Raw genomic sequence first — 72,089 nt, 5'->3', positions numbered from 1 at the left:
ACAGCTCACTTTAATTGCTGAAAAACACCATTTGTCAGATTCATGTTCTATTGGCACTGGTATTGATTTATCTGAATTTGGCTTTGTCTTGTCTCTTGTACATAAAACTCACATATGCAGTTCAAATGGGAAATGACTGTATTGATTTCCTTAACTTGAGCCCAAATGCTAAAGATTTTTGGATAAGCTTTCTCATTACTTAAGCCAAAATCAATAAGAAAGAGCATCTTTTAATGAAAGAGCAGTTTGAGCAACGTACTTCAGAAATAGGGTCCTGTTCATTCTTTGCTTTACAAATCGATCTCTTAGGTTCCTTAAGTGAGGTCCAATTGGTTGACATTGTGGTTTGTCTTTGTGTGTAAACTTGCAGCTTCAGAAAAGAAAAGATGAGCGACAGAGACAGTGGCAAGAAACCCTCTCTGAGAAAGAAGACGATCCAGTCGCAGGTACATAATGTGGAAATGCAAAACACCTTGAAAATATATAAAAGAATTCTTACATCTTTAAAATTCATGCTTTTATATTTTATGATTGATTGTATGATATAAAAAACATTCTTCACTGGTGCATCTTTACATTTACATATATTTGTGCATCTCTGTGCCTTGACACACATCTTTTCTATCTTTTCTTAATATTTGAATTTATTTTAGAAAACTGTTGATGACTGTAATGTATATTTAAAAGCTTCAAAAATTCTCTGAAAAATCAAGGTCGTGTTTAAAATAGGTGTTTCCTAAGTGATCATTTATCTACATTTTAACGTTTATTTTCCTTCTTCTGCAGAACAAGCATAAGTAAGCATTCTGTAAGCTACAGATTACAATGAAGTATAACTGAATGAAATGGATGTACGCGACAAGTTATATGGGCAGGCCAAACGTCAGGTACTGTACTATGATATCATTAACTTCCGTGAACTACATAAATTAAGCTGATTATGCCTTCACTTAATTAACTGAGAATGACCTATTGATGTATAGGCCAAGTTAGCTAGAGACTGCTTACTGCACTGTACTTAATTTATTGGTTTTCAATTAGTTCTTTTTGCCTGTGATTGTTGAGGAGGAAAAGTTCATGTATATCTATAGTCTGTAGTACATAAATATGCATCAAGTTTATGTTTAAAATTTTATCCTAAATGGTATTCTTTACTTACCAAAATGCTTAGTCTTATAAGTGTGGTTTTCCCTTTGTTGTATATAATTTTGCTTATTGAATCAGATAAATATGTACATTAATTGCATTTGTGTGATATTAAATTATATTTATAAGTGAATTTTCACATTATTTAATGAGTAATCATGCTTTAATTTTAGAAATTAAAGCAATTTTATAGAAAATTTGTTTTTATAGAAAATTTAATATAGACAAAAGATGTTTATATAGCCACAAATTGTCTTTTATAGATGATTTACTATTTCTTGTTGAGTAATCTCAATACTGTGATAAACATTTAGATATTTTAATGTTTTTCCTTTAGAATTTTACTTTGAGGGGCCAAAGCAATGGTATAATGTGTAGTGTACTTGCCTTGCTCATACCCAACCTGGATTCAATCACTACCATGACCAAAGGTAATTCATGAAAGCAGAGCCAGAAGTAACCCCTGAGCATTGCTAAGTGTGGCCCAAAACACACAAAAATTTTACTTTGAGATATTTCTTGAGTAGAAATATTATGATTCATTTGCTTCGTATAATTTTCCTGTAATTAGTGAGACTATCTACAGTAAAAATAAAAACTTCAAATTTCGATTTTATAGTGGTTAGAGCAAGACTACAGCAGGCAGGATACTCTTCTTACATTCAGCTAGCCTGGGTTCAATTTGTAGCATCTCAAAGGGTTACTTGAGCCCTAACAGAGTGATTCCTGTGCAAAGACATGAGTAACTACTGAGGAGAGCTGGGTATGTCCCCCCAAAAAACAATTGTACTTTATAATTAATGATTTTGTGATGACAATAATTTCTGCATGTTGCCCTCTACGACTTGGCTTTTATAAGTTACTCATAAAACAATATATTTATTTTATCATTCTATGTTCACATAATTTAAAATTTAGTATTTAATTTATGGGTATTTAATTTATTATTGATTATGATAGAGGTTGTCAAATTATGAAGCAAAAGAGAAAATATCCAACCATATTTTGAGAATGTGTCTTAACTTTCTTAATCCAGGTTTTCATCTGAAAATGAGTTTAAAAACAGAACTGAGTTTCAAGAATTTTGAGATTTGCCAATGATTGTATATTCAAAGTGAAATAGTAATTATTGTTGAAGTTCATGATGGTAGATATTTCAGTGGGTTGGAATAGTAAGAAAAGGATTAAAGATTTAATTGCTCCTTCAAGACATACATGGATAACATTATAGCTGATAATCCACATTAAAATTCTATACAGAATTTAAATTAGCACTCAAGGAGCTCATGGGAACATGAGGATTTAACATACTTCTTATTTGTGAATAATCCTGGAAGCTTATAAATAATTGTTATAATGTGAGGATCACAAATTTTAATCACATACTCACACCATGTGTAGGATCTGGTTTTGGGAGAGCAACTTAGCAATCATTTCCAAAAAGGGATTGCTATTTTTTAATATTTTCTGAGGGTAGGGAACACTCCCAAACTGTGTTGAGGGTGCTTAGGTATAAATTTATATAAAACTTAATATTACTTCACAGACCTGATGATTCAGTTCAGCAGCCTGTATTGTAGTGCTACGTGGCACTCATGTTTTGGGGCCAAAAGTGTCACTGTAGTCATTTTTATGAGTTACTACAGGCTACCTAGCAGCACTTGGGGGTCCATACAATGTTGATCTTATAATTTGGATCCTTACTCATTGGCCAGATTTATATTCTCATTCTCTGAGTTATTTCCTCAATCTCTTCAACATATTGTTTTGTATAAATTTTCTTTGGGGATTTTCTTGGCCCAATCATACTTTTAGTAATATTTTCCTAAAGCTCAGGAAAAAATTATTTGCTTTGACACAATTTGTGATATAGAGGATCCACAAGTGAATTAAAATATCTTAGAAATATCAAATGACTCCTCTTTCTTCAAAATTCTAACTGAATTTGTATGAAAATTTAGTAGGAGATTAATTTTATATTATCTTGGTAAGACTATATCAGAAGTTCATAACGAAGTTTTTGAGGAGTTTGGGATAGACTCAGGAATACTGAAGGTTTATTTTTGGTTCTGCACTTAGGAATTACTCCTGGTGGTGTTTGGGAGACCATATGGGATATCAGGGACCAGACAAGGTCTAGTCACATACAAGGCAAATGCCTGACCCACTGTAATATGGTTACAGCCTCTCTAAGGTTTTATGTACAACATTTTTTTTTTTTTTGGTTTTTGGGTCACACCCGGCAGTGCTCAGGGGTTACTTTGGCTGTCTGCTCAAAAATAGCTCCTGGCAGGCACGGGGGACCATATGGGACACCGGGATTCGAACCAACCACCTTTGGTCCTGGATCGGCTGCTTGCAAGGCAAACGCTGCTGTGCTATCTCTCCGGGCCCTATGTACAACATTTTATTAGACATTATATTTGATTCATTTTGTGTATATGTGTGAAGTTAAGTTTAGATTATGAATTCAGAACTTATGAATTTGAAGTGTAAATTGGAAACTATTTAAATATAATTTACATAATAAGCCAAAGGAAAATATACAATGACCAACAAGTAAATGCTAAGATAAAAAAGGAGAATAATAGAGAAGAAACTTTATTGGTGTTTTGTTATTAAGACTTTAAAGCTATGAGCAAGCAGGAAAGAATCCAACCAGTAATTAGGTAAGAATACTAAGGGTAAAATGAGATTTGTAAATTAAAATAAGAATGTTTTTCAAAGAGAGATGAATGCTAACCTGTACTAAATGCTTCCAGATAATACAAAAAAGTTGAATTGTTAACGTATCTTTATCAAGGTCTTTGATAATACTGTCAAAATGTTTTAGTGTCTTGCTGGATTCCTTATGCATTATTATTGCAATAATCAGCATAGCAGGAAAACTGGTAATCTTGAAGACAGAGAGAAATTGCTGGAAGGAGTGAAAGCATTAGTAAGATTTCTGAGAAAAATAAAGTTTGACCATTCCAGGGAATGGCCAAAACTTCTAGAGAGAGGTAGACCACACAAAGATAGACTCAAAGAGATGGATGGTTATAATCTTTTTGAGATATATAATTTCTTAGTAAAGAAATAGTTCAAAATAAGAGCACAAAAATGAAGTGTTGGAGTATTGGAGGATAAGATCTAAGAAGAATACGTGAGCTATTTTTTCTTGGCCAATAAAGGAAGACAAAAGAAAACCCTAAAACTCACAAAAGTCACACTTAACGTGAGTGTTAAGGAATTTAGAATTAAACCAGGGTCAATGATTGTGTTTCTTCTTATCTTCAGTTATGTCACTGTTAGTCTCAGATTAAATAAATACAGAAATTTGTTTTTTTCTAATATAATATTATAAAGATGTCCAAAAAATGATGGCTTATGTGAGAAATCTATGATGGTAGCATGAACAATTAAAAGATTAAAAAGAAGAAAGATATGGATCTGGTGATATTTGTGATAGGATCAATGCATCATGAGTTATTGAATGACTATTAGATATTACAAGAGCTCCTACATTAGAAAAATGGGAAATCATGAGTAAAGCTGAGATTCTTCAAAACTTTAAAATACTGATAATTTGAGGTGCTGTATCATTGAATTAAAATGAGAAAAGAATTAATACAAATAGTATTAGAATGCTTAGATATAAATACAAACAGACAAATTAGATATCTAACCTATTGATATTATAATGTCATTTTGATGATGGATTAGAACCAAAACTATCACAAAATTAAGGTGCTATTTTTATCTGTAATATTGTCAAAAGTCTGGTTGTTTCAGACACATTGGCAAAAAAATCCATTTCCTATGGAGGTGAAGGTATATAAAAAATTGTAGGAATTCCAAGTGCTAATGTTGATACTACAGCTTTTGTGGGACATTGTTTTGACTTCTAGGTCTTTTAAACGTAGAGGAGATAGGGTGGGATGGTTGTGCCCGTGCTCACTCCAAAATGTCCTGGTAATGTCATTTCATATGCCTGAAATTTTGTTCAACTTGTTTTCTGCAGAAAGCTGTAAAGGAGTGGCAAAGCGATAGTTGTAGTTGATAGATACAGCAGGCTTGACTACAGCAGGACACAGACTTGGTTCACTGTATCCTCTTGAGTTTGCCACTTTTTAGTTGCATATACAATGTACCCATAATTTTTAATAGCTTTTGAAAATATAGTGAATCTTTGGAGCTAACCAAATGAAAACTTAATTAAATTTTTTTTTTTTGGGTTTTCTGGCCACACCTGTTTGATGCTCAGAATTTACTTCTGGCTAAGCGCTCAGAAATTGCCCCTGGCTTGGGGGGACCATATGAGACACTGGGGAATCGAACTGTGGTCCTTCCTTGGCTAGCGCTTGCAAAGCAGACACCTTACCTCTAGCGCCACCTCACCGGACCCAATTTTTTAAAATAGATTTAAAACACACTTACTGTCAGTCTTGATCAATTATATAGACTTCTCAAATTATTATGAGAAAAAATGTAATTGAATACATAAATTTATAGTAAATCAATAATGGTAAACTACAATGGTTGCTGTTTTTCAATAGATATTTAATTCTAAGGTTCATATTAGAAAATTAAGATAAAAAAGAAGTGATATCAAGTCAGAGCTATAATACAATAGATAGAATTCTTGTCTTTCATGTATCTGACCTGTATTGGATCCCTAGCAGCACATATGTTGCCCTTTGCCACTTCCAAAGTGATCCCTGAATTCAGAGCCAAGGGTAAGTCAGAAGTATCATAGGTGTGGGCCTATATCAAAATAAATATTACAAATAGTGAAAATGTTTTAAAACATGGATTGAGAACCTTTTTATTTGCAAAGGTCCATTTGGATATTTATAAAATCATCTTGGGATTATACAATACATGGGAGACAGGCAGCAGGCAGCTGAGAACCCAAACCACATGATGCCATGACCTCATATGATCCATTGGCCAGATATTTTTCCATCTTAAAATGGCTCATTCTTGGGTCTGGATAGATAGTACAGCAGGTGGGGCACTCATTTGGTTGGGTTTGGTCCCCATGGGGCTCAATAAAGCAAAAATAGTGGGAACCTACAGAAAGCAGTGTTTCCACTTTTCTGCTCCACCTATCTGAGACCTCTGGGGAAATACCTGAGACAGGTCAGAATTGATAAAGTCAACACAGCATGAATATTCACATCCTGCTAGCCCCATGAGGCAATTTATTGAACTTTTAAAAATATAACTTTTCATGATTTTCCATTAGTTTATAATATTTTAACATAATTTCTGAAATGGAAGAGTAAGCATCTCATTATTTTAAAAGCAAAATAAAAGGTAATACTTATAAATATACCCATGTTAACTGATTTCTTTGTTTTCTGATTTTTTATTAAATTCTCATAAAATCCCGTTATCATTATTGTGATATCTAATTATGCCCATTTGATGATGAAAATACTTAGCGTTATCATTAACAAACTCCCTGAAACATCCCTTGTACAATGACAAGATACAGACTTGGGTTATCAATTTTCACATCCCATGCTGATTCTCTTCCGGTATGATACCCCTCATTTATCAACAATCAATGTTACTTAGGAAATATTCACACTTCATTATAATAGTGACAGGATTAAGATTACAAAATTGAAACTGAGACACTTTCTCTATTAGGCACGCATTTCAAAGTGCATCACTCCTTCATAAAAGCAAAAACAATACTGTCAATCTCAACCAGTTTATTATATACATTATACGTGAACGATGTCAGTGGTATTAAGAGACTAAAACTGCCTCTGTCATATTTTAGATTGAGGAAATTTCCTCTAGTTTATAGGTAGAATGCATTCAAAAATTTTTAAATAAAAACAGGTTTTATTTGGCAAGATTGAGCAAAGGAAAAGAGATGATAAGAAAGTAAAGAGTAAAGTGCTTAAGAGACAGTGCAGGCTTTTCCAAAGTCAAAGAGTGCCCTGATATACAACCCAGCATGAAAGTAATAAAGTATGATAAAATGAAAGACATTCTTGCAATAACAACATTCAGACACGAAAGAAAAAGAGCTGGAAGTAACAGCTCACCTCATGAAGCTCACCACAAACAGGGATGAGTTTAGTTAGAGAAATAACTACGTTTTGAACTATCCTAATAATGAGAATGTACGAGGGAAAATAGAAAGCCTGTCTAGAGTACAGGCGGGAGTTGGGTGGGGAGGAGGGAGATTTGGGACATTGGTGATGGGAATGTTGCACTGGTGATGGTTGGTGTTCTTTACATGACTGAAACCCAAACACAATCATGTATGTAATAAAGTTGTTTAAATAAAAAAAAGTTTTTTAAAAAAAAAGAAAAGTTAAAAAAAAGAAAGAAAGTATGAAAGTGCACATCTCAGGGGCCAGAGAGATGGTGCAGTGGTAGAGCAAATATTTGCCTTGCACGTGGCTGATCCAGGACGAACCGTGATTCAATCCCCAGTGAGCGAGCGCTTTCTGAGCTCATAGTCAGGAGTAATCCCTGAGCATCACCAGTTTGGCCCCAAATTAAATAAATAAAAAATAAATAAATAAATAGAGTACCTCTCAGAAGGGGAGATGAGGGTGACAAGTAGTCAGGCACCATGTACTCAGGCAACACAGGTGCCACATTTTTTTTCTAAGCTCATTTTTTATGTATTCAAAATTAACAATTTTAAAGTAATAATGATCATATCACATCTATATATTCACAAGCTAAATATTTCCCCCAGACTTGGATTCTTTGCATTTTGTCTGTGTTCCTAGTAGTAAAACACTTCCATCAAGGAACACACAATTTCTTCCAAATGGAAGTTGCGACTGCCATTTGGCTTTGTGGGCTCTGAATGCCAATAAATTATCAAGCAAAGTAGTGGGTTTGTATTGCTGGGTGATATATATTGAATTTCTTGAGGAAATGAATTACTACTCTGCAACTAGTAATCCAAGGAATAAAATGAAAAGAGGATTATGCCTGGAACTCAAGAGATTCACTGAGATGCCGCTTTGTATTCCACTACCCGACATATCAAGTCAATGATGAATTAAAACAGCACAATTTAGGCAGCAGTGGATTTCACAATTCAATCTAGACAATTTGAGTCATCTCCAGGTAAGCAAGAAACTTTGAACAAAGGAGAGCAAAGCAGGCATGACATAATAGAGTCAGACATTAATATTTCAATTTGCAGAAATGAGAACTTAACTAATATATATTTCTTTCTATTTTATGAATCTATATGTATTTAAGCAATTGACTTTTTTCCTAGTTCTCATTGCCCTGCTATTTTTTGTTTGTTTGTTTGTTTTTTGTTTGGTTTTTGGGATCCACACCCGGCAGCTATATTAAATGTATTAATACTAGCTAATTTGATAACTCAATAGTTCAGTTGTTGGAGATTAAAGACACACTGTGATTCAGTCTAAAAAAATAATGATAAATGATTCTAAGGGACTCTATAAAATGTGTTTGATTTGTATATATGATAGCTTAGAAGGAGGCAGAAACTTAACATTGATAATTTCTCTCTTTTATAATTGAACTTAGTAATGAGAGAGTTTATTTGGGTGAATCATTGTCAAAAGCTAAACTAGTGGCTTTGGAATGTATTGACTTGGCGAACTGGAACAGTTCTTTCAAAACATTTTTGTGTGCATATTTGATTAGACTTAAATATAGTGAGCTTTTGTGGAGGGGGGAGATGGAGGGGTGGTGGGGAGTATAATAATACTTTTAATAGTTACCCATGGCAGAGAGGTAGAAGCTTGGAGATAATAAGAGACTAACAGCCATACAAGTTTCAATTCTTGTTCTCCTTTACCTCTTTATTTTATTTTTTGCTCTCCTTTATCTCTTAACTGTATTTCTAACTTTACTGCTTACTTATTTTGTGTCCTCATGAGCCAGAGCAATACTCAGTGGTAGGACAGTTTACCTTACATGCAGCCAATCCGGGATGATCTGGTTCAATTTCAGCATTCCATATGGTCCCTTGAGACTGCCAGGAGCAATTTCTGAGCACAGAGCCAGGAGTAATCTTCAAGCACCACTTGGTGTGTCCCCAAACCACCAAAAATAAATAAATAAATAAATAAATAAATAAATAAATAAATAAATAAATAAATGAAATTCTAAAATTAAAAAAAAAGAAGTCACAGAGGGAAATAAGAGGAAACCTGTCACAACTATAGTATAAAGTCAAAGCTCTACACCAAATCCTAGTTTGTTCATATTTTTCTATTCTTCTCATTATGTTCTTGTAATTTAAATTTTAAATTAACTCGCTAGAGTTAAGTAGCTTATTTATAAAGATGTCCACTTTTATGATATTGGAGTACAGTTACTTCATCTCACCCACCCATTTCCTAAAATCCCTCATCCATCGCCCCTCTATCAATTTCAGTTCACCTACCATTCATACATTTTTTAAATTAGTGTATCCTTGTATCCATTTCAGAGAATTAAGCTACAGGGGAGCCCCATTACTGAGTCTCATTCCTGGTACATTAACTTTGTATTTAAAATCTTCATTGTTGATTCTGTTATTTAAATTTAATTCTAATACTATTTCTTCCCTCATATTACTTTACATTTCTCAAAATTAGATGTACATATGACATAAATGTTCAAATTTCTAAAGCATATTGCTGTAAGAAAAACTAAAATATTCACCATCATATATAAATATGCAAATAATCTTTATAAAATGTATTTCAAATTTCACTATTGTCAAGCAAAATTACTCTTACTTATTGTGAGTTAAAGTATCAAGTTTATCAAAAGAACTTTTCATTCTTTCATAGTTTTATTTTCATATCACTCTGATATTATGTTATGTAAATATAATGTATCAATATATATACATATGTTAATGTATGCATAATTATATAAATGCATTTCATAATTATATTATATACATATATTTACTCATTATAGAGCTAAGTATTATGAAGACTAAAATAAATTCCAAAAATGATTTCATCTAATGGGTTATAGTAGAATAACATATAAAAATGCTCCTAATTTAATTAACTATGTGCTTTGAAATAAATGATGTGAATGAGTAAATGAATAAATATATGGTATCACTAATTCTTCCAAATTGTTCTAAAATTTAAAATTTATTCATATGTCCTTTCAAATGATGTTTGTTGATTATGAATAAACACTGACAGTACTTAGTATATACATCCACATAACAATTAATTAAATATTTTATGGAACATGGCTTACAGAGTAAATATTTATTACAATATACTTACTATTAATGTGCTAATTTTCCTCCAGCACAATTGATTGGACACTATATTTAGTTTCAGCCCACTTTCACCTACTAGTCTGGTAAACTGAGTTCTATGCATTTCAGAACTTGTACAATGGATTATTTTAAAGTAACTTTGCTTCTTATTGAAGAGGTAAAAATAAAAACTTTATTTCCTCCTTCAAGTTTTACTCCAACTTCCAAGTATACTCTTATTAATCATGAATATTATATTAGACAAAACTCAGTCACTGTGATTGAGACTATTTAAAATTAAAATCTTTTGGATCACTCAAAAGTTAATACACAATTGTTTAGAATTATTCAATTCAAAGAAAAATTTATACTAAGTAAATAGGTTATATACTTTAGCATAGAGATTAGATAGTATATTGTAACATAATCTATATAGTATATATATTCTATAGTTTATAGATTAAATATATTAAAATATTGAAAAACTTACTTGGAAACTTATATGTAAGAAACTTATTTGAGAAAATTAAGTTTGTTATATATACTGTAACAGTTTGATTCTAAAGAATTGTAACATATTACATTATTTTGTCATGGGTACTTAACTTTCTACATAAAGACATAAAATTATGTCTTTATTTTTTAAAAAAGTACATCTACATCTACATTCATATATATGATAAATTAATGTGATTATTGCTTGCAGCATAACCTTTACAAAGTTAGTTTTGTATTTAATTTTAATTTTTGAACTCAGGTTAAAAAACTTTTTGGTTTTGGGGCCACACCCAGGGACACTCAGAAATCACTCCTGGCAGGCTCAGGGATGCAGAGATTGAATCCAGGTTATCCACATGCAAGGTAAATGCCCTATCAGACATGCTATTGCTCAGGCCCTTCATAGATATTTTGTAATTATGAAGATATATTAATCTTTATTAGTAGCTAATATTTATTTTAAACATGTCATGAAACTGATAAGAGTTTCCCATTTTCTCCTATCAACTACCAAATCAAATTTTGTTTTGTTTGTGGCCACACTCAGGGGTGTTCAGGAGTTACTCCTTGATCTGAAGTCAGGAATCACTCCTGATGGGCTAGGGGACCATATGGGATGCCCCCGATTGAACCCAGGTTGGCAGCGTGCAAGGCAAATGCATTACCTCACTGTACTATTGCTCCAGACCCAAATTAAAATAAGTTATTTTAATATGTAAGAATAATAACTTTAATTTCTATGGCTTTCTATACCCTTATTTTACAGCATATTTTCTCTAAACTCTATTAGTTACACTGAAAACAAATCACCAGACTCCCATTTTCCATCAAATATTGAAATCTGAAGCAAGACTGCAAATAAACATGATGAATCAAATAATTAGCTTTTAATTTCATAGAAACCAAAATAATTCTGTCATTGTTACCCGTCTGCTTATATAGAAGACATTTAAATACCCATTACAATTGTAATGTTATTAATCTCATTGAAGGAAATTTATAGGAAGTAAATAAAAATATTCTTTCAGTGCAGAGGAGAGAGGACAGCAAGTAAATCTTTTTCCTTGCACATTCTGACATGATTTGATTCCTGGCACTATAATTGGTCCCCCAAACACCACCAGTGATCCCTGAGCTCAGTGTCAAGAGTAAGCTTTGAGAACAAGGTTTGACCTCCTCAAAACAAGAACAATAGCCTTCTAAACCAAAAATCAAACCCAAAGTGTGAACCTTCAAATTCAATGTGGTATTATATTTTATATTTGATGCTCATTACAGAATGGCATGTGTCTAAGAACCAATGAAAGTAAAATATAACAAAGAACTGTTTACTTAAAATGCTAATTTATAGAATCTCTTATTTCTGTATTATGAATTCCATTTCCAAAATTAAATTGCTAATTAAAGATTAGTAATACTTCATATTTGACCTCAACTTGAAAGCTTGTCTGGATTTGTTGAAAGCATCCTGTATTTTCTTCTTTAAGTTCCCATAACATTTTAATATGTCTTAGATAATGATAATGACTAACAATTATTTTTTGTTTATGCTGTAACTCACTCTCTACTCCACTCTTTAAGTGCTTATTTATCACTTATAGTATAAAATGAAATAGATATTATCATTCAAATTTAACTAGTTGGGGGGTGGAAATGAATAAAGTTTATTTTGCTATGATAACATGCAATAAGTGAATAAACTATCATCTAAATCACCAAAGTCAAATCTATCAGCAGTAGTTATATCCACTGCATCATCTATTCTGTTTGGTGTTCTTTAAACAGACAAGTTCACTGTCTCATGAATCTATGTGTTTATGACTTATAAAGTTCACATGTGTTGGTACATAGTTTGGGGTATGCTGGTGATGTGATTATGAGATGCATAAAGGTGTCAGAGGTAATAAAATAAAATACTTATTAATATGGAGGTTAGCATAATAAAATTCATCCTTTTAATGTGCATGATTTGGTAGGTACACTATATTGGATAGTGTAATACTGTTGTCTATGTTTCCAAAATATTTTTTTATTATCTTCCTAAAGAAATCATATACCAATTAGACACCAGCTCCAGGGAATCACTACTAATCTATTTTTCTTTCTGGATCTAACTACTATGGATATTTAACATACATTGTATCATAAAATATGTAGTCTTTTTTATTCTCTTCATTTCACAGTGTTTTCAATTTATTTCAGTTTATTAAGTGTTATTAATATTTTGCTTCATTTTTATAGTTGAATTCTATTATAGACAGAACATTTTGCTCATCTTCTAAGCAATTGATTGCTATTAAACTGTTTCTTCATTTTGACTATTTTGCATTACATTGCTATGAATATGTGTGCGTAATATAGGTGAGCACATGCCTTTAGTCTCTAGTATATATACTTTTAGAGGCATTACTGATTCAGATGATAGCTATGTTTAAGTTTCCAGCAACTGTAAAATAGTTTTCAACACAAATACAAAATTTAATAATCTCAATGAGGTCTCACTTTCTCTATAACCTTTTAAAATGTATTTATTTTTTATAGCCGCCCTTATGAAAGTGAATTGGTATGTTATCATGCTCTTTATTTTCAATTCCAAATGAATAATAATATCCATTCATTGCTTATTGGTCATTTGAAAGAATTATGGAAGAAATTATATTTAATCCTTTATTCAATTTTAACTTTTAAAATATATTGCTGTAGGGGCTGGAGAGGTGGCACAGGTGGTAGGGCAAATGCCTTTCATGCCCTATGCTAGGATAGACTGAGGTTCAATCCCCAGGCGTCCTATATGGTCCCCCAAGCCAGGAGCAATTTCTGATCACATACATAGTCAGGAGTAACCCCTGAACATCACCAGGTGTGGCCCAAAACTCAATATATATATATATATATGTATATCTATATATACATAGCTGTAAAATTTCAAAATATTTGTATGCTTTGAATAATAGATACATATCAAAATATACAATAGACATATTTAAACCAAGAAGTAGACTGTTACTTCTTTTTCTTGATTAGGTATTTTAAGCATAGTTTATAAAACTCACACATATTTGAATAAGGTTTGCATAGTTTTAGCTTCAGTATTTAAGTTCTAACATTTTGATTTACTTTTGATATATATATTTGAAATTAATTCCAGATTTATTCTTGTGTACATGGATATTGACTTTTTTATTATTTTGAATCAATTCCTTTCCTGTTGTATTGTCTAGACACCACAGTCAAAAGTCAGATTATTTTTTATGGGTTCATTTTTTAAATTAAACATTTTTGGCATGTTGGGTCTAATTTACCTTTAAAAGTTTGATATTAATGTCTGTATATTTATAATAATGTTTGATAATATACAAATGATAGATACAATGATAAGGATAATAATAATGTATATAAATACATCTAAATTTGTTTCTATATCTACATATCTACCTTTAGATAAATGCCTATTGATACCTCTATATAAGAAATAATTTTTGCCTATATATAGGTAGGAGTTCATATATACCATGAAACATATATTTAGATCAATAATGTTGAGAGTAATTATTTTTGAAAAAGTGTATTCAATTTAATTAAGTTAAATAAACTAAGACTCTAACTTGCAGAATAAAGATTCATTTTCTGTTTACATATAATTCTGAATATTTTTCAAATATTTTAGAGACTATATTAGACTTTAGATTGAGACCAGTGGCTCTCTTAGTTAAAAGTGTAATTAATTTTTTATAACATCCTTATGGAACTTATTTTGTTTATATTCATATTTCTATTTTTGGAAAAAAGTTGGACATAATCTTCAATAAATTAGCTTATAATTCAATTTCTTGTGCTCCTTTTATTTTTCCTTATCAAATTTACTATAAGAATTGGAAAGTCAAAAAATGTATAGTAAAATATTCACTGTGAAAATGAGAAAATAATTTGTATGAGAAAGGAGCACACATTGTCTCAAAGCAGTAATGAGATAAAATCTTAAGATTAAGGAGTTTGAATCATATTTAACATCAAAATAATAAAAATAACACAATGTCTTGTAAGTATTTAGTATTCATATGTATGATGTGATTTTTTTAAATTATCCTTAAATCACCCAATAGTGAAATGAAGGGGCTACAGATGTTTTGGTGTGTACCCTTTCTGAAACCAGGGCTAAGAAAAAGTAAGGAATTTGCTCAAGGTCACACAACTCTGCATTCTTTGTCATTAAGGAGCATGAGCTTCTAACTACCTATGTTTTGTTCTGCATGCTTCACTGCTTTTCAATGAAAATTGTGATACAGCAATGTTGCACCAACGAGAATATTGTCAAACTTACAGAAGCTAATTAAAGTGAAAAGTATTCTTAATGTAAGATTTGATAGCAATTTGCTTTTAGCAGCAAGATATAGGTAATTTTGCAGTTTTCTAAGTGGCTTTTTATTTTTTAAATTGTGTTGTACTGACTGCGATTTTCTTGCTCTTTGTATTCTTTGTCACTTTTAATATCTTTAGTGATTTTGAAATATTTGGTGCTGGCTCATTCTGCTGCAAATATGACCTGTCATTCCAACAAATGGACTGATTGAATCTGTCACACTGCTGGGATTTATAGTAAATTCACCACAGCACAAGTAAAACCATTAGAAATTGCATTGGCTTAAATGACTGAATATAAGAGCCCCCTGATTCTATCAGCAAGCTGACTTATATTTTCCCTCCAAATGACCATGGCAAATCTTAAAATTACGTCAGTTTTAATGTACATATGTTGCACTGTTGATTTCTATTTCAGATCTGTAATATGGTCTTGGCCTATGAAAATCTCTCGATTAAAATAATTTATGAGAAGAATTAATGAGATTTTATATTGTAAATTCTTTTGCCTTGAAAATAATAGATATCTCTAAAATGTTTCCTTCATTTTAAATCATGACATGTATATATAAAATGTATGAACATCATTATGAATTTTTTTATTTTTAATATATTATATTATATATTTATATATTATAGCTTAATCTCTACTTTACTTTTTAGGCTAATCAACAATTAAAATGGTACACATTATTTTCTGAAGTTTTTATTATTAATGATTTACAAAATAATTTAGTGGTTCTGTTTTTGTCATTCATCGTTTATATTTGGTGATATAAATCAAGTATTTTCTAAATATTTCTATCCCCAAAGTATAATAAATGCAATTTTGATTTCTCTATGATGAATATTTAATATTTTATCAATATTTAAAACTTTTAATTATTTTTTATGAATTAAATCTGTTTTATTCATTATTGGGATCCTCTTATTTGATCACTTTTATAGATTTTTCAGGTTTTTTGGTAGAAATGTTTTATATTTATATTATTTTCTTAACCTGAGTTAAATTTCATATCATTCTTGTCTGAATGCCAAAACTATAATAAAAAACATTTTAATAGTCTTGTAAAACAGAGAATATAAAACAAGAACATTTATTTTAGTTGAAGACATGCTAATTTTTTTATTGAGAAATGCATTAAACATTGATATATCCAACCTCTGATTGAACCTTTAGACTTGTCACATGTAAGAAATGTTGAAGATTTATTACACAGTATAAAATTAGGTGTATACAGTAAACTTGATAGTAAATGACCTTTGCAGAGAGGACACAGCCATAGAGAACAGTTGGATAATTGAAGGGAACTTAAAAAGCATATTTAAAGACATTTAAGGGAAGAATTGTTGAAACAAAGATATAAAAATAAAAAAATAAAGCCTCTAATAAAATATATACACAGAAATTATACTTTCAAAATTTAAAAGATGTTTTCAGCATGATTTATCAAGTTTTTATGCAATAACGAATTAATACACAGAACCAGTGTTTAACTGCAAACATATAAATATCCTATTTGGTCCACCAAGGAACTATAAAATTAAAGTCTAAGAAAGAAAGATATAATTCTCTTAAAAGTCCTATGTTAATAGCATAACACAGACTCGTACAAAGAAAATCATGAGACAAAAGGAGGTAACCCTGTGATTTGATTGGGAGTTGACTTTATTGTGAATCAAATTTATTTAACTTATTTTAAAATAAATTTATTTTATTTACATGCTACTTTCTACTATTTATTCATTTCTTTATTTTCTCCCTTCTCCTATCTTTTGTCTTGTTCCCCTTCCCTCTCTTTCCTTTATTCTTCCACTCCCATAAAAATTGTTTACCAACATCACATTTATTTGGGGGATCATTATAATGACATATATTGTAGCTCAAATTGACTAGCACTATGCCGTAATAAATCTTAACAGAATTTGTGTAATTCCAACTGGGGCATACAATAATCTTAAAGCTTCAACCTTTTTAATTAAAAAATTAGAACTAAAAAAAAGGTAATTTCACAAAAAATTATAAAAATATACCAAAGTTATGGTACTTATTCCCTACCAATTAAATATGTCTATTGATTTTTGAAATGTAAAATTAAAATTGATAGATATCAGAATGTAATATTAAGAAAATCTATCTTGATATTGGATACATTTTTCTCAAGGTAACAGGAGAGTCACATTTTACAATTAATTTTCTGTAATACAAACGAATGGATTTATAAAATGCTTTTATAGTTTTATTGAAAATTCTAAAGTATTTTTACTTGATTTTGTATAATTTTATTTTACATTATATGGATATATGGGGATTTCCTTTGTAACATGATAAAATATTCAGAAAAACCTATCAAATTGATTTGCCATTTTGAAAACATCGGAGGAATGTTTGCTTTTTAAGAGATAAAGTTGCTGCAAACAACTTCTTTTATAATGGTTTGGATTTTAACTCATAAACAGGTTATGATACTCATAATACTTTAAGTACTATTAACTTATCAAATATTATATTATTTCTTAGGAAACTAATAAATTATTTTTCACACAAATAAGATAAACACAATACTTCACCTCTAATAAATACCAAATATTTTTAATAATTTATTTTATTTTTTACTTTATTTGAAGAAAATGCATCACATAGTTGATGAAAATTCATTTGTTTCAAGATAAATGAAAGCTAAGTTATTGAAAACATAGAAAGAAAAAGGAAGAGAAAAATGTCTAAAAGAAAATAAAGAAAAAGAAAGTACAGTAGCAAGCACATTTGTGAAACATTATATTTTCAATGAAGTCATAAATACAATGTTAGAAGTTTAAGCTCTTGTTCACTTCCTATTTTGCTAAGTTAGTATAATCTTATACTGATGATAGCATCAAATAAATATTTTCCAGAAATTAAAAACTATTACTATTACTGATTACTATTACTATTACTGATATTGATACTATTACTATTACTGATAATGTGTACTATTACTGATAATAGAGCTTCCAGGTCTCCTGGAAGAATGAAGATATGGCAATCATGCCCGCACTCACTCCAGAAAGCCTTTGAGATATCAGCCCAAATAAAGACAGCATACCAAAAATTTGGTCAGACTGGTGTCCCCTAAGGGAAATGTGACAGGACCATTGGGAAACTGTGATTCTGGATGATGGAGGCAGCAGGCATGGTTTTGGCAAGGTGGGCACTGGGACTGCATTCTCCTATTGAGATGGCCAGCTTTGGGCCAGGGCCAATGTGTCCACATGATTTTTCAGAGCTTGGCAGTGCTCAGGCAGTGTTTTTCTAGTTCTGGGGAATGAGCCTGATTTAGCTGTGTACAAGGAAAAATGTCTCAATGTCTGTATTGTTCCTCTGGTCGTAAAACAATTATTTTCTTTAATAGTGAACTTTTAAATAAAGCTTATACCATTATTATATCTCTTAATATTGATTATATGTTTAATTTCTATACTATCTACAATATTATAATAAGGCCAAGTTTCCATCATACCAGTAAAATTAGTAAAATTTACCAGCAAAATTTTCTCAGTATAAGTTATTGGTAAACTTTCAAAAATGCTTATTTTGAGTCATAATAGGGAATAAAGAAAATAACATTATTGTTGTTAACTGATCTTTTTGCAAACTAGGCTAAATAACAGTAATGATTTTATGAAACATATTTATTAAATTCTTAGTTGATTAGATAAAGGCCATATATTAAAAATGCAACAATTTACTTTATGCATGCCTAAGAAACTTGGAATCGATATTTTAATCTTGTCAATAAGCTGTCATATTTCATACGATGTGTGGATATTTAAATATATCTTCATAATATGGGTAGTAAGTATTTTTCATAATATTCATTATCTTGTTGTGATTTAAGGATCACTTATGCTAGACCATACAATAGGGGCACTCAAACTATGGTCTGTAGGCTGCCACATTTGACCCATTGAAGGCATTGATTTAGCCTGCAGGGTGTTTTTGTTGCCACTGCCTGTCCTGCTTAGCCTCCCTCTTGTCTCAGGCTACAGTGCATGTATGTGGAATGTGCATTGCATTCCCAAACTCTCCTCCTTCTCTCTGTCTCTATTCCTCCACTCACTCTCGGGCTGGTGTCGATGGCCACTATTTTCTCTTTTCTTTTAAACTATAGTCTGTCCCTCCAATGGTTTGAGGGACAGTGAACTGTCCTCTGTTAAAAAGTTTGAAGACTCCTGCTATACACTGTGAATGGTGTCAAAAATATTTCTATAAAAGTTTTTTTTTAAAAAATCATTATTAGTGTTTTTCAGAAAAGGAAGTGTTTTGTGCTAACTTTATCATTAAATATGACTTTTATAATTTTATTACTCAAAGATTTAATTTCAAAGCAGAAATAATTTAAAAAATCAGAGCATATGGATTTTAGATATGTATTTGACTGTTAGATTATTAACATTTTTTAACTTGGTTGTTAAAAAGGCTACCTAGAAAATAAACACAAAACCCTACTAGAGCTCGGTAGTTCAGTCTTTTATTTCTTTTCTTCTCTTTTTTTTTTTTGTTTTTTTTTGTTTCTTTTGTTTTTGGATCAGACCCAGCAGCGCTCAGGGGTTCCTCCTGGCTCTACACTCAGAAATCGCTGCTGCCAGGCTCGGGGGACCATATGGGATGCCGGGATTCGAACCACTGCCCTTCTGCATGCAAGGCAAATACCTTACCTCCATGCTATCTCTCCGGCCCCCAGTCTCTATTTCTATTTTTTTTTTTTTTTGGTTTTTCGGGGCCACACCCGCTTGATGCTCAGGGGTTACTCCTGGCTAATGCTCAGAAATCGCCCCTGGCTTGGGTGGAAGCATATGGAACGCTGGGGGATTGAACCGTGGTCCTTCCTTGGCTAGTGCTTGCAAGGCAGACACCTTACCTCTAGTGCCACCTTGCCAGCCCCCCTAGTCTGTATTTCTAAGGTGAATTTCAAGAGCACCAAATCTTTAATATTTGTTTTCACTAGAACTCCATTTGATTAGTGGCATTGGGTATATTTTTCTGTAAAATGTCCTAAAGGGTGAGCATTATTCCCGAGCCAGACAGTTCTGGGAGGACTATCACTCCCTACTTGCTGATATAATAACACACTCCATTTTATCAGTGAAGAGCCTTAAAACACTTATTGACTTAGATAGCTGGTTAAATGGGGATTTATCCAGGTTCCCTGGAAACTATTGGCAAATGTTAATGATTAAATTTGCAAAACTAAAGCATAACTATAAAAACAACTATTTTAAAACTCTATACCCAATAATAAGATATTTTCTAATCTGGGGCCAGAGCAGTGGCACAGCAGTAGGACATTTGCCATGCACGCAGCCAGTATAGGATGGACTGCGGTTCAATCCCCCACAGCATCCCCTATGGTCCCCCAAGCCTATAACAATTTCTGAGAGCAAAGCCAGGAGTAACCCATGAGCATCACTGGGCGTGGCCCAAAAAAAAACAACAAAATTTTTTTTCTAATCCATGTATAAAGTAATAACTACATATATCTTTACATACATATTAGTGCCTATTCCTGGTAATAATTTTAAAATAAGCATATACTTGCAATGAATTTTTAAATTTTTGTTTTATTCCACTTAGCTTCATTTTCTTCATACCAAAAATTAATTAAAATTAGAAGTGGAAAAATTAAGTTCTTTATAAATTCTTATTATGTTACATGGTACCAAATTGGGTCTGAATGCAGTTGCATGTAGACTGTCTTGCATTTTGCAATAATAGCAATTAACCAACAGGCCATGTAGTGAGTATTCTTGATATAAAATTTAGCTATGGCTTAAAATTTTCATCAGAAGTTACTCTTGGCTATGTGGTCAGAAATTGCTTCTGGCTTGGGGGACCATATGGAACACTGGGGGATCGCACCATGGTCTGTCCTAGGCCAGTACAAGCAAGGCAGACGCCTTACTGCTTGCTTACGCCACAGCACCGGCCCCCAGAATATATGTTTTATACAAAATATCCCATTGACATATTTTGTCTCTAGTAACTGTTATTTTAGTTGTTCCAATATACTGAATTGTGAAACACAGAAAATTTAAGAACTTTATATATGCTTTTTAGTAATTGAAACACTAGTAATTTCACATGGGAAGGAGCTTGTGTTGCCATAAAAATTACAGTGAATGGGGCTGGAGTGATAGCACAGGTGTAAGGCGTTTGCCTTGCATGCTACCGTCCCTGGACTGGCCAGGATTCAATCCCCAGCATCTGGTATGGTCCCCCGAGCCTGGCAGGGGTGATTTGTGAGCTCAGAGCAAGAAGTAACCCCCAAACACCACCAGGCGTGGCCCCGAAAACCAAACTAACAAAAAAAAAAAAAAGAAAAGTGAAAAAGAAAGAAAAAAAATTCAGCGAAATGAGCCAGTTTACCTTGCAGTCAATTCATTCAGCTTCAATTCCAAATTCCTATCAGATCCATTAAGCCTACTAGGATTTATCCATGAATACAGAACCAGAAGTAAGCCCTGGACACAGTAGACTGGATTACCATAAATAAAAGCACAAATTTCAGTAGTCTACAATATCCAATTGCCAATAAAGTAAAAAAGGACAAAGAGGCTCTTACAAATAGTAGTGGATAATATTAGTATTCTTGAAATTTGTGCCTTGAAGAAACTATAACTTTTCATGCTCTAGATGAGAAGAACTCTCATTATAAATAAAAAAATGTGATAATCATAATTTTTCAAAACAAAATAAATGTAAAATTTGAAATAAAACTTCATAGTGATTATCATTTGTGAAGCTGTAATTGGATGTTTTTGTAGGGTAGTCTTCTGTACATAATGGAGGAATTGTATTGACAGAAATGATCAAAGACAAAAAATAATAAAATTAAAGAGCTAAAAGGTCATCAATATCAATGGACAGGACCTAGCATCTGACAAGTTCTAAACAGAAAATATTTCAGGACATTAGAAATAGTAAAGGTGTTAAGCTGCTTGCCTTGCATGTGGCAACTCTGGTTAGATTCCAACACTCCCAATGCTGCTCTAAGAACTGCTGGGAATGATTATTTAGAATGATTACAGAGTATGGAGTAAGCTCTGAGCACTGCTGAATGTGGCTTCAAAATCAAATTAAATGATTATAAAGCATTACACTTTTGGGGAGATGGGCCACATTCGGCAGTCCCAGCTTTTGATTCAAGGATAATTCCTGGCAGTTCTCTGCGAGCATATGTGGTGTTGAGAATCAGCCATATTCAAGACATTACTACCACTCTGGTTCATGAAAAGCATTAAAGTTTTTAAGAAGAAGCTTAAAAACTTAGACTGCCATTGTGTCCCTTTGTTATTTTTGCTTTGTTTTGTTGTTTTGGGGGCCAAGTCCTATTGGCTCAGGATTTTGATATTACTCAGTTGTCGTTATGTGGCACCAGTGGACATCAGGTGCATGGAAGGCAAAGCCTTTCTTACCTCCTGTACTCTATTCTTCACCCTCAGTTAGTTCTTTCTTTTCTTTTCTTTTCTTTACTTTTCTTTTTTCTTTTCTTTTCTTTTCTTTTCTTTACTTTTTTCTTTTCTTTTCTTTTCTTTTCTTTTCTTTTCTTTTCTTTTCTTTTCTTCTTTTCTTTTATTTTCTTTTCTTTAACCCTGCAAATGCAAGGCCTCAAAGAATTAACAAGAACTCAGAATTGTTTCTCTCCACAGAAATCTTTAGTAAAAGGTAAAAGATTTATATGATCTGAGGAGAAACCAGAGTATCTGTTAGTTCTTTTAAGGAATAGTTATTGATGAAAAATTGAAAGTGAACATTTTAGGATTACACTCCCATTAAATAAACTTATGTTTAAGATTTCCATTTCCAATATTAAACAAAATATGCCTGTCAAAGAGGCAGGCTGTGTGTATGTGGGGGGGTACATTAGTAGAAGAAAATTGAGGCTGATGATGGGATATGTGTGGAAAATTATATACCTGAAATTCAACTATGTATAACTTTGTAAGTCACATTATCTAAATTAAAATTAATTAAATATTTTTATAGTTTCCCATTTAATAAATCTATGTATTATTAATCGCATTATCAGATGCTAATTTTTCCCCAATAATTCATGGACATCTGATTGCTTAAAGTAAAATTGACAATTACATCCATATTCTGACATTCTTAACAAATGGCATATCTTTTATAATGGTTCTGCCTGTACAGTTATGTCCTGTTCAATTCCTCACACGTCTACAAAAGTAAAATCACTAAAACTGGAAAAAGAAAAAGAAAAAATCTTAACCCTTGCAAATCTATCAATAAAAATACAAGAAAGAGTAGGTAAGAAAGTTAATCTCTCATCAAAGTGGATATATCTTTATCTTAACGAATTTTAAGTCATTTATATTTTTAGCAGCTTCCTACTTTTACTGTTATTTGTAGACATATTACGTGGACCAGAATCATCAAGTCTCCCAAGAGATAGTGTTGTCTGTGGATTTGGCCAGAGCCTGATTTTCTAAATATATGGTTTGGCCTTTTGACAAAGATAAATTGTTTGTTTGTTCATTTATTTTTATTGCCTTAGACCCTCAGGATTTTTCTTACAGAGTTGGCAATCTGTTTGTTTTTTAGGTCTCTGACCTTTTTATCCTCTGTGTCATCACTCCTGGTTATTGTGAATTCCTCTTACATTTTGGCATGCATATCTTTTCTCAATTGTATGTTGGCTGTTACCAAATCCTATGATGGCAGGTCTCAAACTTACTGTTCTGGCAAAATTTACAAAGGACTATGTAGATGCATTTTCTGAAAAATTTGTAAGTTTTTCCAGAGCATATTGTTTTCCTGCTGTACTGAAATTTTTCCTATGGGAGTTTCTTATTTCAGAGATTTGTGTCAGAGTACAAATGTCCCAGTCATCTAAAAATATGCTTAACCCCAAAAAGGGGCACTTGTATTTCACGGGTTATTCATAGTCAAAATCAATACGGATCATAAAATACAACTTTCATTAAAACTCATTTAAATAAAAGCTAGGGTTCTGTTCATCGTTTTTTATTTTAATCAAATAGTGTTCTTTATTTTTTTGATTTTAATTATTTTATTCCTGTAAGTGAAGTGCTGTAGTTCCCCTTTGAATAAAATGCCTCATTAAAGTTTTTCTAGTTGGCCATGCAACAATTCTATAAGAGACTGACATTTATAGTAACATTGATATTTTACTCAGCATTTTAAAAACAAGAACAAAAACATTTATGGAATTGGAGAGTTAATAAAATAATAGGGTGTTTGCCTTGCATGTGGCCGACCCAGGTTTTGATCCCTGATCCCACATAGTCCTTTGCGTAACACCAATAGTATTTTCTGAGTATAGAACCAGGAGTAAGACCTGAATAAGAGTCAGGAGTAAGTTCAGCTAGGTGTGGCCAGAAAAAAAAAAACAATAACAGGATTGACAATGCTCATTATTATGAAAATTATTAATACTGTTATTTTACTTTTATTTTTAATGTGGGGGCCACACCAGGTGGTGTTCAAAGCTTACAAATGGCTTTGAGATCAGGGATCACTCCTGGCAGTGATTTATAGTTTGTTGTGCTGAGGCTCAAAATTGGCTTACTAACACTATGCAAAGCAAGTGGCTTAACTTTTGTGTTATGTCATTGGTTATGTCATTGTATTATTATTAAGTATAATAATACAGTATCTAGGTAAGTATATAAATTAGAGTATGAACCATCAAACAAATGTTAATTTTATTATTCATTTTATATTCAGTCCAGTGGGTTATATTAAATATATTTGACGTAACAACAAAATGAGTCATAATTAAATTAAATTGCCTTTGTATTTTGCAAGTATAATGCTTATAGTTAATAATTTATTTGAGTATTGTCATTAAATCCACAAAAAGTTTAATATTATTATATTTCTAAAATACTTTCTCTTTTTAAAAAAGCTTTTTATTGCAGCTGAAAAAGAATTTGTAAATCTTCTAAGTTGATACTCAAGATTTTATTGATTTGACATAAAATTTGTTTTTCTGGCAATAATAAAAGTTTTGGAAGGGGTTTTATAAGTTAAATAAAATAACACTTGTAGTACAAAAATAAAAATATCCCGTTTTTCTAAAATATTTGACACCTGTTCCCATCTCCTTTTTTAGTAAATGACATCCCCAATTAGAAAGTGCATATGAATACTCTCATGCATCTCACTAAATCTTCAGGTCTTCTAAGTTTTCACTCATCTTCCCTTCGATACATTGAATGATGTAGAAAGATACTTTACTTCTCAAGATAAACTCTAAATGTTCACCTGGAATTCTTTGCTTTTCAATACCCAATCTTCCAATGTGTCTACTCTTGTTACCACATGTACCATATCTTTTTGTTGTTTTCGATAGCTTATTCTTACATTCTAACCTTACTTACCATATATCACTATTTGTACTAATATCCACTTTTACTCCTCCCTAAACTTTTTTCTTTTTTTGTTGTTGTTTTTATATTATTTTTTAAATTTATTTAAAGGAAATGTATCACATAGTTGACATAACTGATCATAATACAAATGTTTCAGGGTGACAGAAAGCAAAGTTATTAATAAATAGAGAACAGAGAATTACAAAAATGGAAAAAAAGGAGAGAATTCATTAGCATTATATTTGAGAAAATTATTGTATTACCAATAAAGTCGTTAATACAATATCTGAAAGTTTAGTATGCTCCCTCCCCTTTTTTTTCTTTAGAGGTGGGAGATACACTTAAAAAATGTGTGTGTGGCAGTTGTCATTTGTGTAGAGACAACAAAATATGAAAGAAATTGGAAAGAAAGACCTTTGGCCTAAAAAACAGGAGATCTTACCCACAAACTATTTTAAGACCAATTCAAGGCTCAGGCTTACTAGGTTGTCCAACCCCCTAGTCATTCTTGGTGGTCTGCTCTTCAGCATCACAGTTGTTGCTGTCAGGTTTCTATAGTTTTAGATCCTGGTTTCTGTATAGATCCTGTGTTGAAGACAGGGTCGTGTGTAGTGTCTTCTGGTTCCATCTCACCATGTCAATATTGAGCCAGCTTTATAGACTCAATCTTTTCTCAAAAGAGATGTAAACCAAGCCATGTAAAATTATGGATACATTTGCCATACCGTTGAAAGCTAGCAATCTCAGGAGGAGAGATGGTTAAGTAGCCACACTTCCAATGCCATATCAGCTGCACCCACCAGCCACTATTGCTGTTTTGACAATGGTCCAGCTTTGCCATTCACCTATGACTCTCTGTAGAGACTTACACTGACTAAAACTCTAGGTATGCCCTTATTTGAACTGATATCACAAGACATTTTTTTTTGGGTAACTGTGGGCACTCTTCCCCAACTTTCTCTTAATTCTGGAAGGTCTGACAGCTGAGAATATGTTCCACAAAAACCACAGTATTAGCCATGGTACTTAGAATTCATGGACGATTTCAAAACTTTTAATACTGTCATGTCCATAGGAACACACAGATTTAGATGTCAATATGTTTTTGAAGCCACCTATGTTCAGAAAGAAAAGAAATAACAAAAAGATTTGCTAGCAACAAGAACTTAGTAAACTTTTTGACAATGACTTAATGACCTCCCTGCAAGATGTAATATTTTTCACAAATATTCTTGTTTTTATATTTTCTGTTCTTTTTTCTTTTTTTAATTCCTTCCCTCCCTCTCTCAATTCTAGCTTTTCTTTTTTTTCTCTTCCTTCTTTTTCTTTTTTGTTTTTTTCTTTTTTGTTTTTTTTCTTTTTTCTTTTTTCTCCTTTTTCTTTCTTTCTTTCTTTCTTTCTTTCATTCTTTCTTTCTTTCTTTCTTTTTCTTTCTTCATTCCTTTCTTTCTTTCTTTCTTTCTTTCTTTTCCTTTCTTTCTTCTTTTTCTTTTTCTTCTTTTTCTTTCTTTCTTTCTTTCTTTCTTTCTTTCTTTCTTTCTTTCTTTCTTTCTTTCTTTCTTTCTTTCTTTTTCTTTCTTCTTCCTTCCTTCCTTCCTTCCTTCCTTTTCTTCCTTCTTTCCTTTCCTTCCTTCATTTCTTCCTTCCTTCTTTCTTTCCTTCCTTCTTTCATTTCTTTCCTTCCTTCCTTCCTTCCTTCTTTCTTTCTTTCTTTCTTTCTTTCTTTCTTTCTTTCTTTCTTTCTGTCTCTTTCTTTCTGTCTTTCTTTCTCTTTCTCCTTTCTTTCTTCTTTCTTTCTCCTTTCTTTCTTTTTTTCTTTCTTTCTTCTTTTTTTTCTTTCTTTTTCTTTTCTTTCTTCTTTCTTTCTTTCTTTCTTTTTCTTTCTTTCTTTCTTTCTTTCTTTCTTTCTTTCTTTCTTTCTTCTCTCCTTTCCTCCTTCCTTTCCTCCTTCTTTCCTTTTCTCCTTCCTTTCCTCTTTCCTTTCTTCTCTTCTTCCTTCCTTCCTTCCTCCTTCCTTCCTTCCTTCCCCTTCCTCTTCCTTCCTTTTCCTTCCTTCTTTCTTTCTTTCTTTCTTTCTTTCCTTTTCTTTCCCTTCCTTTCCTCCTTTCTTTCTCTTTTTCTTCCTTCCTTCCTTCCTTCCTTCCTTCCTTCCTTCCTTCCTTCTTCCTTCCTTCCTCCTTCCTTTCCTCCTTCCTTTCTTTCTTTCTCTGTCTTTCTTTCTTTCTTTCTTTCTTTCTTTCTTTCTTTCTTTCTTTCTTTCTTTCTTTCTTTCTTCCTTTCTTGCTTTCTTTCTTTTTTCCTTCTTTTCTTCTTCTTTTTTTTACTTTTCTTTTCTTCTTTTCCTTCTTTTTTAAAAGTAAGTTTTCTCCCATTTGCATGGAAACAAATGTATTACAGTTAACTATGGAACACTTGATCTTTAAATAATATAATTTATGTATTAAAAGAATTAAGCTACTATTAAATAAAATACATCTTTTGAGCTAAGAAAAATCTACTAAAAAAGTAGTGATGACTAATACTAATTAATAACTTCTGTTGTTGTTGTTGTTGTTGTTGTTGTTGTTGTTGTGAGACCATGTCCTGTAGTGCTCCAGGCTTAATTCTACTTCTGTGTGGAGGGATACTCTTAGTGTTTTGGGTGAACAAAGCAGTGCTGCAGTCAAACCTGGGTCTCAATTAAGGTGGTCACAAACAAGGCATTGCCTTACTTCCTGTCCTAACTCTGGTCCATTTAAAAATAATTGAATGACACACATTTCTGAATAGAAGTGTGCTCTTTATATTTCACAATATGTAAATCCTTATGTATAGACTTTATGACAAACTTTATAACAAAACTTATTTTGTTTTTCTCTATTTTGATGCAGACATAAACACAGTTGTTTATGTTGTGTGAAAATTGAGGTAGTAATAACTTTATAAATTAAAATCTTAATTTGTGCATTTGTGAAAATTGATGTAATAATAACTTTAAAAATTAAAATCTTAATTTGTGCATAGAGAGCAATAATAATTATTTGAAATCTAGGAAACAAGTCTTTCAGAAGTCAAGTTTCCTGAGGTAATTTCCAAATTTTAGTACATTTTTTTTTCGTATAGCACATTCAACAAAAGATGTCATTCTAACGTCAAGATAATTTGAAACTTTCAGTATATCAAACTGTAACAACTCTGAATATCCTGCTATTTTGTGGTAGTTCTTGATATGATAATTGGTACTATAACATCATATACTAGTGCTCTTGCACCTTTCCCTTACCTTTTTCTTTTCACCTGTATAGAACCTGATTTTCAATTTGCAAAGAGTCAATATTTTAATTCATCCCTCTGGTTCTGCTTTTCAGAAAGTCTATGCTAAACACTACCCATTGGGGGTTAAATTTCACACAATTTTTTTTCTCCAAGGCTTTTTACAAGGCCAATTTTATAATGCTACTTTATTTTTATGTGATTCTATTGTAGTATATAGTTTATACATATTTCATACATAAGATATAGATATATGAACAATATATATAATTATGGAGAGATACATGAAAAATTATAGACAGAGAGCTTCAGAAGCTAGCATTATAGAGGGTTAAAAAACTAATACAATTATTGCCAGTATTATACATTGTTAAATTTCTTGTTAACAGGAAAATAATTGATTGTGTTTTCAAGCAACAAATTTTGTAAGGATCTATATTGCAACAAATATCTTTACCAAACAAGCCTATATGAAGATAAACAAGCCTTTGATATTGTTTACTATGAAATTCTGCCTCGAGCTCAGTACCTTGCTTGACAAAAAGAACAAACTCAATAAAAATGTGATAGATTGATCAAATAATAAGGTCTCAACACTATCAATCAGGATTTATCAATAATGGTTCCTATTACTATTTCTGATGTGATTGTTGTCCTCTATACTTCCAAGTGCATGTAGCTATTAAATAATTTTCTTTTCATATCTGAAGGAGTCGATTGGTAAATGTTTTCTCTTTAAAATTCAAAGTAACATCTTTAAAAATGCTTAACTTTTCAATAAATGTCCTTGGACATTACTTTATCTTTATTCAAAAATAATCTGGTGGTCTATGTAGATGACACTAAAAGCTCAGTGATTCATTTATCTCAAGCAACTGTTCAATTCCCCGAGTTAAATCAGTAAAATTTGTTGCTCGATTTGTTTAACTTCTGACTTTAAAGGGTCTATTGTCTTTCAAGGTAGACATGGCCACTTTTATTTTCCTCTTTCTATGCTTTTGTAAAGTATATTATTGTTTCCCTTAGCATTTTTCAACTTTGTGCTAAATGATTCTTCAGAAGAAGGTGTCACGTAAATTTAAAGTATTTTTACTGTTGCAGATGAATTGATTCTGACAGGCATCGATGTTTGAATACTAAGCAATATTCATCAGGAACAGAATTTGTTTTCACTTATTTCCCAACAAATTCAAATGTCTCTCTTCCTGCAGATGTCTAGCTTAAAATCACGGCAAGAAGAACTCCTTTGGAAATTCTAGCCCTATTTAAAAGTAATGCTTTTGAAGTTTTTCCTCTAGGGACTATGAGGGGTATATATTTCTTGCATAACATTTTATAGCAAAAAGTTCTGTAGATTTACCTAGCATATAAGCTCTGAATAAATATGTTGTGCAAATAAAATATATACTCCAATGCTTTCTCAGAAACAAGCCTTTTCCTGTTGAATTAGAACAGAGGTTTTGTGTTTTATTTGGAGCAATATAAAAGACTTTGAAGATTTTTAACTGTAATTTATTATATTAAAAGATTAAATTAAATATACTTGTGGAGTTAAATCATTTCTGAGTTTGCAGTAATGTGAGTTAGCATTTTGTTGTTGCGAAGCATATTTATTATGAATATTTTACCTGACTGCTGGGGTTAATCAGATCTGAAGAAGGGAATTATACAAAGATGACTTAAAGATATAAAACATATAAAAATTGTATTGCTGTCCTTGTAGCTTCATCCACTTGAAATGACAAAATGTTATTTAAAAATATTCAATTTAACATCAGTCTTTTTGATTATATATTTGTTTATTAGTCACAACTCTCTTGAGACAGATAAGTATGTTTTATTCATGTGTCCATGCCCCAAAATCGACATTTAAATAAAATGTTTAAGTGGATGAATGAATAAATGAATGGGTACATGTCCAGCATTATTTTGTAAAATAATTTATATGTGTGGTGGTTAAGAAACAAAGTTTCGTGCCAAGTTACTTAGTTTAGTGCCATGCACACAGATGGGGATTATTTATACTTGTAACAATCCTCTATTACCCAATATAGAGATAGAAAGTTTGTGAAATAATATCAAGGATAGGATGTTAAAGCACATGGAATTTCCCATCAGTTATTGCTTACATGATTCCTTCACACTGTGCAATGTGAGACTGGAGCCTAAATTCATATCTTCACTAGTTCTTATTTAAATATATCATAGTTTTTTTAGGCACCATCTATAAATAGAATGATACATGTATTCATATATCTTATTATATTATATTTTTATATTATCTTTATTTAAGTACTATGGTCATATTTATATATCTTTAAACTCATTTCTACCATGTTCTCCTCAATCTTGGAAATTCTAATAGCTTGAACTAATTTACTAATGTGTAAAGTAGTAAAGTAGTCTTTATTTTTCCTTTGAGGACCAATGGTGCGCTTCTGTCAATATTTCCATATTTTGTGAAAAATAATTCTCCATAAATTTGAAATAAGCATTTTTACTCATTTACACCTAGAAAGGGTTCTCAGGATTGGTCAAGAGTAATTTTTGATGAAGATAAAATTATATAATTGTGTAGCTAAATTGTTAAATTGATTTGTTAATTCAGTATTCTTGTACTTTTTCTCTGCCAGGATGACTCTTAAAACATGCAAGTTGTCCTGGGAATCAAACTCAGAGCCTTACCCTTGCAGTGCAGGGACTTTCAGCCATTGAGTGTCTCCCAGCCCCTTCAATTTGGTTTTATTTAGAATATTTTTATTGTTTATGCAATTATTTGGATCTAGAATTTATTTTGATTTCTTAAAATTCAGTTCAAAATCATTTCATGATGTGGGTCATGAAAGTGCAGAGATGGGGCATATGTCACGCACACAATCAAATTTGATTTGATCTCTGGAATCCGATTTGGCCAAAAGGTGAAGCGGAATGCCACAAATCCAGGGCATTGAAGAGATGCAGGTCTGGAAGCAAATGCTGATGCAGGAAATAATCCACACATGGGATTAAAGAGGATAAAACGGGTTCAGAAACTCCCACATGCAAAACTTCCATCCTTAAGAAGCAGATAGCTCAGTGGTGGAAAACCGAAAACCCAAAGCAGTTTTTCTCAGAGACCTGGGGTCTTTATTGGCAAGTGACAGAACACTCCCTGGTGAAGAGAGGTGTCTAAGGCACCAATCTAAAGGATGAGTCCATCCAAAGTACTTCCAACTCTCAGTCATAAGCATATCCTGAATTGGATGGGACCTGGTTAATTCAACAAAGAGGCATATGAAAAGAAAGCCTGTCTTCATTATTATTAGATAAATATAACCCAAAATATCAATCAGATTCCATCTTACTCTGGTGAGAATGACCTATATAAAAATATGAACATTGAATGCTGGTGTGAATGAGGAGAAGAAACATTCTTTCAGTTCGTGGGATTGTAAATGGTTTCAGCCATTATGGAAAACAGCATGGAGAGTTCTCAAAAAGTTTTTTACGTAGAATATAATACAAGCCATAGTTATTTTCCAATTAGTATCAAACACTAATAAAGATGGGTTTTTGCATCTTTATATTCAAAGCAGAATTAAACACATTGGACAAAACATGAAATTAACCAAAATGCTCATCCAAGGATGATTTGCTAAAGAAGCTTTACTATGTATATATATTCAGTAAAATGCTAATTTTACATTAAAATAAAGCAAATCATAAATTAAATTATTGGGAAATGGACTAACTTAAGGTGATAATATAAGTTGTTCATATACAGTCACTTATGAAATTATATGTTCAAACACAAATCCTACCACCAGTGTGACATCTACTTCACCAATATCTTCCACCCAAAATCATAACCTTCCTCCATGCAGGCACTAGTAAAATAAAAATTATAAAACAGTTTGGATAGCTTACTTAAATTTAAGAAATGCATTACTAAAGCAATTTAACTGGACAGAAACATACAATTAAAAGTTTTAGGTAAAATTATAGCAGTTTTCAGGATAGGATTTGTGAGAGAATTGAGCATAGGATTATATTTGATGGTGGGCAAGCTCTAAATTTAGATGTTTGTAGTGGAGACAGTTGGACAGGTATGGAAGAATAAAACTAGACCTTATATGTAAGTATTTTTTTTTTTTTTGGTTTTTGGGCCACACCCAGTAACGCTCAGGGGTTACTCCTGGCTATGTGCTCAGAAGTTGCTCCTGGCTTGGGGGACCATATGGGACACCGGGGGATCGAACCGCGGTCCGTCCAAGGCTAGCGCAGGCAAGGCAGGCACCTTACCTTTAGCGCCACCGCCCGGCCCCATATGTAAGTATTTTTATTATAACAAGTAAATCTAAATAAAATTAAAATATAAAATTATTCTACATATAAATTCTAAGAAATAGCATGTATTTTCAACTTGATTATTGCTCATTAAATAAAGTACTTTTACTATGAATTATAAAAATATTTGTTGAAAAATATACTGGTTCTATTATAAAGACTATTTGGTCTGGGTTGATACCTGAGCAGCATTCTCAGAAAGCAGGATGCATATTCCCCTATCTTCAGTAACTACAGCAACCCAACTCCACCTTTGACACCCTTCAACAAATAGGGCCTCTCTCTGTGATTTAACTTTATCAAATTTACAAGTCACCTACTTTGTTTTAGATTTATAAATCCTGGATTGTGGGGCTGCTTTATAAATTCTGGGTCATTATCTGGTAGTATCAGCCCAAACTATCACAGGAAATCTGATGGAAAACTTACAAAGTAATCTATCAACCTCACTGAGCCTAACCAGGAGCACAGACATTTCAACTAGCACCAAATCACAGCCTTGTAAATCCTTAGACACTGATTTTAGTAATATCATTGAGAAATATGACAATTAATTCAAATTGACCTCTGTTGGCCTAAGATTTGATAACTCCAGTTGCTTTGGTGTTGTAACAAGCAATATGAAGTAAATTTTCTTATGCCAGCATGAAGGGAAGTTGGATGGAGGATATTGTTGAGGTAATGGTCTCACTGGTAGTAGGACTGGTGTTTAATTTCTAATATTAATTTAATTAACATTAATTCCTAGACATTTCATTCCTAAAATTACTGTATTATGAACGAACAACTTGGTAAATTATAGTGTTAAAATCATTAAGAAAAAAATTAATTTTCAAGTGTCATATATCTTTGATATGGATCCCTTATTAGATAAGTGTTGAGTTAATAATGTTTTCCATTGTGTGAGTAATATTTGTATTCTTGTCATCAAAGTTTTTTTAAGGCTCAGAATTTTTTTTGTTTAATGTAGTTTCATTTGCTTATCTTCACATTCACTTTGTGCTCGTTTTGATCAATAAGGTATAGTGGAAATGTGGGATGCAATTTTCACACTATACTCTTAAAAGGAGTAGAGAGTTTTTCTCCTATTATGATTTATCTTTCTTGCAGGATGAAGTAAAATCATAGAAATGAGGAGGGATATTTATATGTCTATATCCTTATATATACACATACATGTGTAAACATAGCAAAGCTTCCCTTTACAAATTCTTAATCATCTGAGTTGTAATCATTACTTGCTAAAAATTTACATGGTAATCTGCTGGAACAGTAATTTGATTTTTAACCCCCAAAAAAGTATGATTAGATAAATGACATTTGAGTATAGACATGAATTTATTCATGATCTGAAGAAGAAAAAACTAAAATCAAGATTACTACAAGTCAAAATTATAGGTATTAGAAAAATTGATAAAAACTCAACTATTGGGGCCAGAGCCATGGCTCAAGGTGTGAGGTGTCTGCCTTGTGTGTGCTAGCCTAGGACAGACCAGGGTTTGATCACCCAGTGTTCAATATGGGTCCCCAAGCCAGAAGCAATTTCTGAGCGCATAGCCAAGAGTAACCCCCGAGAGTCATCAGGTGTGGCCCCAAACCAAAAACCAAAACAAAACAAAACAACTAATCTTATCAACAACTTTTTAATTCTGTATATCAAGGTGATTTATTAAAAAAATTAACCAAAAAAACCCCTATCACTTAATTGATTAATGCTATATAAGTTAAAACATAATGTACCATAACTTATGGAAGGTACAAATGACTATATACGTATGTGATATGCAAAAATTGGGCCTGTTTCAAAGCATATGTCTATCCAGTAGTATCCAGATTTTAGAATATATTTTAGGAAAGAAAGACAATTTAAAGTGACTATACCTGATCTATGCTAGCCAGTAGCTTTTAAAACTAACAGCTTTCAATTGTCGTGGTATAAGTAGATAAGAATGTGGAGCAAGAATTGGAACAGAAAAAAAAGTCATCAGTAGTCCAATACAACCTCACAAATAGTATGTTTTAAGAAATTTCCACCAGAAAGACATGTTGTGTTATTCTGGTAGATATTTGCTCTGATTCATTTTAAAAAACTAATGTGATTTATAGTATCCTTTTCTTTGAATTCTAAGAGGACTTCCTTATTGGAGTTACATAATTAACTATTATATATAAATTAGCTGTAATAAAAGTTAATAGTTGAGATATAGCTATTATTTTAGAAAAGGATACTGAGAAAAAAAGAAAAGGATACTGAGCATTAGAGATATTAATTCATTAACTCACAATTAGGTGAAGAACTAAAATTATATTAGAAATTTGCTTTATTCATTTGTATGATTTTTTTTATCAGAATTCAGACTACATTTATTTTATGATTAGCTTTTCTGCTTTCTTTGGTTGGATAGTTTCTGCTTCCTTACAATTCTACAAATGAAGAAATCTGTTGTAAAGGATGTTCAGTCAAAGAGATGATTCATCTGGCAGGCTGTTTCCTTTGCACATGGCCAATCTGGCACTTCATCTGGTCCTTGAGATCATGTCAGGACTGATCCATGAGCACAGTCAGGAATAAAATCTGAGCACCACTGATTGTGGCCACAAACAAACAAAACAGAAGAATGTTCATGTATTGTGTATTTCTGAAAATGTATTTTAAGTAAAATATTACGTAAGCAATAGTTCATGTAGCTATAATTTATATAATATACAAATAAATATAATATATAATGTCATACTGTTGGGGACCAGTGAGTAGTACAGAAGATCAAGTATTTGCCTTGCACATGGCCAACCTAAAAAACACACTAAATGATCCCCAGAGCCATGTCAATAGTAAAACCTAAGTATGGCTAGGTGTGGCTCCAAAACATATATGATATGTAACATGATATTATGTGAACTATTTATTATAATATTATATTTTATAATATATAAATATATAAAACATAAACATATGATATTCAAATAGCATAAAATAAATTAAAAATGTATAAAAAAGTGTTAATCGCTTACAATATGGGTTTGGCAGGCAAAATTCACTGTATACAAACTCATGCCCACATACAGACAGATATTAGAAACCTATTCAGAAGTTGTTGGAGGCCTGACTTTCAACAAGACTATGGTGTGGGATGAAAAAGTGCCCTGGATCTCACCCCCACAAGAATATCTCAAATGACTTAGTGGGATACCTATATTTCCTTTGTATGTTTAATACCTCTGAGTAATACCTCTTAGAATGTTTATTTCCAAATGTAAAGGTAGCCTCATCCTTCCTTTATTTTAATTGCTTCTTTAAAATTTATTTTTATTTATTTCTTTCTATATATAGAATATATATAAAGAATATATATATATATATATATATATATATATATATATATACATATTCTTTAATTTCACCTGTTTTGGTTCTGCCTGGTACTAAAACTTTGAAGAAAAAGTCTTTCTTGGGATAAAAGCTCAGGTCAAAATCAGGACATAGAGATTGTGTAGCCTATCATTCTTACCCCAAATGTACCAGCAATACAATGTGGCACCATTTTCTTTTGCATAGGCATACAAAAAGGGGAAATTTTATGTATAGAAACAAACCCTTATCTACTAGGAATAAGAAACCATACATTTTATTATACATGGGCGCCTTCCACCCTGAACATGTGTCATGTGGACCTGACTCATATTCCATGTGATCGGACAGCAAACGTCCAACTCCAAATCCCAGATCCCATAGAATCGATAAAGTTCCCTGCAATAGCACCATGAACCAAACTCCCCCCTAGGAAATTCCTAATACCCCTCTGGCACCAACTTGTGCCAGTTTTGATATGACATCCTGACAATGAGGAAACAGTGACAACTTGATCTAAGAGCAGCTTGCCCTGTCTCATCATCTAATGGTAAGATGAAATCACAAGAGACCCCATCCTTTGACCTGTGCAAAAACCAAGAACACTAATTACAGAAAACTGACTTTGACAACCATGACTGGGTAGAACTTAACCTGGGACCAATAACAAAGATACTCACCTAGGTTTTGGCCTAGGATTCATACAAAAATCAAGATCTCTAATTCCAGAGGTCTAACTTTGACAACTGTGACTGAGCAGAACTTCTACAACCATAAGGAAAGACTCTGTCCTCTGGATATTATATTATAATATGTTCTCATTAAGGTCTACTGGCAATAATACTCAGGTTGAATGTTTGCCTTGCACCCGCCACCACAATTCTATGCATGTGTCCCATATGGTCCTCGAGCCTTCAAGAAGTGTTAATAATTAATAAGAAAATAAACTATTTTAATATTAATAATTGTTATACTGGTCTTTACTTACAAAAATGTTATAGAGTAATAAAATAATCATGATTATATCTTCAAATACAGTGTTAATAAGTTGTGATTGAAGCACTAACACATAAATTCTATTTTTAAAACACAGTACAAGAAATTAATTTTATTGCTGATGCTTATGCATAATGATCTCAAATTGATAGGGCATATGTAAATTATGACTCTGCATATCATGCATTATATATTATGCATAACCACATTTACATTAATGTGTACACTATAGTTTATCACTTTTGGGAAATTACTTTAAAATTTAGTAAATATATAAATATTTTAAAATAATTATTACACAAAATACAGAAACTAAATTTTTTTGAAATTTATTAGTAACTCAAAGTTTTCCACTGACAAGTTTTCAAATTGTACAAATTGTACAAACAATGCTTTAATTATCAATTTGTATAATCTCATCAGGTACAAAAATTTTCCTCAAATTATACAATAATGCTTTGATTCAGATGTTTGTATAGGACCTAAACATGTAAATGAATATAATAGGAGACCTAATATCTTAAATAATAAATGGTCACTTCTCTTTGTAATTCTCTTTATTTTTACCTCTGGTATATTTATTTTATATTACATATAGTTTAAAAATATTGTTTGTTATTAATTTTTATTTAGTTATCCTTAATTTACAAAATCATTGATAATTGAGTTTCAGGCAGATGATATTTCAACATTAATTTCATTACTGATATCAAAACTCCCATCATTGGTTTTCCTAGCTCCATCATCTATCTCACTCCCACCTCACCTGCACCCCTGACTTTCATCTAGATAGGCATATTAGAAATGTTGGTAGTTGCAGTTTAGACCTCATTTTTTCAATGTTGACTTTGTGTTTTTGTATTTACAGTTATACTACTCTCCCATATCATCAATATAATAGAAATATCAACCCTGTTTATTCCACTACTTCCCTTTCTCAACCTCTTCCTTCCTGACTTGTTTTCTTTCCTTCCATGTATTCCTCTTCACTAAACTTTGGGGTCAAGGTTGATCTAGGAATCATGTATTACATTACATTTCCTCATCTAGTTACTCTATAAACCACAGATAAGTGAGATCATCATCCTTGTTTGGCCTTTCTTCTTCTGGCTTACTTCTCTCAATATATCTTTCAGTTTCAAACAGGTTGCAGCAACTTTTGTTGTTCCTTGCAGAATCTTTGTATTCCATTGTGAATAGGTACCACATCTTCATAATCCATTTATTTGTCTTTGGACACCTAATTTATTCCATATCTTAGCTATTGTACTAGGTACTGCCATGAATAATGGTGTCATATTGCATACACTTTTGTTATAATTCAAAGTATATTACTTCAGCAATTTGAGCAATAATCCTAAAACATTAAAATAAGCTGCAACTTCACAGAATAAAATATGCAAAAGTCGGTAACTTAGGGGTGATTTTCTTTTACATTACTTACATTTCTCACTGGAAGTAATCACCATTGACTATCTAATGTCTTTATAAAAGATTAAATTAACTGTTGTCCAAATTTACAACTATGAGATAAATTCATGAATATTTTAATGCAGCTAATATAAGAAAGGTATATTTCAATCATAGTGTCAATCATAGAAGTGCCTTCACGACATTTGAAAATAAGTATAATTGTAGCAATGATGAATAGAACACAATTATATTGAATAGTTCATAGGGATTGTGTTATACAAGGAATGACTACTGAAATGTAATTTTTTTTTCTCCTTTTCCTTTCAAGGTTTGAATTAGACCAAGGTCATTTTAGATTGAGAGTTATCTGATGGCTGTCTGTATTCTCTAGGAAAAAATTAATTGTGATTCTCAGTTCTATTCTAACTTTATAAAGGAGAGCTCAACCTTCTGTCTCTCAGCAGGATTCCGAGGTGTGTCTGAAATATCCACTTTGCGGCTATATTTATGAAGATTATAATTTAAGGCAAATAGCTGGGGTTGAATAGTGACCTTATTGTGAAAGAATGTTTTCATGATTAAAAACCTACAACAACCAAATTTTAAAATATGCCTGTCAAGGAGAAAAGCTTAGGGGTGTAAGGGAAACAGAATATTAGTTAACAGAAGTTGACACTGGTGATGTAACTGGTATTGGGGCATTTTATGGCTGACACTCAACTCTGAAAAACTTTGTAAATTATGGACTCAATAAAAATTAATTTTCAAATACTGATTTCATGAAAAAATACACAGAGTTGTATATAAATACATTTAAACATTTATGATTTTGATAAACACTATTATTTTAATGGTCTTTTTTTAGGAATAACAAAATGTTTTCTTTTTGAGCATTTTGAAATCTTTAAATAATTTTATATAATAGCTAAAATTTTCTATAATAAAAATTGTTACATATATTTTAACAATAATTTTCTCTTTTAATATAAAATTATTTCTTTTACATTAAGAGAAAGTTTAATTAACAGGGAAGTAATGTTTCAATATATGCAGTGTGTTAGGCAGGGACCATTTTCATGATTTTGAAGATTTTAACTATAACATAATATGTGTAAGAGTTTATATGGTTGTACACACAATATATGCAAACACATTAACCATTCAACATTAAACATTACTTATCATCAATGGGTTATCTTCTGACATCGCACTTGAATAGAACTATATAGTAAATAATGAATTGTGGGATGCAGCCAGGCTTGCAGAAAATAACTATTTGAGGGATGGTGCATGAACAGAAAGCTGTAATTTTGACAGGTGGCAAGGTGTCGTGTCACCAAGTCTTTCTAAAGCCTCATATCTCATACCTATTGATTAATGGCTCTAATTAAGGAATGAAATCAAGCATGTGAAGACAGGGGATCGCTTTAGGTCCTTGTTTGGTAGTTTTCTCTTCCTGGCATACAACTCATCCATCTAAATATCACTGCTCTTTCATTTATTACTGTTGTATGGTAACAAAAAGAGCAGAAGAGGTGCATTCTGATCTTGTCCTAGTCATACAAAAATGTGATTTGGCAAGACAACATACTGGAACATCATTTGAATGAGTAACACTATGAAACCCTGTATTTTCAAATGCTTTGATGAGAATTTGGAATGTGTTCAGCTACCTCGGAAAATAAACTATTATATTAGCCTACATACTTGGAGATTTGATCTTGTACACTTCTTACTTTCAAAGCTCTCAGATCTCCTAGCTGAATTTCAAATTTTCTGTTTGGTTAGCAAAAAGTCCTTTTAAGAATGGAAGGTGGCATTTGGATAGCATAATTAAAACAGATAATATAATGGATTTTATAGAAATTAAGTTACGCCAAATTATAATCTCCCATACTACTTACTAACAAGACTCCAAATCTGACATTATTGTTTAGCTACACAGCTAAACAACTCCCAGAGGAAATTTATAATCATTTGTCTCTACATTTAAATACTGACTCCTTAGCGAATCCAACTTAGGTTAGATGAAGAGTCACCAGCTGAAAGCTGCAATAAATATGGCAAAATGTTATCTTTTCTTTGAAAATCATATGATAAAAAGCTGTTTTGATACTTTTCTAACATCTGAGACATTTTTATCATCTTTTAAAATGTATAACTTATAAGATTACTGACAATAAAATTAATTTAACAATGACAAGAAATACATTTTTAGTTCTAAAGAGAATCATTGTCACCTCAATTTGTGAATTGAAGTGCAAAATAAATCCAGATTGTTCAGCAAGTTAATGTGTTATTTGGAATGTTCATGTATTTTTATTTGGAATGTTTAAGTATGTTCATTGTTCATTGTTTTACTTTGGTTTCTTATATCAGAGAAGCATAACAATATTATGTTCCAAATGCTTTTCTATGTTCATATCTAGTCAGTTTTAAAGTGTATACTTCTATAATAAAACACCTCAAAGGGTTCCTTTCATGTAACCTAAACTAGATGCCAACCTTTTCTTTCTTTTTGATAGAATAATTCTACAAAATAGTTTAAAAAGTTCTGAAATTGATCTAAGTGATAAGTTGATAACCTCCTATCAAGCACCAGAAAAGCCCTGGCAAAGCAGGTAGCCAATGAGCACAGCTGAGTGTGAACCTTGTTAAAAAAATAAAAAAACAACTAATCAAATCATTAATTTAATAATTCATGTTGCCCACTTTTTAGAAAATCAAAAAAGGTTCTTCCTAGCATTCAAGGAATATAATATCTTCATAGAATATATCAATGTAATTCTTTAGTATTGTATATTACCAAGAGTTGTACCAAAATAAAATTAAGCTGCTCTTAAAATACAAATTATTTAATTTATCAAAGCCTTCTCAAATATTTATATTTTCTTTACTGAAATTTAAACATTGAGAGGAGCTTGCTTTTATTTTTTAATATCTTTATTTAAACACCATGATTACAAATATAATTGAGAGTAGCTACAAGGGATTTTGATTTTTCTCAAGATATGTTTATTATTAGATTATTAAATTTTTATTCTGGCATATAGGTGCACACAAAAACTGCAGAACTTGAATAAATGCTTTCCTTAAACTTTTTAAATTAACTCTCTTATTTTGTTTTAATTCATTAACTTTACACACTACCTTATCTGTTTTACTTTCAGAATTTTATTTTTAAAGACAGAAATAGTGATAAAATCATTGCTTACTCAAGCAAGTAGCCATGGGATCCAGCTATGCACATTAGAAAAATGTTACACACTGCATACTTTTAATAATGATCATTTAGAAGATAATTTTAGCATCTACACAAGGGAAAAATGGATTTTTGATGAGTTCTTATATGACCATATGTGGTATTAGTCAGTGTGAGGTATTGCTAGCGAGCTCATTGCTTTCAAAAATCAAAGTTAAATGGTTCATCTATCATCAGAATTTGTGTCTGGGCGACTTGTCTCAACATCAGTATGATTTATGGTTTGAATTGGAGGAGTCAACCATGCATGTTTCTTAGTTTATCGTTTTATGCTGTCTTCAATTAAATGTCTATAAACACAGTGATGGCTTTATGACACTGTCCATCAATAAAGAATATCTGATTTTGCATGATAATATGTAATTTTCAGAAAAATAATGACCTTTTGACTTCTGTGTGCCCTATCTTCTATTTTCACATACACACGTACTCTGTCCATTAGAAATTCTCACTACCCAATTTGTCATTCAATCTTTTTACATTATTTTTTATGATTTATGATTATTCAAAATGCTAATTATAAATTTATAATAATTGATTTCAAAGTTATAGTTCCTTGTTGCATGCCATATGATACACACTTTCATGAAAACACAAAAAGCATAAGGAACATATTTAAACATTTAAACATATTTTCTTATTACTGGTTTAATAATTTATTACTTTATTATCCAAAAGAGTTCAATGAGGTCTTAGCAAAGAGAAAATAATGTGCATGACAAATTAAATTATTTCCTTTAAAGATAAATTCTGGAAAATTTTGAGCCTTATTTTCATGGGACATTGAATAATGATACCTTCAGTCTTCATATTTTTGAATATAAGGTATAGCACTAGAACTGGCAGCTTATAAAGGTAGTCTACATAGTCCTGACCTGTTATTGTTGACAATTTGATAAAACATCTTTAGAAAGTATATTTTAAAGTAAGGTTTTTGAGGGATTGAATATCTTTTTGCATATTAAATCTTTAATATGCAGGTTCCTGTGTAATAAATTATTGACATTTGTCTTAAGCAGAAGAGTAGATGTGAAAACAATTATGGTTAAGTAAAACTAAAGCTAAAGTAATATATGTTGTTTATTTAATAGTTGTATATATAGGTTTATACAATATGTACTTATTGTATATATTTATATTTTAGATAGATTTAAAACTATGTGATATATATAAAAACCTATATATATATATATATATATATAGGTTTGAGGTGAAATTAAATACTTTATTTTGTCCATCCTATAACAAAAAGTAGTACTTATGTACCAAGTAAGACTACCAAGTTTCTTAGAATGTTAGGAGCAAATTAAAATTCATGTTTAGTCAGATTAAATCTTATATGTCATAAAATTTGAAAGAAGTTTTCTATTTAAGTTAATAGCAATCAAATCTATATAAATTATCTGGATATGAAACAAAATTACAATTAACTTTAGTTTTTTTTGTTTGTTTGTTTTGGTTTGGTTTGGTTTTTTGGCCACACCCGGTGGCATTCAGGGGTTACTCCTGACTATGCTCTCAGAAATCACTTCTGGCTTGGGGAACTGCTGGGGATCGAACCGAGGTTCATCCTAGGTCAGCCGCATGCAAGGCAAACACCCTACTGCTGCGCCACTACTCAGGCCCTAACTTTAGTTATTTAGAAAATTCAAGCAAAAAATTACATTTAGAGGGAAACTACATAGCAACTTACATGTGGCTAAGAGAATTACCAGGCATTCACTAAATTATTGCATCAGTTAAAAATATAGAATAGTGATAAAGTTGTCATAAGCCATATACAAGCTTGGACATGACTTTTTAAATATTGTTATTTGGGGGTCACACCCGGAGACACTAGGGGTAACTCCTGACTCTGCACTCAGAAATCACTCCTGGAAGACTCAGGGTACCTACCATATGGGATGCAGGGAATGAATCTGGATCATCCATGTGCAAGGCAAATGCCCTAACCACTGTGTATTGCTCTGGCCCCTAAATATTGTTTTACTTGTTATTGCAATATAGGCTGCTGCCTATTGCAGTTACCTTTCTCACTCGTATAATCTAAATCAGTTTGAATATATATTCTACAAAGCAGGGATCTTCAGAACACTTCTCAGGTTTTGAATTTTTATTACTTTTAGTATTTTCTAGGAGGTTTGATCAGTAATTAAAAGATTGCTCATGAAGAGATGGTTTGCAATTAAAGCTCACTTTTTAGAATAATATTAAGTTTCCAATTAAATGTTTTTCATAGTCTGGTCAAGATATATTCTCTGAGGTCAGTTGATCTGTGAGAATATTTTAACCTTGTACTTTAACTTCATAATGTAAGAGATATTTATAAACTATTCTTTCAGAAAGCACATTTTGAGTCACTCAGAAACATGTTTTTATTAGTATTTATCTTTCATATTCATATATTTTTACTGTTGCTCTAACTAAACTCTGAGAGAGATAAAAATATTTTTATGTTTTCAGAGTAATATATATCATTTGATTAAAAAATAGTAGAAAAATTAAATGCTTACTGCTTTCAGTATTATTTAAAATAATATACAGATCATTTAGTAAAAAAGCATTGAAATTAATCAGGTAAAATACTTATTTTATTATTGATTAGTCCATTCTATATTTCTTTACTAATGTAGTTTGAAAGAACAATGAGTTCTTGTCACTTAGTGACATGGTATCAAATTTATTATTTTGTTTTTAAAAGATTATTGTATGTTTTGTAATAGAATTTTAGCACAGATCAGTTAAAAATATTTAATGAGCAAATAATTAATTACCTACACTATAATATGTACATACTGCTGTTTTCATGTATGCTATGAAAAACCGAAATAACTATTTATAAATTATATGTAGCATTTGTGAAATTTTATAATCATTTTTTATGATTCTATCAATATTGAGTATAAAATAAACGTTTAATTACTTTATTAATTAGCCATAATTTTGTGTACTATGTTTCAAATTAATATAAATATAAGTTATTTGTGTTCTCTTTTGGTTTAAGAAACATTTATGATATTCAAATACATGTAAATATTTAGTGACATGTTTTAATGTGTATTATATTTATAAAATAATATTGCTGATTTATAATACAAATATTGATTTTTCCCTCAGATATAAAGTTTCCTTTCAATACAAAAATTTTTGAAAATTAATTTTAGTCTATGTAAAGTATTTAACTTTATGTAGCTGTTTTTGCACTCACCTAATATTGAATGAATTAAATTGGTTTTCTAATGATCCTTTCTGCTTATTGTTTATTAACTTATGCACAAGTTTCTCTGTATGTATTTATAGCATTAGGCTACAACTCTCTCATCTAGAAGATGTCTCTGTAGGTTAACATAAGAGACAAGAAACTCCCTTTGATAATTGCATCAGTGAAACTTCTATGTATAACAACTCATGCTATATAATCACTTTAAAAGCCACAAAAATGAAGTCTATTTCATTCTTTCTTACATTTAAACCAGTTTCGTTCATAGAAGATCCAAAGAAAATTTCCCTCTATTAACACATGATATATAATTTTAAAAGATTAAGATGAAAATAATTTTATAAGAAAATTGAAAAAATATTTGTCTACAAATTGAAATGAAATCACACTTTGTAATAGTATTTAATTTTGAACAGGATAGCTGTTTAAATACCTCTGCACAATTTCTTATAAAGAGTAACTTTCCCAGATTTTTCACAAGTAAGTGTGATTTGAGCCATACTCAGCGATGTTCAGGTCTTCCTCCAGGCTTCGCACTCAGGAATGAACCCTGGCAGTTCTGGAAACTATCAACCCAGGGATCAAACCCAGGGTCTGTTAATGCAGAGCAAGTACCTTACCCACTTTTTATTGAGGTACCAGGATTTACAATAGTTAATAATTTCATGCCCATATCATTCCATTTGAATATGTAAGATGATTTCAAGTGAAATGGAGAAATGATTTGAAGAGATGCTCTTGACTAATGTTTCTTGTACCTAACATCACAAATACATTTTCCAGATGACATTCATGATGAATTGATTTGTTCTTCTAGAAATTTGCATAAAAACACAAATAAAATATGTTGACATCAATTTATATATAGTACATTTGTACTTTTAAGAGTTATCAGGCATTTGTGAACATACGTGACCAAGCTCAAAATGATGATTAAAATTGAATGACTACAAAAAGTCATAATAAAACAGTTATTCTTAAAGGAGAACTACTTTCCTATTAAAAACACTGAGAAAAAACTAGGGTTTCACTTTTTAATTTTGTTTTCTTTTTTAGTTTCTGTCCTGTATATATGAGAAGCCTTAGAATATACTGCTACAATGAGTCTACTCAGCTATATTGATCTCTTTATTAAATTCAGTTGTTTCTCCAACTTGCCTCCAGTCTCTTCATACCTTTTATATCAAGCACAAATTTAAATGTGCATTTCTGTGTTGAAATTTTAATATTCAATGATACTGTAGACAATTCAGCCATAGGGAATGCATAAAACAACATAAAAATTATATGAGCACAGAAGCATAACCAAGCCCGTAGGAGAGACAATTGTTTTAGAAAGGTTATCCATGTTCTTTCATTTTTACCTTTAGATTTATGACATGCAATATTTCTTTTATTTTCCAAGGAATTAAAGAAGATAATTTTCTTTTTTGTATAATATTAACATTATACATTAATTAATTTAAAATTATATTAGTTGTTTGCTGGTGGTTCTGTCCTTGAGTTTTGGTAAGGCTTGGTTAAATAAAAGGGGATTGGTGTCTATAGCTTTGTTTACTTTGTTTAACAGATCACTTATTTCTCCTTATTTTCAAGAAAAAGTGTGGACTTTTTATATAATAATGCACATACAAAAATTATTAACAGTAACAGATGAAGGACTCACAGTATTTTATGGAAATATGTTTTTAGGTATTCCAATATGGTAGCTAATAGAAGTTAAGTATATTCATTGCTGCAATTTGACTGACTCCATTCAAGTACTAGATTATACCTTGCCCTTACTAAATACATATGAAGATAAAATAGCAAAGATATTTTCTGTTAGCTATAATAAGAGAAAAAGAAAACTCTGGAAAAATTATTCATGGTCCTATAATGACATTATATGTTAAGGACCATTTTAACTGCTGCTGGTTATGTCTGATAATGGATTGAAAGTACTAGAACATTTTATACACTATGTTGACTCTTAATTAAAATCCCTCTTAAACCCACTGATTTTTAAAGGTGAATAAAATATATGAATTTGATCTGGCAATTGCATTTTATGCTTCAATATATTTTGCAGAAATATTTTTACTTTGACCAAGTTTCGCGTTAGTCTTTTATACAATTATGTCCATAAAATTTCTTCTGCATTTAGTTCTTAATATCTTATTTTTTAATAATTTCTGTTCATCTCTCCAAACTTTTATATTCTATAATAAAATTATGACAATTTTTGTTCACTTTGACCATGCATATTTCATATTTATAAGACACTGGTTGTTAAAACAGTAGAAATAAATCTATAAAAATAGTCTCTATGAATCCATTATTCAGGGCCAAGAAAGTACAAGGGTTTAGGGACATATTTTGCTCACAAACATCTCAACTTCAACCCCAACATGAAATTAAGCACCTCTAGAATTAATTTCTGAAGAGAGGGAGGAGTAAATGCTGAGTAATGTCCAGTGTACACCAGAAAACAAACAAAATGATAAGTTTCTTTGATTACTTTGGGTAAAGAATGTGCCTCAACTTTAAAGTAAGTACATTTTTTGGGTCACACATAGGAAAAAAATAAATTATACATTGGAATGTATGGGCTGTAAATATGCATTAAAGATACACATAGATTCATCTGTAGAAGTAAACAATTGCCCTGCTTCTACTAGACTCTTTTTTTCTTTTCTGAATGTGAAATTTTTGTCTACATTTCAAACTTCTGGAAAGTTTTTTCTTTATAAGTTAAACCACTTAATACATATTTAAAAATAAATATTATTCTTGGGCACGATCTTACTAATTTTCCGTGTGTAACTTATTTCTGTGTAAATAGAGAAGAGTAAATACCAGGAACTGTAAGAAAAGTTTTTTTAAAACTATATCAAAGTTGAAAGATGATAATTCAAAATCTTATCCAGATAAAAATGTGATACAATAATATTTGCAAGGAGTAGAGTAAATAAAATTTCAGAGAAGACTAATTGCATGACTCAATCTCTTATTTCTTTAAAAAGGTTTATTGATATATTGGAATGTTAGTAAGAAATAATTAAAAAGAAACACCTTAAACATATTTCTTTGACTCCTTTGACTTGTCAGGGAAGAAAGAGTATGGAGATGGACATGAAAGAGAGAAAAAAATTGAAGACTATAATTATAAATTTTTATACTTCATATATAACAATGATGAATTCTCCTTAATATTATAGCCTGAATACTACAATTGAATAACCTAAAAGTAGTTCCCATTACATTACAAAGAAATTGGCACACATATGGATTACCTGGTTGATTTTTAATTTGGTGCTAATTATTAAAAATAAAAAGGAAATTCTTGCTCATTCTAAACCTGTGTTTGCCTACATCCCAACCTTAGATTTTTACTCTAACATATATACAGTCTTGAGAAATTCAGGCTTTCTTTTTTTTTTTAAGACATGATTTTTCCCCTACCCTCCTCATTATCACTAAATAAAAACTGTTTTTTTTTAACACAAGAAAACCGAAAAGTCATATTGATATTCCTTTGCTCTTGCTTACTAACCAAAAAGAGACCGCCAAAAACTGTTAGAAGAAATACCTTTGCAAGAGAAAAATGAGTAGAAATTCTATATCATTAATAGAAAGCTGAGGTTCCCAAACTTTTTTTTGCCTACCACTCTCTTCAGAAAGTATTCATTCTCTGTTCCACAGGAAATCTACCTTCTTGCTTTCTTGCCTTCTTTCTTCTTTCTTGCCTTCTCTCTCTCTCTCTCTCTCTCTCTCTCTCTCTCTCTCTCTCTCTCTCTCTCTCTCTCGCTTGCCTTCTCTCTCTCTTTCTTTCTTCCTTCCTTCCTTCCTTCCTTCCTTCCTTCCTTCCTTCCTTCCTTCTTCCTTTTCTTTCTTTCTTTCCTTCTTCTTTCTTTCTTTCTCTTCCTTTCTTTCTTTCTTCTCTTTCTTTCTTGCTTTCTTTCTTTCTTTCTCTCTTTCTTTCTTCCTTTCTTCCTTCTTTCTTTCTTTCTTTCTCTTTCTTTCTTCTCTCTTTCTTTTTCTTTCTTTCTCTTTCTTTTTTCTTTCTTTTCTTTCTTTCTTTCTTCTTTCTTTCTTTTTTCTTTCTTTCTTTCTTTCTTTCTTTCTTTCTTTCTTTTTCTTTCTTTCTTTCTTTCTTTCTTTCTTTCTTTCTTTCTTTCTTTCTTTCTTTCTTTCTTTCTTTCTTCTTTTTCTTTCTTTCTTTCTTTCTTCTTTCTTTCTTTCTTTCTTTCTTTCTTTCTTTCTTTCTTCTTTCTTTCTTTTCCTTCTTTTTCTTTCTTTCTTTCTTTCTTCTTTCTTTCTTTCTTTCTTTCTTTCTTTCTTTCTTTCTTTCTTTCTTTCTCTTTCCCTCCCTCCCTCCCTTCCTCCTTCCCTCTCTCCCTCCCTTCTTTCCTCCTCCTTCCTCCTCTTCCCTTCCTCCCTCCCTCCCGCCTTCCTTCCTTCCTTCCTTCTTCCTTCCTTCCTTCCTCCTTCCTTCCTTCTTCCTTCCTTCTTCCTTCCTTCCTTCCTTCCTTCCTTCCTCCCTACCTCCTTCCCTCTCTTCCTTCCTTCCTCCCTCCCTCCCGCCTCCCTTCCTCCCTCCCTTCCTTCCTCCCTCCCTCCCTCCCTACCTTCCTCCCTCTCTTCCTTCCTTCCTTCCTCCCTCCCTCCCGCCTCCCTTCCTCCCTCCCTCCCTCCCTCCCTCCCGCCCTCCCTTCCTCCCGCCCTCCCTCCCTCCCGCCCTCCCTCCCTCCTTTCCTTCCTTCCTCCTTCCTTCCTCTTCCTTCCTTCCTTCCTTCCTTCCTTCCTTCCTTCCTTCCTTCTTCCTTCCTTCCTTCCTTCCTTCCTTCCTTCCTTCCTTCCTTCCTTCCTTCCTTCCTTCCTTCCTTTCTTCCTTCCTTCCTTCCTTCCGTCACACCCGGCAGCGCTCAGGGGTTACTCCGGGCTCTATGCTTAGAAATCGCTCCTGGCAGTTTCAGGCAACAATATGGTATGCCAGGATTCAAACCACTGTCCTTCTGCATGCAAGGCAAAGGCCTTACCTCCATGCTATCTCTCTGACCCCAACCTTCTTTAAGGAACAACCACCAAATACCTCGCATTTATCCCCAGAGGCTGCTGGATTATCCCGGAATCCCTGAATATAAATTATACAATTTGGTAAAAGCAGATATAGAGCATGTTTTATTTATTGAAGGGGGTTGTCACACACAGCAGCGCTTAGGCGTTACTCATGACTCTGCGCTTAGAAACCATTCCTGTCAGGCTTGGGGGACCATATGGAATGCCGGGAATGGAACTAGGGTCCATATGAGTTGGCCATGTGCAAGCCAAATGCCCAACCTCTTTGCTATTGCTCCAGTGCAGAGCATGTTTTCTAATATCCTTTCATAAAATAGGTATTCATGACACTAAAGAAGCACAACTGAAGCAGAAATATGGTTAAACAACTCTTAAAGAAGCTAGCAAATTACAGAACTGCTTTCTGAGTTCAATGATTTTAAATGGTCTTATAGAGCTTTTTGTGACTTTATAAGAATATCTAGACTTAAATGATGAAAAACTTATAATCATTAAAATAAATCTTGTCAGACATTTCATTTTACTGTAATTATAATTTTGTTTTAAGATTCCTACCTAAAGATTTATCTTCCAGATCTCTTCAAAATTAAACAAGCTACTTAAACTCATTTATAAGAAGATTTATCTGGGCAAGATGTTTGCCTTACACATGGTCCACCTGAGTTCAATTGCATCCCATATGGTCCCCTGAATTCACAGAAGGGATTCCTGAGTGCAGTGCCATAAATAACCACTGAGCATTACTGAGAATGGTCCAAAAGCAAATAAAACTAAACAAAGATCAAACTAGAAAGTACATTATGATCTATTGTGTTTAAAGTCAAAGAAAGATTAAGCTTTAGAAAATAAATTGGATAAGATTGCGAGATCATATTTTATTTCTGTTTATATTCCACATAAACGTAAATGTGTGAAAAGTATGAAAATCTAATTCCTGAGGGGACATAAATTGTAAGAGAAATTCTTATTTTTGCACCTTGAAACTTAGTTTATGAACATGAAGAAGACTATATAGACCTTTGTTGTTACAGCGTATGAATTCTTTTACTTTGATATCTTTATTTTTAAATTAAAATTTTACAGGAAAATATCTCCATATTCTTTAATTCATTTCTTTAAAAATATATTTAAGAATTTAGTAAAAGCCTAGTACAGGTCTATATCTAGGAGAAAAATAGTGAAAAACTTTAAAAAATCAGTCAATGCTTTTAAACATCTTAAATCTAATAAGGGCAAAAAGGACAACAAAATACATAAGTAAAATACATTGTGTTAAATGGCAGTAAGTCTTTGGAACTTAATAAGATAGGAGAACTGTGAGTGTTATGTTTTGTGTATGACTCTTTTGTATGGGTGTTCATTTTGTGATGCTAGGGATGAAATCAGAGACTCAGCATTGCTTGACTCCAATCAAGCATTTGGCTTTACTCAAGACAAGTACTTTTCCTCTAAACTACTCTCCACATCATGCTAGGTCTCTTTGGTGTACTTTTAGGGCAGGGCACACCTGGTGTTACTCAGTGGTTATTCCTGGTGCTGGACATAGCAATCACTCTTGGCTGAACATTTGCTATGCAGGGAGTAAATCTGAGTCATGAATGTCAAGTACTATACAATCTCTACTTCCCCAATATACATATTTCTGTTATTAGCTAACTGATTAACTTTTGGGGTATTTGGGACCATACCCAGTGGTGCTCAGGACTTACTTCTGCTCTCATGGATCACACCTGGAAGGGTAGAGGATCATAGTAAATGATAGAGGTCAAACCCAGGGCAAGTGTCCTGCCCACTATATTTTGACTCTTATTTTAATTTATTAAAAAGTATTTTTTAATTTTTTTAAAAAGAATTTTTATATTTTGGGTTTATTTTCTCATAAATAGACTTTTCTTCTACCATCATCTCAATCTCTCTGTTTGATCTTAGACTTTATTCTTTGTTAAGACTGTATTGTGTTAACTGTTTTAACTACCCTATGTGTTAACTCTGTTGTGGTTTACGTTTGGACATTTTCCATACTTTCTCTGATCTTGCTGAAATTGTCTTTCATATAGTTTCTCAGTTCAGTATGTGTCATTAAGATTATTACATTGAATTTCCTTCAGGGTTTATACACAGTCGGGATAAACTCTGGTTTGGGCAGGTGTCAGTTTTTAAGTGGGCCTGAGTGATGATAAGTGGTAGGTGGGTATTCAATATTTTGACTGCCAAACAGTGCTATCTCTGGGATGTGTGACCATAAGTGCATTTCAGTGACTAGAGTGTAGAATTCAAGCAGTCTTGGGCAGCAGTCAGTGTTGGAGGTCATAAGTAGTCAGTGATTATGATGGTGCCATACTTGGAGAACTTATCACGTTAAGGATCTAGAATTGACTGCTCTGACAGGCTGCCAGCAACCTGGGGTCTCAATGGTTTTCTGTGTTGAAAAAATAGGATGATAGAATTGAAGTATTAGGTATTTATTCATTCATTCATTCATTCATCTCTACTCCACAGAGTCTTATACATTCAAAATCTCATACCTGATTGCCACTTTCTTCTGCTGTGTGAATTTTCTTGGTGAGAGTGTTTTATTGTTTTTTTGATTTCTGTGGGTGTTCTCACTCTGTCCCTTGGTATATAAGCTTTATTCTTTTGAGTTTCAGGTTGGGCTTTTTATAGAATAATTTATGTATTGTTTACATTTTCTGGGATTTCTTGAGGTAAACACAGGTTCTACCTCTTTGGCAATCTTGGCCCTGATCCCCTTGAATATTCACTATATATAGTCAATATATTCATGGATAAATTTATGAGAAAATATATTTTGTTATAAGAAATTTACTTATGAAGATGTGAAAGTTTTTTGAGTGTTTGCCTTGCATATAGAAAACCAACATCCTATAGAGTCATCAGAGCATCATCAAAAATGATCTCTGATTGTAGAGCCAGGAGAAAGCCCAGACACTGCCAAGTGTGCCCCCTACACACACACACACACACACACACCCACACACACACACACACACACACACACACAGAAAAACATGGTGGAGAGAAAGGGAAATATATGTTTAAGAGAAAACACAAGCTTACATCACAAACCATGAGTATGTTCACGAGAAAACAGAGGTTTGAAAGAAGAAGCTCTGAAAGGCATTTGGGAGAAGGCTATATAGAATTCCTCTCTCCTACATAGATAAACTTAATCCCAGAAAAGCCTTTTCTTATTGATGGTCCTTTTTTAATCTCACCAAGACCTTTAGATTCATTCCATAGCTTCTCTTTTTCAGGGGGCTCCACCCTTCTCTGTATGGCCTTGGATTTCCCTTTGATTTCTGTAGCTGGACAATACCTGTTTTCCCATCTCCAAAAAACCCAGAAGGAATGTGGTATTCCTGCCTTTGGGCTACTTCAGTATATTAGGCAACTTATTAAATTTTGTTAATTTCTAAACATTCTGTACTAGGGCCCTCTCTCTCTACCTATCTTCATGCAACATTCTTCCCCACCTTAAAACATTTCACTCTCTTAAATATATTTTTTTTTATTTTGGGCCACACTCGGTGATGCTCAGGGGTTACTCCTGGCTATGCACTGAAAATCACTCCTGGCTTGGGGACCATATGGGACTCGGGAGTTTCCGAACCGTGGTCTATACAGGGTCAGCCATGAGCAAGGCAAATGTCCTACCACTGTGCCATTGCTCTGGCCCATCGTTGTCTTAAATATTTAAGGGATACATGGGTTCTAATAAATGGACACTTACCTTTCATATGTACTAAAATAAAATCTTATGCTAACTTGATATTAAGTGGAGCCCTGGCAATAATTTACTGACTTTCATAGCTGTTGGTTTGAGTAATAAATCCGCTAAATTAGACAAATGGGTAATTTTTTGTTTGTCCATTTTGTGGTGTTGTAGGTGTCAGATCTGTCTGACTGTGTGGTGACGAATCACTCCTGCTGAGGGTAGAGGTCCTGGAATCTAATCCTTAGGCTTCCCTGTGCTATCTCTCAAACTGCTAGATTAGACAATTAAAACAAAACAAAACAAAACATTAGACCCTGGGGGAGAAAAACGTTCCTACATTCTAGGAGGTCTGAGAGTTTAAGAAACAATGAAAGCATCAGCTTGTTTTTTTGTTTTGCATGCTGATGCTGCCTGTGACTTGATAAAGTGGGGAGCTAGAGGCTTAAGATTCAGAAAAGATGCTTCCACAGCTCTATTCCACCCACCTAAACCAACAATGATAGGAAATTCCTGGTTTGGACCAGGACTGATAAATCCACCATAAGCACCTCCACCACACAGATTCTCAAATCCCTCCAGCCTCACAAAGTCATGGTCAATCTAGACTTGAGTCCACTTACTCTGAGGGAGTTAGGAATGATCCCTGCTACCCTCTTGTAATAACTTGGCATAAGGGCTGCCATTTTGTCAGAAGAAAACCATTTAGCTTTAAAAAAACAAAATAGAGGTCGGAGTGGTGGTGCAGCAGCAGGGCGTTTGCCTTGCACGTTGCTGACCCAGGACGGACCATGGTTCCATCCCCCAGGTGTCCCATAGGGTCCCCAAGCCAGGATAGATTTCTGAGCACACAGCCAGGGGTAACCTCTGAGTGCAGTCACCTGGTGTGGCCCCAAAACCAAATAAATAAATAAAAAAACAAAACAAGAGAAACAAAAGCTTCAGGGAAGTAATCAGCCAATTTCAGGTAAAGAGTAACATGGCCATAACAATTGTAACCATATCTCCTGAATCTATTTATCTAATTGTACACATCTTCTGTCCAAAAACCTTACTTCACCCTAAAGGTTTGGAAAAATAGTGATGAGGGTTGCACTTTGCCCCACCTTTGTGGCTAATAAAGAATTAGACTATTTTTGGACGATGTTAAAAAAAGGTATTTGTCAGAAAAAAATGGAATACTGTGCATTTTCCCTGCATTGTGTTCCCTTTGTGTATATGTACTACAATTTCTTTAGCTACTCATTTGTTGTTGGGCATCTGGGTTGTTTCCAGATTCTGGCTATTGTAAATAGTGCTGCAATAAATACAGGTATGCAGAAGGCTTGAAAAATGGTTATCAGTAAGAAAAGACAGCCCTGCGGGGGCCCGCTATGGATGAGAGAATTTTCCTTTGGCTATCTGTCGTGGTCTGTCGGGTCTCTGGGCCCAGATCTTGCCTCTGCAGTTTGTGAATGAATGCATAGGGGAGGAGTTTTCCTCCACCCCATCACATCTCCCAGGGCTCAGGTTACCAGATCTGGACATGAAGACTATTCTGGCTTGGGGGAATCTGGCCCCCCGGACTAATTGGCAGTCCAGGGAGTCTTTGGCTAGCTGTCCAGCCCAGTGCCCACCACATGTCAGTGCAAGAGGGACAGAACTCTTGGCCTGTGGGGACTCTAAGCCCAGCTCTAACTACAGAAAACTGACTTCGACAATCGTGACTGGGCAGAACTTACCTTGAGATCATTAAGGAAAACCCTACCCCAAGCTCAGGTCTCTTACAAAATCAAGATTTCTTAGTACAGAGGCCCAATTCTGACAACAGAGACTGAGCAGAACCTTTGGAACCATAATTTCCTAGATTTCAGACTTCGGCTTAGGGAACGAGCAAAAACATGGAGCACATGATACAGAAAACTGAACACACCAACAATGTTGGAACAGAACCTCTAAAGACTCTATCCTAGGCCTTGTCCTAGGACCTGCGCAAATACCAAGATTGCTTGCTACAGTGGCCATATTTTCTCATCCACAACTGAGAGGAAAGGTTCCTGACACCACAAAAAAAAAACAAACAAAAAAAAAAAAAACCACCTGGAACACCTGGAATAGGCAATGAGAAGGTATGGAGCCAGTGGTTGTTCCCATGACAATATGCTTCAAGAGTGGCGAAACCCTGAATCTCTTAGGCCACGGGAATTTCCTTCTTTACCCTATACTTACTGTGCCTATACAAAAAAAAAAAAAAAAAAAAGTGGGGTAACACCAAACCCTGCCACTCAAGCACTTTTTCTGGTTTTGTTTTGCCTTGTTTTTTGTTTGTTTTTTTGATATTATTTTCCTTCTCTTTTTTCTCCCACTTTTTTCTTTCTTTTTCACTCTTGTGGATATTATTTGGTGTTTTTTTCTTTTCTTTTTCCTTTTTTTAGTAGTTATACCAATTTTTTCTTCTCTTTTCCTTAACCTTTTTATCTCCATCAGAATACATAATTTGAATCATTCAGCCTTATAAATTGAGGGAGGAAAAGGATGATACCAGGGCCAGTCATGTGAACATGTAGTGTAAATAAAAAATGACCAAACTAGAACACCAAACAGAATAGATACCCAACCTACAACAAGTTGTAAAGTGGAGACCAGTTACACTAGTATTCTGTGGGGGAGGGGTAAAGGATGAAGATATGGGAGACATTCTGGGAACAGGAGTGGAGGTAGGACAACATTGGTGGTGGGAATGCCCTTCATTCATTGTCACTATGTACCATAAATACTTTTGTGTAATGAACTTCAGTCACAATAAAAATTAAAAAAAAAAAATATATATATATATAATACTCTATTTGGGGCTGAAGCAATGATGCAGTGGTAGGGCATTTGCCTTACATGAGGATGACCCAGGATGGATCAGGGTTTGATATCTAGCATCTCTTATGGTCCCCCGAGCCAGGAGAGATTTCTGAGTGCAGAGCCAGGAAGCACTGCTGAACATCACCGGGTCTGGCCTAAGGGCCAAAATCAATCAATCAATCAATCAATCAATAATAGAATACCCGACTTAAGTTTTGCCAAGTACTTCCATCCTTTTTACCCAGGGTTATAATAACTACTACTGAGCTAGAATGAAGATTTGCTCTTTGCAAATATATATATTATATATTTATTATTATATAATATATATTTATTATTATTATATTATATATTTTATTATATATATACATAATAGCTACTACAGGCTAGAATGAAGATTTGCTCTTTGCAGGAAAGTCAGTACCAAACTCAATCCAAGTCAGAGTTTAGATGTTGCCTTCATCAGTAAAGGATTTCAGGAGGACATAAAATAGTGAAGCCAGGTAGTTTTTACTGAATGTATTCTACTTAATAAGACATGAGAGGAGAGAAAGAAGAAATTTGAGAGGGAATTTGGGCTTCTCTTGATTGGAAAAAAAAAGCCTCAAGCGAAAAAAAAAAAAAACTAAAAAAGCAACCCAGTAACCATGATATATTGTCTAAGGAGAACAATGTCTTGAGATATGAAATCGTACATATTGCATAGTTTTTTAGTGTACATGAGAAGACAGTGGATGGTTCTATAAATGGTATTTTACTCAACTCCAGTGTATAGAAAAAGTGCATTTAAAACATCCCTGTGAAGCACAGAGGAACATCAAGTCACTTAAAATATATCTAGAAAGGTTCAGGAGATAGTCCCCCTCTCCTCTCCTCTCTCTCTCTCTCTCTCTCTCTCTCTCTCTCTCTCTCTCTCTCCCTCTTTCTCTCTCTCTCTCTCCTCTCTCTCTCTCTCTCTCTCACACACACACACACACACACACACACACGATTCAGTGTAGGTTTGTGCTGTAATCGAGGTAGATAACGAAGAAAGGGCTGAGTGGTAAAAGAAAGGCTGAGAAAAGTATTGTGTCAAACTTAAAGCAAAAAGATTCAAATCCAAACTGTGACATACGGGAAGCTATTCTTGCCAAATCTTTTTTTTTTTCTTTTAAATTCATGGATGAGAGAAATTTGATACTTTAATAGTAAAGCCATATAAACCTTGTGCTAACTATGCACATGCTACTGGCTATATTTTAAATGTGCTTAACTTATAATTAATAGAAAGGATTTTTGTTTTATGTGGGAAGAAATAAAATTGGGAATGTAAGACAGAATATGTTAGTTTGTGAGACTTTGCTAAGATGTCTGATTTCTTTATTGAAGATTGTTGAAAGAAAAATATTTTTTTCTATCAAGAATTTTAAAGATGTCTAATATGGTGTGTTGCAAGAGGATGCTGTAAAGAGAAATATATTTTACCAAGACAATCTGCCATTATCAACTTAAATTGAAAAACTAGGAAAAACTATTAAGCCAGGGATGCATGGCATAGTTAAGTCTTACAGGTGCCTGGTACTGGAGGGAATCAATAAGGAAGGGGTGCATCAAATTCACAGAACAGATCCCTCTCTATTCCAGACACTGTTTATAAAGATTAATGCTAGCTTGGCAAGGAAAAAATATTTGAAGGGTGTACAAACACACACATATTCTTTAACAGGATAAACAGAAGTTTAAATATGCTGAGAGAATTGATAGCTGGCACAGGCAATGTTTGAATGAGTTTAGAAAAGAAAATGGCAGTAGTAGGTCAATTGTATATCAAATTTGAAGAGGACACAGGAGAAAGTAAGAGACATCTATCATTTGTAATGCATACATATTCACTTGTGTAAAAAGAAACAGTAAAATGAGAAATATCAGTAGTATTAAGTATTGGTTTATAAAATATAAAATTATTAATTTCACTTAGCAAAGAATAAAATAATGCATATTAGACCATTTGACTTAGGTTTCAAAGTAGATAATGACTGGGTCAGAGTAATAGCACTCTGGTACAAATAGGGTAAGCAGCTTACTTGCATATAAATAACCCTGTACACTATAGGATCGACAGCCCCAATTAATCCCTGATAATAGGACCAGGAGTAAGCCCTGAGCACAGCTAGTTGTGCCATATATAAAACAAAACAAAGAAGCATAGAACCAAAAAATAGGTTATGATCATAAATGTTCAAAAAAATTTTATTGATATTTGTTTTGTTTTTGTTTCTTTGCTATATAGCTATATAGTTTATTCTTAGTTTGTTCATATGTATTTTTAAATTTTTGTAGATTATAACATCATTTTATTAATAATGGTTTAGGTAAAATTATCCTAAAAATGAAACTTATTATAAACATTTCATTGAAAATTATCAACAAGTTATCATCTAAATATGAGAGAGACAATTAATGGATAGACAATGAATATAATCTATTTGGGCCAGAGCAATATGTTGTCATATATACAGTGAATAGTTCTCTGAACATTTGAAAATCATCATCATCTACTTATGTAATTTTAGGGAAGGGAAAATTTAATTGCCATTGTTGAGGAGTACAGGATCAATTAGTAGCTATTTTAGATATTTTAAATAACCTCATTTGTATTAATCACAATTGGATATCATCATCAATAAATACATTTTTCTGCCTTTTACAAATCTAGGCATATTTATGCTAGTTATTTATCTCTACAGCTAACCATAGAAGATTATGATGGTAGAAAAGAAAAATACCATTGTCATATTTAATGTTATTGTAAATTAGAAATTCAGGTAGATATCAACATAAAATGTTTTGATTTTTTGCCATCTTTAATATCATTAAATTGGACTTAATTGTGTGCTTCTTTGGTTACATCATATATCCTGTCTTGACATCAGTGACAACAAAAGTTCTACTTGTTTCACTTATTTATCAAAAATACCTATATGCAGACCCTCCAAACTGATAGTTAAAGATTATCAGACTCTACTTAAAAAGCGCAGACTTTCCAGAAATTGAGCTCCAATGTCAGAATGCATTTTTAATTGCATTTTGTTGGCATTTATTTTGTTCATAAGCTATTATTCTCCCAGTATACATGGTGTCAGGAAGGTAACTGAGTTTAGTTTCTTGTCCTAAGCTGACCAATTATCCCAGCACCATTTTTTAAAGGGATTTTTTTTCACAGTCACAAAGATGTTTATGATTGAGTTTCTGTCAATGTACAACACTCTTCAACAGTGCATATTTCCCATCAGCAATTTCCCCAGTTTCTCTCTGCCCTCTTCCTTGCTGCTTCTATGGCCAACATTTTTTTTCTCTCTGTGTCTCTCTGTCTCTCTCTCTGTTTCTCTCTCTGTGTCTCTCTGTCTCTCTCTCTCTCTCCCTTTTACTGTCTTTTTAGACATTGTGGTTTTCAATATTCTTGCTGAAGGGATCTCTCTCTCTCCTCTTCTCTCTCTCTCTCTCACTCTCTCTCTCTCTCTCTTTCCCTTTTGCTGTCTTTTTAGACATGTGGTTTTCAATATTCTTGCTGAAGGGGTCCCATACATATCACTATATTCTTTCTGAACTCGTTTGTGGAACATAAACAATAGAATATGGTAATCATCACAAAATCAATTGAGATTAGAGCCAGATGAACTGGTCCATGGTAGAAAACTTGCCATAAAGAACAGGAAAATGCAGTTAGGCCAGAGGAGGAACCACTATGAAGACTATAATTGGAAATGATCACTTTTGGCAAGAACTGGTTGTTGAAATGAGGTAAAGTGCTATGTATGATACCCAATAGCCCTACAGGAACCATGGAAGAGAGAAATAGAGAGAGAAATGTATGCTATAAATGAGGGCAGGAGTGAGGGCAGCAGAAATGGTGACATTGGGACATTGATGGCAATGAATGTGCACTGGTCACGAGCTGTGAAATTATATGATTGAAATTTAATTATGGACAACTTTGTAAATCTATCTCATGGTGATCAGTTAAACACTTTTTAAAAAATTGCGACCTAAAATAAGATGAAAATATGTGAAATAAAACTAGAATAGATGAACATAAAAAACATCATATAAAAAATTAAACTAGATTAAATTTTTAAAAAAGCCATTATTGTCAGTATAGATTCTAGTAAGGGGAATTTATCTTACCTTGCAACAGGAGAGACAACAAGTTGTAGTCATCTCAAATCCATGATAGTGTATGGTCATATTTTTAAAATGTTATATTTATATGGGATAAAACTATTTGAAAAAAAGTAATTAAAAAGTGAACACGTAATGTTTACCTGAAATACTTAGAATCTATAATATTATACGTATGGTAAAGTTTAACTATATGGCACCATGTTCATGCTTCATTTCATGGTGCTTAGCAATATGCATTTATTGCATAATTACACATGGAGCATATTGTAATTCCTAAGCAAATGGCAAGTATTTTGTGCACTCTATATTAAACATATTAGCCAAACTTTACATCAAGTAAAGAATTAGAAAGAGTATCTGAATGAATACATAAGAGAAGATGAAATGAGCAAATTATTCGTTAACCCTGTTAACATTAATTTATAATGCATTCACTTTAATACTCTCTCATTACACTGAAAATTCTGCAAATTTTATTGAGTTATTCTCATTTTAATATAATTTGTATGTTATTCATCTAAATATAGAATATGCTAAGATGTAAATGTGTTACAAGTTATTTTTTAATTTTAATATGCATTTTTAAATTATAAGGGCATACTAGAAAATATAAATAATAGTCCTGCAACTCAGAGATTCAGAATTTTAGATATTTTTCTGCAAGAACTAAATTCCGAGTAACTTCTTGATCACTGACATTTTTTTACAACTTACAAAATACTTAATATATATGAATTTTACAATTTGAGAAATTTGCTTACAGCATTACAATATCTAAAATACTTAAACTAGCATGAGTAGAAGATGGAAGAATTCAAGCTAATTTTTACTATAATTCTGCTTGAAATAGGACATTTTTCTCCCCCCTATAAATGTTTCCAATGCAAAGTGATTCCAAGTACTAAAGTTAGTTTACTTCAATGTTTTCTTAATGATTTCTCAGGATACGAGGATTAGATTGTTTGTAAAAGAAATATTAAATCTATTTAAAATCCCTCTCTATTCCTTTCTTGGGAACACTCTACTCTGCAAAAAAAAAAAAAAAAAAAAAGGTCTCGTTTATACCTATAAGTTAACCTTGGTATATTAATACTGATCCTGTGATTGGAGAAAATATTGGTTGTATTTGTTTAGTGATTATGAAATGATGAGATACTGGGGCTGGAGCAGTGGTGCAGTGGTAGGGCATTTTTCTTGCACAGGGCTGAACCATGGATTGTTCCCAGGGGTCCCATATGGTCCCCCAAGCCAGGAGCAATTTCTGAGAACAGAGCCAGGAGTAACCCCTGAGTGTCATCAGATGTGGCCCCAAAACAAAACAAAAAAAATGACATTTAAACAATAAAAATAAACTAAATAAATGAAAGTTTTCTTGGCTTTGGGTCATGGATTTGAGCTTGAATATTTATTTAGTGTGTAGATACAGCATTTTGATTTTGTTATTATATAAGCTTCCTTTTAGTTTTGGGTTTTAAATTATTTGACATATAGAAAGGACTATAACAGAAGTGAGGAACTGTTTAGGCATAGGTATTTTGCTTTTTTTGAAATAAAGAGTACACTTACTTCCTGATTTTTTTTGTTTGTTTTGGTTTTGGTTTTGATTAACTCGGGTTAATCCTGGCTCTGCGCTCCAAAATCACTCCTGGTAGGCTCAGGTGACCATGTATCATGCTAGTGAACATACCCAGTTCAGCGGAGTGCAAGGCAAATGCCCTACTTGCGGTGCTGTTGTTCTGATGCCCACTAACCTGATCTTAATTAAAGCTGTAAAGGTTATCAAATTTAGAAAGTTTCTATACGTTTAGTTTCTGGTTTATTAAATTGTTAATTGAATTTAATTTTATAAAATGTCAGTATTTACTGATCATTATGTGATTATTCTGTTAAAGAGGCAATTCTTTTGGTTGATTTTGTTTGTTTGTTTTGTTTTTGTTTTTGAGCCACACCCGGCAGCGCTCACGGGTTACTCCCAGCTCTACGCTCAGAAATCGCTCCTGGCAGGCTCGGGGGACCATATGGGATGCGGGGATTGGAACCACCATCCTTCTGTATGCAAGGCAAATGCTCCACCTCCATGCTATCTCTCTAGCCCCTCTATTGGTTGATTGTTTTTTTTACTTTGCTATTTTTTAAAACAGCTTAACATTACCGTCTCTGTTATAAAAACAAAAATCAACCTGTCAGGTCATCCAAAAAAAGCCCTGAATTGAAGATGATGCCCAAAAGTAAATCAGACACTAATAATAAGCATGGGTTTGATATGGTGATAGCCATGTTACCAATTTCCAGTTTCCTAGATTGTGGGAAAGTTTCAGGACTTGGGGGTTATCAGAAGGTGTTCAATTGTCTCAACAGCAAAAAGATCATAGTTTCAAGTCATGTGTGGGATCTTCAGTTGGACATTGAACTGTATCAATTGTGGCCTCAATAATCATGAATGAGTACCAGGAGGATTTTAACAGACACTTCTAATAAGACCACAACATCTTTCGGAAATAGGGGGAGGCTTTTCCAAGGATCCAATTATAGTAGGTAGAATATAATTTTTCCAACTTCAGATCTTCTATTTCCATTACTCAAACTTTAATAAAGTTATGTGTAGATTCTGTGCTTGTAAAAAGTTTGTTTCCTTTCCATAGAAAAGGCTTAGTAGTTGATGCTAAATTGAATTCACCAAAATTTATTCTAAATTAGAGTTGAAAAGGCATGTAGAAAGAGCAATGGTGTAACCAGTAGATCACTTGCCTTACAAGTGGCTGCCCATGTTTGATCCAGAGTATCTCAGAAAGTCACCTGGACACTACAAAAAATAATCCCTATGTGTAGAGTGAAATTGAGATCCGAGCACCAGTGGGCATGTCTGTCAAACAAAAAAATAAATACAATATAAAAGCATATAGGAAGACTAAAATCTTGTATAGATTCAAATATCCCACAGCAAGTACCTCAAACTAGTTCTCAACAAATTACATGTAAGAGAAAACTTTTCATAAAAGGCAGTTGTTAAAGTAAATATGGTTCCAGGGAATGAGGCAGTAAGGAGAGAATGTAGATGCTTTCTCACTGAAAACCAAGTTTAAACTTGTGCAATTTTACAACTCCATCCATATCCTAACATGTTCAAAGAGATCATCTTGGTTCATACTTGGGTGTTCTTACAGTAAAGCTTTGGAACCAATTTATACTATTACAGTTCTAAATATTTTTTCTTCTTTTATTATACCCAGCCCCCTAATATTTCTTTTTGATAATTGACTTCATATATAAAGAAACCAATTGCAGTAGAATGCAAAAACAATGTACATATTTAAATTATTGAAAGAAATAATTTGGACGTTTAAAAATTTGAATCAATTCCTACTGAAAAAAATCATACATATGAGAAATGAGTTATAAAATGCTATGGATTTTTTTTATGTGATCAAGAGAACTTGTACAAGTGTTAAGGCTTTTATCTGGAATGTGACTTTAGGTTGATTTTTCTTTTCCACATATGGTAACCAGATACCACCAGAATTTATCCCTGAATAGAGATCCAGGAGTAAACCTTACTGGATGTGGCCCCAGAAACAGAAGGAAAAGAAAAAGTTACTTACCTAATACTTTCCATTGATATATAATAAAATTTATTTCTTAGAAGTTTCAAGTTTTTAATAAAATATGATTGAAGCTCTTCATAATTTTAATATAAACACTTTCTTATATCGACAAAACATTAAGTAATGTCCAGTGTAACAATTGTTCTCTTGATTTCTATTTTATTGAAGAAATAGGGGATTGGGTGTTCCTGTTACAAATATGTGCAAAAAGATTAATCCTCAGGTGATAAAATATGGTAATCTGAGTCTACTTTCTCCCACTAAAGAAATAACAGATAACCTACATAAAGCTTTTACATTTCCAAAATTTATACTAAAATTTCCAACAATCTTGGTAAATGTTCTGTGGAGTTTATACATATTAATCTATACATATTGAAGAATGAATCTTAAGAATTAAACATAAATATATATACATATATGTATACTTTTCTTGGATCAACAGTTAACTTACATTATTATGGCTAAACTTCTTTCATGTAGTTCCTTAGTATATTAAGCATCCATATTGAAAAAAATCTTTGACTTAAGAAAAATTAATATTTTGGGGCCGGGCGGTGGCGCTAAAGGTAAGGTGCCTGCCTTGCCTGCGCTAGCCTTGGACGGACCGCGGTTCGATCCCCCAGTGTCCCATATGGTCCCCCAAGCCAGGAGCAACTTCTGAGCACATAGCAGGAGTAACCCCTGAGCATTACCGGGTGTGGCCCAAAAACCAAAAAACAAAAACAAACAAGAAAAATTAATATTTTAACAATATTATAAAGGAAAGCACTTACATTATTTAGTCTACCATAATTCTTTTCTAATAAACAGTAGATGTCTCCTAATACAAAAAAACCCACAAAATAGCTAGTAAGTCAGTGTATTTCTCTTCTATTGCTGCATGTTTTTCTCTCAATTTAACAACAAAGCAAAAAAAAAGTGCCTTCTAATACCTTGCATAAATTATCATTTTTGTATATTCTCAATAAATCCAGTCACTAACTACCACTAAGTGAGCCAGATTTTGCCTCTCTAACTTCTGTTTTCTAGTAAATGACATTTTCTCAAGTTGTGACTTTTCAAATGCATTTTATCTTACTACTTATTTTTACCCTAATTCAGCATATACACAAAAACTACATAGGTACATAGAGATAGTCTCTCACTATTAAACCTATTTGCATTTAAATTTTTATTTTTTCCACAGTCTCACTTAATTTTTAACTTAATTTTTGATTATTTATGTCAAGAATAAGATATAAAAATATTTTCCCAGAGCAAGAAAATCCCTTACATTTATTGACTTTTTTGTGGGGAGGAGGGCTGTTGAGCCACATTCATTGATGCTAAGGGATTACTGCTGTCTCTACCTATAGAAATTATTACTGGCAGTGTTCAAGGAATGCTAAGAATTTTACTACAGTTGACTGCATGTAGGGCCAAACACCCACCCCACCTGATTATCTTTCCAACTCGATATTCACTGATTTCTGACTTCTACACTTGTGTCCAACACTCTTTATTATATGGGTTGACAAAACATAAACGTAATTAAGAAAAGCAATGCATTCAAAGATATCTGAACTAAATCCATGATTCTTGAGTCCTATTTGGGAAATAAATTTAAGCTTTGGATTAGGTATCCAAAACATATAAATTTCTAAATACAATAAACTCTTTGTATAAAGCTGCTTTCCAAACATGTAAATTATGTTAATCAGAACTCTCGCACTTAAATGAGTTATTTTAAATAGGACTACACTGTTTTCAACATATAAGTACTGAAATGTAGCTGTTATTACAACTAATATTTAGCAGCTTATTATTGGAAGAGTTTTCTATTAAACTAGAGGAGAGAAATAGAATTAAACAGCTCTGTGACATCAATACTGAGAAATGAAGGAGAAAAATAGCCAATTTTAAGCCAGAACTGAAAGCCTTGTTATAACTTCTCAGAATGAACAAGATGTACTTTCATAAGAGGTGAATACTACTTCAACTTCCTGACATTCTCTGAGTCATGATTTATTACTTCAAGGCTTTTTGTGAAATTTCCTAGCTGATTTCACAGAAGTAGACTTTTATCTTTTCATTTTGTAACCTTGTGGATCTCTTACAAAAAGGACCAAATTCATGTCAAAAATAGATAAAATTGATATGAAAAAATAGGGGTATTTGAGTCTACATTGGCAAGTCCATAGATTTAAGTTATTTTCCTCCAGCCACTGTCAAGTAAAGTAGGTAAATTATTTGTATAAATTAGATGCATAATGTACAATATACCCCCAAATATATGGTCCCCTGAGCACTACCAGGAGTAATCCCTGAGCACAGAGTCAAATATATACCCTCAGTTCAGCCAAGTGTGGCCCTCCCCACAAAAATAAAAAAAAAAAAACTTCTTAAGGCTGGCAAGATAATTTTTTTTTGGCAAGATAATTTAATTATAGAGCACATGGCATATGAAAGGTCCTGAATTTAGACCTGCATAGTTATTTGAGTATCCACTGCTGTATGAAGTTTCAGTGGCATATGATCCACTATAGGGGATCATTCAGCACCTGTAGATATAATCCCTATACATTAATTAAATATAATAAAATATTTCAGGAGAAGTTATCTTAGTATTTACATTTTGATACAAGAATAATTGCACATACATTATTGGTTTTTTTCTTTTTTGGTTTTGGTGAAAGCAACTAACATTAACCACTCACTATATATGTCTATAGCCCCATATTTAATACTTCTACTAAAACAGAGAAGCCTTATATAGTCATAATTATGCTTATATAGTCATAATTATCTTTATGATATTTGTTATTTTAAATCTATGCGATGACAAATGTGTTAGTAAAAGTGAATTTAAAATAATTCTTTTTGTTTTGGAGGGAGCATATCCAGTGGTACTTTGGTTTTACTTCTGGATCTGTGCTCAGGTAATCTTCAGGGATTTAAATGCAGGCATTAAGCCTGGGTTGGCTGCATGCAAGGTAAGTGCCCTACCTCCTATACAATTTCTCTTTTAGCCCCTAAATACTTCTTTAATTATTGGAGTTGAGACAATGAATGTAGCTAACATCTTACTGTTTTAGTTTTTGAGCAAGGGTTATTGCTATGAGACTTGCATTTAAAGTGTGTTAAATACTGGCATAAACAAGTATGAAATGGAAGATTTCAAGTTAATTTGATCAGACTGGAAAATATATGTATACTGTGTAATTCTGAAGGACTCTTATATCAAATCTCTAAAAAAATATAAAGCAGTGGGAAAGTTTTTCTACCAGGTTTTATTTGACAGTATCTGAAAAATTTTAGGCTATTATAATTGGGTAAGAGAATATTCTACTGGATTTTTATAAGTAGAAGCTAAGTGTCAACATGGAACATTTCCTCACTACAAAGAATTATCTCACCGGAGTGTAATGTGAGGAGACTTAACTAGATTAATAAAGAATGCCTTTAAATTAGAAAGAAATTGTATGCTCTGAAGTGTGAATTTCAGATAGTTGTTTATAAACCAATTAGAAATACTTTTAAATGGTTGATAATAGGCTAAGATATAAGCTTGGTGGTAGTAGAAAGTCATCTGCAGAGAGCTTTCACATGTTGGAGGCTTTATTTTTTTTAACTGGATGTAACAGAATTACCCATCCAAAATGGATTTAAAATAAAAAAAGTTTAATGTTCTAAATAATAGGAAACCATATGTACTATGGTTTCAGAGTTAATTGAATAAGCTGTATGAAGGAGTAATATCCCCTCAATTCTTTTTTTTCCATTTTGTTATCCATAATGTGAAAACATTCTATGTTTAGTTCTTCAGCAATTTTGAAATAGATGATATTCCCCTTAGTCAGACTAGTTCAATACAAGACATTTTTTTTATTACGAGGACAAAGATCATTTCTGGAGAAAATGTCATGTATCATTTGGCAATGAGTAGTTAGTTTTGATGAGAGTTTTATCAGTCACAAAATTGTAATATTGCTAAGAAAATAAATTAGAGGGATGAGATAAGAGTATTTTAACAATTAGAATTATATATAACTTTGAACTCCAATCCTAACACAATATATTTCCTAAAAAATAACCCTCTAAATATCATCTACCATTTCCTATTTGCAAATTATTTTTCTTTTCCAGAAAAATCTAAGAATAATCTTTTACTTTAGTCTCAATTCTGTCAAGTGATTTCCAGTAATACCGTTATACAGTTGAATGCATTTTATAATACTTAACATTTTTTTTCCATACTTCTTCCCATAGCTGCTAATCTTACCCTTTTCTAAACTATCCTTGGCTGTCTTTCCAGGTTAAAAAAACAAACATAAAATAAACAAACAAACAAACAAAAGAAGTAATCAAAAAGAACTGACATTTCACATTTGAAGCATAGTAAGAAGTCATGCATCTGAAATAGTGAGTTATTACTCTAAATTTAACATAAATTATCTCACTTCTATTCACACTGACCTCATGGAGAACATTATTTTTTCTTAGAAACATTCTCTGAAAATCACTCTAAAATTATCTTTGACATGCAAGGAAGTCTATTTCTTGTTTTTGTTTTGTTTTGTTTTGGAGCCGTGCCCAGTAGAGCTCAGAGATTACCCCTGGCTCTGAACTCAGAAAGAAATTACTTCTGGCAGGCTCAGGGGACCTTATGGGATGTCAGGTATCGAACCCAGGACAACCAGGTGCCAGGCAAATGCTCTATATCTTAATTATTTTATTTATATGAAGAGCCTCTCTCATGCTTTAAATTTTTTTTTGCCTTGTTTTACATGTTTATTTTCTTGTTCTTTGCTCTCCCTTATAAAAGCATAGAAGATATGTCAGAATGCCAGGACCTAGAATGGTGCCAGAACCTAATTGTTACTAAAAATAGAGTCAATTGAACAAATAAAATAAATGAGATTTCAGAGTTATTTATTAGAAATATATTCATTTAGTCCATTCTTTTTTCTTTTTAAAATAGCTTATCTACTTCTAGTCTGTTATGTTTATTCAATCATATGTATACATATATTTTGTTATCAGATATTTGAGCAGAAAGCATTTTTATTATATGTACACATTTGCTTTGAAAGAAAGGAGAAAAAAACTGTTTTGATATTTTAGGCTCTACATTTTCAAGAAAGGTCCTATTCCTCAAGGATTAATTAAACTGTTTTCTTATTCTTATTCTTTAGTCTATTTTTATACACAGAACCCAATAAAGAAAAATAATCATTTTTATTGTAGATGAATACATAACATCAAAAACATAGGGCGTTTTATTCTTCATCAATCAAAATACACCAAGCAATGAGCTTTTCCTAATTAATATAATAAAGATATTTGTTTATTTTCACAGGAGTAGTGAATATATCATTAGAAAAGTGAAATAATCTCAAAATGTATTATTGAGTAAAAATAGTTTTAGTACATTATACACACTGATTGCATAGCAAGAGGTAGAGAGTGATAGGGAAAATTGATCCAATTTTCAACATAAAACTCAATACAATATTATTAAGCGTTATATATTTTTTCATTACATATACGTTTTGTCTCATTCACTAGTGAAGATATATTTTAACCGTTCATTTCTGTGAGAACAGTAAAATACAGACATCTGTATTTGATTCTTAGGTGACTCTCTGCTTTCTCTTTTCCTCCACACCCTTTTTGAGTTGTAGAAATCCCACCAGACTTGACTAGGGACACATCTAGGTTTAGCTAGCCTAAGTACCCTTAACTAGGTCAACCCTGTCCCATATATACTTGAGTATAAGCCAAGTATTTCGGCTAAGTTTTTCAGCCAAGTTATGTGACCCACATTCGGCTTATACTCGGGTCAGAGGCTGCGCTAAAGAGATAGGTGGCTGAACTGAACTGGATGCCACTGAACTATTTAACCCACAATATACTGTGCTTTGTATGAGATTGGCAGTAGTGATGATAATGTCTGTGAGCTCAGTGATGATGACAATGTCTATGCTGATACCCTCACATCAGATACAACTGGAGATTTACAGATTATGATGAAGGATTTTAACCTTTGTGATTTAGCTTGATTACTATTGCAAGTCAGCCCCTGAAGAGGTTGACCGATGGAGGGATGGAGAATGAGGCCTTTCTCCTCAGCTCGGACCACGCATCTGTTACCCTGTTCAGTCAGCGGTTCTGAGGTGAATGTGATGGGAAGAAAGCCACCAGGCAGGTTTCTTCAGGTTTCTGAATAAAACAGCTCTTTATTCCAAAAGGCCTAAGAATAGGTCCAGGACAAAAAGCCTCTCGCCTCCCACAGACCTTTGTTTTTATGCCCCAGAATCTGGTACCACCCAATGGTGAGAGCAGAATCAGGTACCACCCTAGGGTGGGAGCAGAATGCCAGGTCACACCCTAGGGCAGGGCACAATCACCGACCAGGGTAGGGTCAGTAACATAATAATCCCATTAAAATGTTTACATACACAACAATAATTGATCTGAAGGACTGCTTCTACCACATTCCTATCCACCCAGATGATAAAAAACATTTTGCATTCTCAGTTCCTTCTCTCAATAATACCCATCCCTGCAGATATTTCCAATGGACTGTTCTCCCCCCAAGGCATGCTGACAATGTGCCAGTTATTTGTAGATAAGGTTTTGAGCCCTGCTCGTGAAAAATTTCCTCAAGCCACATTTCATTATACAGATGATATCTTGCTCATAATGAACAATGAAACAGATTTACAGGACATATACTCTTATGTTATTGAGTGTTTACAAACATCAGGACTGAAAATAGCTTTAGAAAAATACAGATAATGCCACCGTATCAATATTTGGGTTTTATCTTGGACCGGACATCAATACATCCACAAAAAATTTATATCAAAAAAGAAAACCTCAGAACGCTTAATGATTTTCAGAGACTTTTAGGTGATGTAAATTGGCTCTGCCCTGTACTAGGAATCCCGAATGCAGAGTTGTCTAATCTGTTTAAAATGTTGGAGGGTGAACCTGCTTTAGATAGCCTGAGAAACTTAACAACAGCTGCCAAAAATGAATTGGACATCTTCTTGAGGAGATTACAAAAATCGTTTCTCTTAAGATTCATCCCAGGAGAAAGGTATTTCTGTTAATCTTCTCTACTATAGAAACCCCCTACAGGGGCCTTGATGCAACAGGCAGGACCTTTGGAATGGGTGTATTTACTTAAGAAACAGCCTCGCTCAGTTGTCCCCTTCTTGGAACTGATTTCAGAGATTATCATCAAGGCAAGACTCAGATCTATATCTTTACTAGA

General features: G+C 32.6%; 1 non-coding gene across 1 annotated transcript; it reads right to left on the bottom strand.

The window, feature by feature from the left end:
- Window positions 1-22,849: 22,849 nt before the first annotated feature.
- LOC126021395 (U5 spliceosomal RNA) lies at window positions 22,850-22,963 on the bottom strand. Its single transcript, XR_007499913.1, has one exon. It is a non-coding gene; the product is annotated as a U5 spliceosomal RNA (small nuclear RNA).
- Window positions 22,964-72,089: the final 49,126 nt, after the last annotated feature.

The sequence above is a fragment of the Suncus etruscus genome, chromosome 10 (genome assembly GCF_024139225.1).
Source record: "Suncus etruscus isolate mSunEtr1 chromosome 10, mSunEtr1.pri.cur, whole genome shotgun sequence".
In the NCBI taxonomy this organism is placed as follows: domain Eukaryota; kingdom Metazoa; phylum Chordata; class Mammalia; order Eulipotyphla; family Soricidae; genus Suncus; species Suncus etruscus.
This window is presented reverse-complemented; position numbering and strand designations above follow the sequence as displayed.